Source organism: Chenopodium quinoa, unplaced genomic scaffold (genome assembly GCF_001683475.1).
Source record: "Chenopodium quinoa cultivar QQ74 unplaced genomic scaffold, ASM168347v1, whole genome shotgun sequence".
Lineage (NCBI taxonomy): Eukaryota > Viridiplantae > Streptophyta > Magnoliopsida > Caryophyllales > Amaranthaceae > Chenopodium > Chenopodium quinoa.
The window spans coordinates 719,070-791,158 of NW_018743514.1; the positions used below are offsets into that span (position 1 = coordinate 719,070).

At 37.9% G+C, this 72,089-nt stretch overlaps 2 protein-coding genes, 2 long non-coding RNA genes and 1 pseudogene across 4 annotated transcripts in view; 4 read left to right on the plus strand and 1 right to left on the minus strand.

Annotated features, from left to right (window-relative positions):
* Positions 1-9,100: 9,100 nt before the first annotated feature.
* LOC110739898 lies at positions 9,101-11,636 on the minus strand (annotated as a pseudogene).
* A 21,488-nt stretch (positions 11,637-33,124) lies between these two features.
* On the plus strand, positions 33,125-34,693 carry LOC110739899 (F-box/LRR-repeat protein At3g26922-like). The gene has a single exon (XM_021920379.1). The coding sequence runs from the start codon at positions 33,125-33,127 to the stop codon at positions 34,691-34,693; it is 1,569 nt and encodes a 522-aa protein (XP_021776071.1).
* Positions 34,694-41,300: 6,607 nt separating this feature from the next.
* LOC110739858 lies at positions 41,301-42,555 on the plus strand. The gene is made up of 3 exons (XR_002514934.1): positions 41,301-41,721; positions 41,799-41,861; positions 41,943-42,555. It is a non-coding gene; the product is annotated as an uncharacterized LOC110739858 (long non-coding RNA).
* Positions 42,556-48,149: 5,594 nt separating this feature from the next.
* LOC110739859 lies at positions 48,150-50,512 on the plus strand. The gene is made up of 3 exons (XR_002514935.1): positions 48,150-48,631; positions 48,721-49,154; positions 49,239-50,512. It is a non-coding gene; the product is annotated as an uncharacterized LOC110739859 (long non-coding RNA).
* Positions 50,513-72,012: 21,500 nt separating this feature from the next.
* The window catches only part of LOC110739900 (DNA damage-inducible protein 1-like), a 1,994-nt gene continuing 1,917 nt past the window's right edge, over positions 72,013-72,089 (plus strand). The window contains exon 1 of the mRNA XM_021920380.1: positions 72,013-72,089. This exon is cut by the window's right edge and continues 538 nt beyond it. Within this exon, the coding sequence (XP_021776072.1) occupies positions 72,013-72,089 (77 nt within the window).

Consider the following 72,089-nt stretch of genomic DNA (forward strand, 5'->3'; position numbering starts at 1 on the left):
TAAAAAAATGTCCATGTAGAAACGGATTTTAATCCGTTTCTAAATTAGAGACAGAATTAAAAAAATCCGTCTCTAAATTAGAGACGGAATTAAATATCTGCTCTAAATTATAAACGGAATTGAAAATCCGTCTCTAATTTAGTGACAGATTTTTTCAGTAGCTAAATTTAGTGACGGATTTTTTTTCCGTTGCTAAATTTAGAAACGGATTTTTTTTCCGTTGCTGATATAAGCGACGGATTTTTAATTCCGTTGCTGATATGAACAACGGATTTTTAATTTCGTTGCTGATATGAGTGACGGATTTTTAATTTCATTGCTGATATATTATTTTAGAAACAAATTATGTAAAATATGACTTTGGAGACAAATTATGTACACTAGAGACGGATTTTAAAATCCGTTGCTGAACTAGAAATCCGTCTCTAATATTTCTTTCACTTATAATCAATTATGTGCGTAGAAGTAAACAAATAGTATTTGGTATATATTTGGTAAGAGTTTCACCATGTGACTTTAAGGTCACAGGTTCGACTCTTACTAATTGCGATTCTTGAGATTGGGTATTGAAGGAGCCTTACATGCAAAGCCGAGGCGAGTTGACCTGAGTGAGGTTTCGGAGCGGTAAATGGATCAGGTTGAGCTGAATAGCATCTCTACTTTTAGAGATAAAATATTTTTTTCCAGCTAAATTTAGAGACGGATTTTTATTTTTTCCGTTGTTGATACGAGCGACGGAATTTTTTTTTTTCCGTTGCTGATATGAGCTACGAAATTTTTTTCCTATTGCTAAATTTAGCGACAGATTATTTTTTCCGTCTCTAAATCTATTTAGCGACAAGGTTTATACCAACGGAGTGATTCTGTCGATAGATCCGTAGCTAGGTATGTCCAGCGACGATTTTTTGAATTTAGAGACGGATTTCACCTTTCGCAAAAAGGCCAAATTTTTTTAGTGTGTGCTAACCTTGTTGTTGGTTGCCTGTTGCTTGCTGATTGTTGTTGATTCCTTGACCCTCTTACTGGTTGCTTGTTGGTTATTCTACTTGTGGTGCATTATGGGAAGGACTTTGATTTAGATCAAATTCAAGGATGTTTTGTATATGCTATGTTTCATATCCATCTTCATATGGATCCATATGCAGAGTTGAGATCATATTCAAAACTGTTGTTCATGCACTAGTAGAAAAACACAATTGCGTACCTAGGAATGCGCACTGGATCTTAAAAAACCGGTGCGAAAAAAACAAGGCGGGATTTAATGTAAGAGAAATCGCACCAATTCAAACCAAACCGGTGTGAACTTAAGTAAATGGCACCAGTTCAAACCCGTGCGAATTCTAAAAAAAAAAACCCGCCCTCTTCTTTCTTTCTCTTTCCTGTTACTTTTCTCATTCTCTCCTTTCTCTTTCCTCGAAATTTAGCAGCCCCTATATCTTCCTCTTATGAAATTCTTCAGCCCCCCTTCCACCACTGCTGCCACCAACTGCACCAGGATCTTCTCCACCACGGCTGCCTGCCACCGTGAAGGCCTCACCACAGCTGCCCCTGTGGTTCCATTCTCCTCCACCACGCGTGCACGCAACCCCTTCCACCACTATTGCCCATTGCACCGAAATTACCTTCCAACACAGCCACACCCTCCAACGGCCACCATGAAGACCTCCACCGTAGCCGCCCCCTCATTTGTAGTTCCATCTTCCAAGCACATTGTGGTATTTCCTATTGGCTCGGCTCCAACCACATTCTCCATTTCTGTCGCCTAGCATGCCACTTTTCACCTCCTCAAGTTATGGTTAGTTCATTTTCAACTACTTCCCTCTTCCATTATCAACATTTGGGCATTTGAGCAAAATAGAGTTAGGGTTTTAATCAATTTGTGTCTTTATTTTCTATCAATTATTTTAATTAATTTGTTTTATTTCAATTAAGTTTTCCCACTATTAATTCTTACTTTAATAATCAATGTTATGTGCTTAGAAAGTTTTTTGTTTTAATTAATCTTCATTTTATTCAATAGACTAATTATTAATATCCTTGTTAGTTTATTGAATTGGTTATTTAAAATATAATGTAGTGGAATAATTTTGATATTTTTGATGAATCAAGTAATTTACAATAAAAATAATTGAATATGTAATATATGCGTGAACTAATTGATAAGTTTGAGAGTTTTGGTAGTCTAATTAGCAATATGTTTCTACATTGTTTGAATTTTTATGCTTTTATTTTCTGTTTCTCTTGATGAACGATGTGTTATAGTTTCGCAATGTATCTAGGTACTAATTAATTACTAACTTTTGTTTTTTATTTTTTTACTTTTTTTATTTAAAAAAAAAAAAAAAAAAGACTACATATCTAGCTCAAGTGGAAAGTTAATTAGAAAGTGTACATCCATTGTACATGATATGTTGGTATGAATTATATATATATATATATATCTTTTTCCTTATCCATTTAATAAAAGTTATTTCATGCTATTACAACTTGTGTATTGTTTAATGACAAATAAATGCAACTATAGAATGTTTGCATCATCATACGCCTATATACTCGTTCAAGGCTTTCTCATTAGGAGAACGTCTTGAATAGTCCCCGGTTGGGACTGTTCTTGAACGTTTACTCTCACTTAGGTGGTGAATGTATATCTTTTTTTTCGATTTTAAGGAACATCTTGGCTTACCGTTTCCTCACCATGTTCTCTGGGTACATATGTGGGTAAGTAATTAGCTACAATGTGTACTTGGAGAACTGGGGGAAATGCTGCTAGATTTTCCTTAAAATTAAAAGGTCGACATACATTCACTAGTAAGCTTAGACGTTCAAGGATGGGTTAGGTTGGAGTGATAAGGACCCTTTGGAAGCATGCATTTTTTCACTATATGAATGGTATATGCATGGTGTGTACTTGAATTTGATTGACATAATATATGTAGCAATTATACATTATTCATAATATGTTGCTATGTTTAGAGACGATTTACTAAATGGAGAAGGATCGTGGTTGGATGTATGGTAGATGTGATACATTGGAATTCTTTCATGGGGCTCAAGATTTTTGCGAGAGGGCTTCATCTTATCAACGTAGAATGGGTGTTGATTGCCTTTATTGTCCTTGTGTTGATTGTAATAATGTGAAGTCAATAATTTTGAAATCATTAGAGATCATGTAATTTGTCGTGGGTTTAGGCTTACATACCATGTGTGGATTTGGTATGGTGAAGAAGGAGTGTATAGTGGGGATGTTGATGGGAATGATGTGCATGACGGAAACGATGAGATTCGTGTGGACGAGGAATGTGGGAATGATGAAGATATTATTGATAACGGTGAGGATGGAGATGAGGATGAGGCTGAGGATGGGAAGAGGTCGACGATGAAAAAGTGGATGAGATGATGCATGGTGTTGAAGGTGATGTGTTTGAGTCATTATCGGAGGCTTCCAAAAAGCCTTTGTATCTTGGGTGCAAAAAATACTCCAAACTCTCAACCTTGCTAACACTTTTTAACATTAAGTCGAAGTGTGGTTAGACGGACACTAGTTTTACTTTTTTGTTGACCGCGTTAAGTGAGATGTTGCCTGATGGGAATGAAATTCCTAAGTCTTACTATTATTCAAAGAAGCTCATGTATCCATTTGTTTTGGAGTATAAGAAGATACATGCATGTCCTAATGATTGTATTCTTTATCGAAATGAATATGAACAATTGGAGGAGTGTCCACGATGCAAGAAGTCGCGCTACAAGTGCATGAGTTGCAATGCTGGTAAGAAGGGACCTCCTGCTAAAGGTATTGTGGTATCTTCCCATTATTCCAAGGTTCAAGCGTCTATTCTCAACACCAAAAGACGTTAAAAACTTAAGGTGGCGTGCAGAGGGAAGAAAGAAAAACTGATTGTTGAAGCATCCAGCTGACTCCTCGCAATGGAAGAACATTGATATGAAGTTTAGGAAATTTGGTGATGAAGTCAGAAATTTAAGGCTTGGGTTGTGCACGGACAGGATGGATCTATTTGGCACTCTTAGTACACAAAACTGCACATGGCCGATACTTTTGATGATCTACAACTTGCCTCCTTGGTTGTGCATGAAACGTAAGTATGTAATGCTTTCACTACTAATAACGGGGCCAAGGCATCCTGGAAACGACATAGATGTTTATCTTGCACTACTTGTTGACGATTTGAAAAAGATGTGGGACGAAGGGGTTTCTGTTTTTTATGCTCATAAGAATGAGATTTTCACATTACGTGCAGCCCTTATGTGGACCATTAATGATTTTCTTGCATATGGAAACTTGTCTGGGTATAAGAAAAAAGGTAAAAATCATGCCCCATTTGTATTGATTACACACTAAGCATACACCTTGATAATTGTCACAAAGAGGTGTATGTGCGGACCCGAAGGTTGCTCAGGTGTGATCACCCATGCCGTAGGTAGAAAAAAGGCTTTCGATGGGACAGTGGACGAGGGGACTACACCTAGGCCAATGACTGGTGAGGGTATACGAACGGTATTTGGAAAAATAGAAAAAGACGTTGACTCAACTTCTCTCTTTAAAAAAGAATCAATCTTTTGGAAGCTTTCATACTGGAAAGAACATGACGTTAGGCATTGTCTTGATGTGATTCATATAGAGAAGAATGTGTGTGATGCTCTTTGTGGGAACACTGATGAATATTCAAGGCAAAAAAAGGTTGGAAAGGGTGCACGATTAGATTTGGAAAAGATGGGGGTTCGTCTAGAATTGTGGGTTCAAGAAACGGTTAGAATGGGAAAGGAATAGGAAAAGGAAAAGGAAAATGAAATTGTTTCGAAAAAAAGGAAAGGGGAAGAGCAAGGGAAAGGAAAAGGCCACTGATGCGTCGTAGAAGAAAGATGAGGGAAAAAGCAAGGATGAAAAGGCTTATTTACCTCCGGCTTGCTATACATTGTCAAGGGTAGAAAATGGATGTTTTGTGCTTGTCTGTACGGCATTAAGGTTCCATCAGGGTACGCATCTAACATGAAAAGATTTGTATCCTTAAATGGAGAATAGAAGTTGACCGGTATGAAATCCCATAATTGTCACATTATGATACAAGTATTCCTACGTGGTATTTTACCAAGCACATGAGGGAAGCTATTACAAGCCTTTGTTCGTTTTTCAATACAATATGCAGCAAAGTGCTTGATTCTTGTACACTTGATGCTTTGTAGGCGGATGTGGTTGTGACTTTGTGCAAATTTGAGATGTATTTCCCACCCTTATTTTTTGACATAATGGTGCATCTGATTCTTCATTTGGTTCGTGAGATTAAGTTGTGCGGTCCAGTGTTTCATGAGGTGGTGCTATCCTTTTGAAAGACACATGGGTACATTGCAAAATAAAGTAAGGAATCCAGCTCACCCGGAAGGAAGTATGAATCAAGGGACTATGGGTGAGGAGATTGGTAATTTTGTGGCCGACTATATAGTCGTTGCTAAACCTATTGGTCTTCCTACTTCTTGACATGAAGGGAGACTTGATATTCATGGCACAATCGGGTCAAAACAAATTTCACCTGACCAAGATAAGTTCTTACAAGCACACTTATATGTGTTGCACCATGTTGCAGATGTTCACCCATATTTAGACGAGCACATGGCTAGTTTGCATGATAAATTTCCATCGAAAGGTGAAAGGGCACTGATGCAGTTGTATAATAAGAGGTTTGTGAGTTGGTTTCGTGATCGAGTGATGGGTCGATTGGATAAGAGTGTCTCTGATACAGTAAGGTGGCTTGCTTATGGTTCTAGGGATGATGTTTGCTCATTTGAGGGATATGACATAAATAGGTACACTTTTTGGACTGAGCGTCAGGATTTGAAATCTTCCTTGACCCAGAACAGTTGTGTAACGCTTGTGGCATCATCAAGAGAGTTTGCAAGTGCTAAGGATAAATCACCTGTTGATGCAGAGTTGTCATACTACGATCGAATTCCAGAAATATGGGAGCTTGATTACTATAAATTCACGGTTGCTCTTTTCAAGTGTAAATGTGTATGATAATATTAGAAGTAACGTCAAATATGATGACTTTACTCTTGCAAATCTTGGCCACTTGCATGATAGTGCAGAGCCATTCATCCTTGCATATCAAGCTAAGCAAGTGTTCTACGTAACTGACCCTGTCGATTAAAAATGGTCTATTGTGCTAGCTGGCAAATGAAGAATCATAGGCATTGGAGATGTTGAGGATGAGGAAGAATATGATGCGTTTGATGATTCACCACCTTTCACTATTCCTAGACTTTTTGTACCAAATGACATAGACAACGAAGCAAATCATATGCGATTAGACCACAACGAAGGAATATTAGACTGAGGTACTATTATTTGTGATTTTGAGATTGTAAGCGTTGAAAGTATTATAATATCACAAGTTAGGTGATTTAAAGAATCATTGGTAAAAGTGAATGAAAGTGTTAACTTACTAGCCCATTTTTCACATTTTCTTTTAAGTGAATCAAGTAACTCTCAAAACATGTTAAATATGATAGGATATAAGATTTTATGTGTTGATAGTATCATAAAATCACAAGTTAGGTGATTTAGAGAGTCAATTTGGTGAAAATGGATTAAAAATGACCTATATGTTAAGTTGCTTGCCCATTTTTCACATTTTCTTTTAAATGAATCAAGTAACACTCAAAGTAGATTAAACATGATAGGAGATAAGATTCTAAGTGTTGAAAGTATTATAAAATCACAAGTTAGGTGATTTAGAGAGTCATTTTGGTGAAAATGGATTAAAATGACCTATGTGTTAACTTACTTGCTCATTTTCTATGTTGACTTGTATTATAATTCATAAATTTATATTTGAATTTAACTTTACCTAACAAATTTATTTCTATTACAACTAATAATGTGTTATGTTTGTAATGGCAGGTGTTTATATCTCATGGAGGACGATGATTACCTTAATTGTGCAGAAGATATGGAGGATGATGATGGTGATATAGATGAGGATGAGGACGAGGACGAGTTTTATATATGATGTCAACAAGGAGAATGATTTGGGTGAGCAAGAAGATTAGGCTTATGATGATTTTGAGGGCAGGCTTGATGAATTTGAAACTTTAGCTGAACTTGCGCCTCCTATTGAAAATGTAGTTTCTGAGATTTTTGGTGAGAATCCTACTCCTGAAACTTAAAGCCAAGGATAGGGCCAAATGAACAACACAGGTGGTGGGGAGGGGGGGGGGTAAAGGCACCGGCTAAGAAAAAGAGTAGGGGTCCAATGACAAGTTTTAAGAAACGCGCCGGTCCCATGGTCGTTGAATATGACAAGGTAGCCCAACTTGGGGGCAAATGGCGTTGGAAACATATTGTTCAAGTTGGCATATGTGTGCACAAAATCCCTATTACACTTAGTTGGAGGCAAGTATCTCCAGGCTTGATTAAAACATTTTGGATGATACAAGGGCAAGTGTTTTTTTGGCACATTTACACAATTATAAATACATTCACCTTATTATTATTTGAAAGGAGAAAGTAATAATCGCTTTTATTTGTGCTTGCAGAGCCTGTTTAATATTCTTAATGATGCCGCCAAGCGAAGAATGTTTGAATCTTCAGTAGCGGAAGGATTCAGAGGCTTCAAGACCACCTTAGTTCGTAGATGGATCACTAAGAAAGTTGTGAGAAAACCAAAGAAGAAGAAAGATTGTAAGCAGTGAAAGGATAATGGAAGTGGAAATGACGAAATTATCAAGGAAGACAAACTCCCGTGGCAAATATGGCCAAGCGTCTCGAAGGTGGATTGGGATGATTTCGCTCTTAAAAGATGTACTAAGGAAGCAATTGTAAGTATGGGTAAATCTGATGACAATTGTTTAATATATTCAGTTTATTTGGAGTAATGATAATAACATTTCTAATTATGTAGGAACTGCAGGAGCAAAATTCAAAAAATGCATTGCAGAAGTTGTACAACCATTGTATGGGGTCTAAGACATTTGATGAATGGAGGGAAATGTGGATCAAGGAGGGATTATACCCCACTTCTCTTGTAGGGTCATCCAAAGAATCGTCCAACTCTACGATCACTACGTTGGCGAGTTGTGCCGACAATTTCATTTGTTCTCTGCATGCGTTTGACAAGGAAACTGGAAAATGGGTCATAAAGGCTCCGGAAACCAAAAAAGTAGTGGATAATCTTGTAAGCTAACTATGAACTTGTGAACTTTATGAAGCTTTTGCATAAATATCACTATAGAAAAACATTAACTATATTCATGTTACCTTTTTGTTTTTGCTACAGCTTGAGTACATTGAACAAATGGTTGAAGACAAGCTCGTCCCAACTGTAGGGAGACTCTTTCACCTTGGCTTTGGGAAAGTCCTACCATCTAGGACGGGCAGTAGGTTTGGGAGGGACATTGTTAGAATGGGAAAAGGTGATGGGTCCAGAGTACACCAAATCAGGAAGTCTCGAGCAAGTATTAACTCACCGCATGGCATGGATGCCAAGGTGGCATCAATTAAGGAACAGATACGCAACGAGATGCAAGATGAATTCAATCCTTGGGTGAAGCAATTGAACTTGCTGAGCTTGCCGTTCCCCTCGACTACACCAGTTGACTCATGTAGTCACCCTCAGGGACATGGAGAAGATGAGATTCATGAGGTAGTTTCAAATCTATTAGTTTTGGTATATTGACTTACCTAAGATCTTAGGTGGAATTATTGATTTACTATTGCAGGTTGGTACTCCTACACGCGCGGACTTGAGGGCTTGATATTCCAACACCTTATGAATTTCCCGATTTATAGGTGATTTGTTTGGTTTTACCATAGTGAACTTTGTTACATTATCTATTGTGTAGGAAAAGGGTATAGTTCTAAAGTAATCCAAATGTGTGTAGGAAGAGACCCGTTGTGCACTTCTACACCCGAGGCTATCAAATAGTGGAGACACTACTACATTTTTGATCTATTGCAACCCTCAATTCCGTTGCATTAGGCGTCGAAATCCGTGGCATTAGGCCTAATGCAACGGCCATGTACCGTGGCATCTGTTGGCGTTGCAGTAGGTCTAATGCAAAGGCTTATGACACCTAATGCCACGGCACCACTGATCCGTGGCAATAGACCAAGGCCACAATCAACACGAGAAAAGTTCAAAACGCACAGATGATGGTTGTTTAAAAGATGGCAACAAAGAAGTTTTACAGAGATTAACCTCTTTCGCACCTGCTATGCACTGCATGTCACCATTGACAAAAATACCTAACCGGTCACAAAGAGCTTCAACTTCTTCCATAGAGTGTGCTGTGAAATTGTGTGAGCCATAAATTGTCAATGGCAATGCAAGAGACTAAGAGCTATGTGCCAATGCATAGGCATATATAGAAAAAGGACAGGTAAGGAAATATTACTAGTAAGAACAATGGCTCGATCTTGCTTTGCACGCTTTACAACATTCCACAGATTGTTTCTGGAAGCCGGATCTAGTCCTGTGCTAGGTTCATCCATGAATACAACCTTTGAAAAAAGAATCATTATATATCACTATGATATTGATCATACTTGCATGACTACATCAAAATGAATCTGAAAAAGAAAAAGAAATAAAAAAAATACTTAAATGGACAAAAGGTTTATATGATGCTAAAAACAAACCTTGGGATCTCCAATCAGGGAAATAGCAACACTTAGTCTCCTCTTCATACCGCCACTGTACTTCCCAGTTTGTTTGTCAGCAAAACCACCATAATATAAATTGAAATTTTAAGAGATTCCTCCACTGCCTAATTCATGTAAGAAGTAAATACCAAAATTAGTTATTAATCCAACCCACCATTATACACCCTTAACTTTATCAACTACGAAGTATATATCATGTAGGAATTAGAAGAGGGGCTATTAAATATATATGTCTAGTAATAATATTGATATGAAGAAATTATTCAACATACAATTCACTAAGAGAGATATACAAGTACCTCTTTTAAGGCAGTATCTCTAAGGGCCTTTAGTCTACCATAAAACATTAGATGCTCCCGTCTTGTTAGAGTTTCCCAGAGAAGGCTGCACTTATCAAGAGAAAAAGAAATTGTAAACTATGGCTTCAAAAGATTCTCAAGTAGAGGAAGTAGGACAGTGATTGAATATAGTATACCTCATCCATGTTTGTTCTTATGTCCAAACCATTTATGAATGTTGTGCCAGAGGTTGGCTTTGTAAGACCAATCATCTATATGAGCAAAAGGAGAAAAAAAACACTAAGTTTAATAGTAAGTTTTAAATTTCATTTTATATCAACTTCTGCACCCTTGTTACCAGGATGATGAAATGGTGAAAAAAGCTCGGATACGACTTATTCTAGTATTCATAGCCTTGTAGAGATCTACTGAACTTCACATATGATAAGTGAACAACATTGGACTAACCATGCTAATGAATGAAGTTTTTCCTGCACCATTCGGGACAAGCATCCTAAAGCAACCTGATTGAGGCAAAGCAAGATACATTCCTTTGACAACAATTTTTGGAGGGTTTCCATCTCTTGCTGATACACCTTCCTGATGTTGTCACAGAGAAAGGGATGACTTTCAGCTGACTCGAGTATCGATTGTTTCACTGTTTTTCTCTATTAAAGAGGAAGGGGGTAAATGGGGAGTAAGTAGTTTGCAAGAGAAATTTTTCCTATAATTGAGCTATGAAAATTGAAGCTGATTGACTTTGACCATTTATTTACACCTTCAGTTAAAAGTAAAAAGTTTTAGGCAACAAGAAAAGGAACCGATTAAGTTTAGTTCTTTTAGCAATGGCAATGAGATACTGCATTCTTACACATGAGAAAAAGTCTTACCTCTTGGACTACATCAATTTTCTCTGCATCTAAGGAATCTTGAGATTCATTAATCCGGAAATTAGGTTGCCTTGCAGATGATGAAAGTTTCTTCCACCAACTTCCAGACGATGACATTTGGTCGAAAAAATATGCTAAAATTACAGTGACCACCCACTCAACTAACATGATGATGATGACCTCCCTCATTCCGTTATCAGGGTTATTCAAGTCTTGCCACTCCATGCCACTATCACCCGCCATACTTCCATCAAATGCATATTGGTGTAGCTCATATAACCCGCAAAATAATGAAAATCCAGGATACAACTCAAGAATAACCACCCAGATTTCTGAAATAGGAAGATATATTCAAAATAAGACATACAAAAAGATCTTTCAATCTTGTTAGTTGCATATTTTATATTGATAAAACGTATTAGACATTAAATCTGACAAATTTCTATCAAAAGCATACTTTGATAATGAAACTTACTTGGAAACGGTTTTACAAGCAAGCTCTTGAATAGGAAGTTCCCCGATAGACCAGTCAAAAACACAAGTAAATACCCCACAACTACATAAAATAGTCTTAATGAGTATCATGAAAAAGAAATTTATAATTTAATGCAGCAATCTATAGTATTGACCAGTAACAACATAAAATTGACCAGTAATCACCTAGAAAACAATATTACAATGTATTGTACAAAAATGTTACTTCAAAGTTCATTGGATGGTGGACGCAAATAAGAAGATAGGAACAAATCAATATTTACAAAGATCACAAGAAAGAGTGTTCAACAAATAGTTCATCTCATGCATAAAATTCCAGGTAACTCAATATCTTTAGTCTCTGTAATTTGATCCAATGAAAAAAATATCATGGCACTATCAGAAAGGAAGCTAAGTACCCAACTAAAACCTGTCAATGTAGACAAGAGAGAGAATTGCAATTCTACACAGCATAATTGACAAGAACTTAATATAATCAAGTTGATGCATTACATTGATAAAGTCGAGAACCCCAAAATTGATTAATCCAAAATTAATTATAGAGTTTGTCATATTTCTTGACTTAAAATTGAAAATTAATTAATCCAAAATTAATTAGAGTCTTTCATATTTCTCGCTTTTTCGACTTAAAATCAAACCCAAGCTCCATTATTTCACTTCCTAATTACATAATCTTATCTTTTCCTAATTAAAGTTAGAAGGATGCAAATGGAATTTGGTATGTATTGAATACCAGTCTAAGAGTTTTAAAACCAATGAAAACTTTGTATACAACTATTTGTTCAATCGAGGGATGTTTTGATCTAGATTGGTTAACATGCTGAGTTGAATACACATGCAATTATGAAAAAACAAATTTCGGCCACCAATTATCAAAAATAAATAGTCAGAAACTTGGATCACTAAAGTCTTACCCCATGAACCAAATCAGCCACTCCAAATCAATATATCTTCTTATCCATTAATATGAAATTCCCCCAAATCAACAACTAGAATTAATAGAGTAGCTGAGTGGGGTACGGTGATTCTAAGAAACAATTGACCCAAGATTGACGTTAATTTCACAAAATCATTAACTAAATTTGTATTTAAACTTGGACATTGCATTTAATTCATAACTCATGTGACAACAAATTAAATTATTGATACCTATATATTGTACTTGTATTTGTTATCTTTTCGTCATATTAGGTGAGATCAAACCTATCTAGAAGCAACCTTGAGTATCGTTTCATTTCCTATTGTCTGTCATCTCTAGTCTCTACCTGTGTGCCAATTTGGTTAGAGAAAAACTCAATTTATATGTATGACATAAATCACCCAATTAAAAATAAAAAAAGACCTATTACTTTTTAACTCGATTAATGGAGTATGTAACTACACACCATTTGGTGGTTATTGGAAGTATCAAGAACAGGAGCAGGTGCAGTAGGGGTGAGGAGCCAATATCAGACTAAAAACAGAGGAATGAATCCCCAAATACAATATTCAGTACTTGGAATATGAAAATTTTGGCAATTTAATGCTCAAAGAGTATCACTCATATAAAAATATTCACAATAATAGTATTAGTATAGCTTAAATTAAAGCAAGACAGTGACTGACAAAATTGACTTATTCCCTACATAATTCCAAACCAATTTGAATAACTTGGTATTTAAACACAAAATCATGCCTAAAAACCAAATAATATCCAACCTCGAACACCTAGATTATCTCTATGCAACCAAATAGTTTAATCAGCCCGAGAACCGACCCGAAACCAGACAAATTACTTGCAAACTTTATCCGTGTATAGCGAACTACAAAGGGCAATCATAAAGACGGGATTTGGTCCGAATATTTTATTAATGGAAACTGAAAATTAAGCCTGAATCAAAATCAAGCTAACCAACAATAGCAAACTACAAAAATGAAGAAAGAATAATTTAGCATAATGTCATCAGACTAATTAATATAATTAATTATTTAAAGTAGCAAAAATCTTAAGAAATAATGAAAAATCTCAATTTTGCTAAACAAAACCCATTAGCCGTTTAATTCCAAGAGTTACCAAAGCATAAACTTCATCATCCATGGCATCAAATACAAATTCCCAAACACAAAAGCAAAAACTTCAAATTTAATTCTCAAAAACGAAAATTCGTTGTTTACCTTGAAGAAAATTTCGAGCAATCAGCTCAAGGAAGGGACATGCAACAATGAAATTGAGACCGTTTGTGCCGCTATCAGCCACCACCGCTTGACTTCCGCTATCAGCCACCACCTCTGATCCTGACTGCCACCTTCGTCTACTACTTCCTCATAATTATTTGCTTATTTTCCTCTTCAAATTTTTGAATGATTTTTTTCGTGATTTTCACTTCAGAATCGGCCTCAGAATTTTTGTTTACCTTGCTTATTTATGTGAGATGATGATGGGGAAATTAGAGAATTGGGGGAAATTGAGAAAATGGAGAATTGGGGAAAATTGAGGAAATGGAGAAATTGGGTGAGAATGGGTACTGTGAGAATGAGTGGAGAAAATGGGTGAGAAAAGTAAACACGTGTTTGTTCAAAATTTTGGTGAAAAATTAGAGGGAACAATGCGCTCTTCAACTTAGCTAAAATTTTCATGATACAACGCTACCGTTGCATTAGCTTTCATTTTTGTTAAAATAGCTAGGCTATTGCAATAGTTCTTTAGATCCGTGGCAATAGCTCTACCTCTAAGAGCATTAGTTTTAACTCCGTGGCAATAGCCTACTCTATTGCAACGGCAATAAAAATACCGTTACAATAGGCTATCTATTGCCACGGCATTTGGATAGGGCATTGCAATAGCTCATTTTTTGACGTTGTATTTGATCGAAAATGTAGTAGTGAGAATTGCATTTGGTGGCGTATGCTAGTGCACAACCGCCCAGTGATATGGTCCATTTCCAATTTCTAAGGTCACAACATTACTCGATCGGGATCAATTCTATGATTGCGGGGTTCTAGGACATCTGACTACTGGTGCTCATAAAGGAGGATGAGATTACCACACTTTAGAAAGCAAAAGGTAGCTTTGTGCAATGGCCATGTGCTTAGGTACGGTTGATCAAACAGGTAAGCCCCGACCTGTGAATCTTTGCTGCGAATCCTCTCCCTCCTGGCCTGGCCACCATCATCCTTGGCAGTTGCTGCCTGGCTAGCTACTACATGAACTACAAAGGCCTAGGCAGCTTCTGCCTGGCTGCAATGGCCTGTGTAGCTGCTGATTAGGCTGTTGCGGACTTGGTAGTTGCTGCCTCGTCTGTTGCAGCCTGTGCAGCCGCTGCCTGGGCTGCTACAGCCTTGGAAGTTGCTACATGGGCTGTTAAGGTCTCTACAGCTGCTGTTTTGGGCTGGTACGGCGTTGTCTCAAATTAAGCACCCTTTTTTCCTTGACCAAACGCTTTGGAAAGTGAAACCATGGACACTTCTTGTTAATCACATGACTCAAACTCAATTCAACATGTATAGATGGGGAAAGACCATAGCGTATGATGGGAATGATATGTATGGGGAAAGAATGAAAGAGGAAAGTATGTGAATGTGAAGAGTATCTAAGAAGGAAAGTGTAATGTATGGAAAGGTATGTAATGCGTGGGATGTTATGTAAAGGGAAATGATGTATTTGTGGAAGGATATGGAAATTTCCAAGAGTAGGACGAACCTCTACTCTTATGACAGAAAGGGTGACTCATGCATGGACCTAAGACGTGGTCATGGTTTGAAAAAGGATATGTACAAAGTGTGTGCAAAAACTTGTGAGTGGAAGTGCTATTTACAAGACTCGTGTCATGACCGTGTCACTAGATATGTTGTTAAACTCAAACAAGACCAGGGAAAGACCATATATTGACATCAAAGTGGTGAATCATGGCAATAAGACTCGAGGCGAAGGCTCGAAAAAAAAGATTGAACCATTGTATGGCGAGGGGACTATCGTATGATGATGGGTCCATCGCTTAACAACAAGCCTGTCGTGATGCGATAATCACCATCGTCCTGCGCCATAGATCAAAAGTGGCGCTCCAATATTGAAACGTCACAGTGATCTGTTTTCAACCATTCTTTCAAAGGTTTAAGCCTAAAGTCTTCTAGGTCTAGTACAGTTAATGCGGGAGAGTCCTTGAAACCTACAGGTTATATGGCTATATGACTCGTTTAGTGGCATTTATGGCTCCAATCTACTTTTTGGATATATTCCTTATTTTATAACCTAACTCAAGTGAATAAAAGTGATCCTTGTGTCTTAATTTTACAATTGATGGTAGAAGATGAAGCATGGGAACAAGGATGAGAAATAAAAGCTTTTACTTGATAAAAAATGCAATACTCAAATTCAATCAGCCATATATTCTTCGTTACAAGGAATTTTCAGGTGATTCAATTAGAGATGAAAGTAGAGTCCAAGAGCTTTTCAATGACTGGTCACATGCCCAATTTGAGCGAGAAATGAAGAATTTATGAGCGTTTGAAATCGAGTTGTCCAGGTAGGATAGCTGGAGCGACCGCTCCATCCGGAATTGGGATATTTGGCAGAAGCTTTGCAGTAATCGCTCCCATCTATGGAGCGACCGCTCTGTTCGTGACTAGAAACCACTCTGTTTGTGAGAAGCGACCGCTCCAACCTTTTAGAGCGACCGCTCTAAGACCCCTGTTTTGAAGCGGCTTTGTTTTTTCTTTTTCGTTTTTCTTAGCTTGCTTTAATCTTGGCCTTTCATTTGTAATCCAAGGGGTATAATTCAAGAACTCTAGGGTTGTTTTGTAAAGCCTATAAATAGGGCTAACTTACTTTTGGTGAAAACTTTTTCTTAATTTTGAATCTCATGAGATTTTCTCTCTCTACCCAAAATCTTTGTGATTATTTTCTATATTTGTGATTGCTAATTTATATTCTTTGTAGTTATACCTTAATCCTAGCTTTACTTTGTGTTAGCTTTGACTAAGAACCCCTATTTTATAGGTCTTGGTGATTGTTGAGATAGGTTTATCTTGTTTTGTTGATTTGAAATTGTTGTTATATTAGTTGATTTTCCCCTCTTTTCTTGGTTGTTTCATATCAACAATTATACTTCATGGGTTCACATTAATTAACCAAATTAACTAAGAAAAGTCCTTTGGGTTAGTATGTATAGACACATGTACAAGAAACAAGTCAAAGTAAAGGGTTAATTTAATTACAAACAAGCTATGCACATGTAAGATATGGGTTCGGAAAGGGATATGTTGATATTTTAAAACCAGGAAAAACGGGAAAATAGAAGACTGGCGCAAAAGCACCAGAGGCCATCGTTGGAAGACAGTAGCCAACGACAAGGTTGTCGTCAAGCGTTGGACACTATCGCCATGCGATAGTTCTGGCGTTTTGCGGTAGTCTCAGTTTTCGACGTTTTTTTCGATTTTTCGCAACGTCTTTTCGTTTTTAATTGTGAAAAATATTTCCAGCCTTTCCTATGTTTAGACGCATTACGCATGGTCTTCCCAATGTGTACCTTTTTATGCTTATGCCAAAATGTTAATTAAAATTACGCACATGAATATGAAGAATCTTTCAAGTATCGCCACTCATTCTAATTAATTGCTAAACGAATTTAGGAATTAATTTAGAAATCCTTCCTAGCAGAGTCGCCAAAAACTGTAGGAAATTTTCACTCACCCTACATGTGGGTCATTTTTTAAGCGTGGCGGCGCTGTAAGGAAAAGAATCTAGAGAAAAAGAATCGCCAACAAGTTGATTATTTTGATATTCATAGTGGTCCGTAACCATGACTGAATGTTTGGGGATGATGGTACGAATTTTACCTAAGAGAAGCCAAACCTGCCCTAAATAGGCCTCTACTTGATTATTTTGATATTCATACATACATTAAATCAACCCTAAACCTGTTTAATCTACATTAGTTGATCATTAATGCACAATCAAATCTATTATTGGTGATCACTTGAATTAAAGTCAAATTAGCCTAAATCAAATTATTAATTATCTTATTAGGCGTGATTTCAATTACAAATACCCTTTAAACCTACAAGAAAGGGCGTCATCAAGCAATAACAATAAATCATGAATAATCAAGCAATATATGATCAATACAATAATCATCATCATAAGGGCATCAACAAACCTTCGTTAGTAGTAAGATCCTAGGCATGATACTAAATAGATTAATAATAATCCTAGCATGTTACTAATAAAAAAAATCAATACGTTAAATCAATATGTTAAACATGATACTAGAAATTGAAATAACATCCTAAACATAATACCAGGAATCCAAAATTGAAAGAATAACCAAGTAATTAAATTACTTACTTTGATGCCTCAACCTTCTTGCTATTAAAACAATACACACATTAGTAAACTTCAAGAAGGTTAAATCAATAAAGTAAATAAATCAAATATGAATTGAAATATAGATTTGGGACCAAACCCTCAGAACTATCAACATTTCACGTCGAGGTCGAAGGCAACGTAGAGTATGGTTTGGAGTATTCGAATCACGCAAAAGAAGTATTGTGTTTGTCTTAGGGTGTATTGAGGATGTGTTTAGGCTAAGAACACGGATGATTGATAAGTATTGATGATTGGAGCTAAGGATTCTTAATGGTTCTAGGTGATTTTAAAATGGGGAAAACGACCTCTATTTATAAGGAAAAAAAAGAGTCTCGATGATCAGAAATAATCAGGAGTTCTAAATAAAATAGAACAACTTTTGACGTGCCGCGCTGGGTGCTGACGCGCCGCATTGGGTGTTGACGCGCCGCGTTGGGTGTTGACGTGTCGCATTGGGACCGTCGCATTGTGTTGGTCCTGGCGTTGTGCGCTGATTTTAAAGGATACGCCGCATTGGGTGTTGACGCGCCGCGTTGGGTGTTGACGTGTCGCATTGGGACCGTCGCATTGTTTTGGTCCTGGCGTTGTGCGCTAATTTTAAAGGATAGTAAAGTCGTACGGAGTTTGATTTCTAATGGAATTGTATTTGCAGAAGATACCCGAATGTATTTGCATCCGAATAGAACAAGGATTATTTTACGAGAAGATTTATTCAATCTCGAACTTCTTTGATCCTTATCTTTTCGGAAGAGATAAATTAGAACCTTCTAGAGGATTCTAGAAGTTCCTAACTGATTTAGGAAAATATTTGGACCCTCATATAATCATTGAGTCATAGGTAAGGTGGACCTAGGCTCGGTTTAGTATTTTGGCCATAACTTATTCGTTTTAAGTCGGATTTGGACTTATAATATATCGTTGGAAAGCTCTTTTCAAGCCCCATCTAACTAAGAAATAATTGGACTGAGATTATGGACCAAAATAATCAGATTTGGACGTTTTTATGATTTGGACACGAAATAAATGTTTTTAATTAAGGACACTAAATGAATTATTTTGGATTTAAGGACACGAAATGAATTATTTTGGATTAAAGCACTTTGGGTAAGGTTAGAAAAATGTTCAAGGTGTAAGGAAATTTCACGAGACTCTTCAACTCCTTCCCAAACTTGTTAATCAAAAGATGAAAGGTACTCATCACTAGGTTTGGTTTTTGGGGAGATACAATCAGTTGTCTACACAAACAGTGGAGGTTTTCGGGTTGGGGTGGGGGTAGTTTATTTTTTGGTTTTTGTTTTTTTTTTATATAATTTTTTGAATTTTTTTAGACCAATAGAGTGTTAACACATGGGAAATGACCTGCCATTACAGGTTTGGTGACCGGTAAGACATGATAAAAGTCAACACCTCCCAAAGTTGAAATTATTCAGGAATAATCGATAGTTGGGATTAATTAAAGTTAATGGCTCAAAATTGGGATTAATAAAACTAATTTTTCCAATTATCAATTTTGCATAACAATGTAATAAAGAACTTCCAATTTTAGAATATAATAATAACATTAAATACTTAACATCAAAACCGTGTACATAGCCTAATGTCAGATCTATATATAATTTATTACAATTCAATGACAAGGTATACATTCCCACCACGTGTCGCTATTGTTTATGTGGCGTCATCTTGTATTATAATCAATCACCAATGTTTCCTCACATTAAAAAATTGTAATTTGTTAGCAGCAATATTTGGACCCATGATCTAAAAATGCAAAAAAAATAATAATTAAAAAAGGTATGTAGGGGTGTTCGCGTTGCGGTTTGTAATTTTTTCAAACCGCGGTTCTAACCAAATAGCACCGCAGAATGCGGTTTGGTGCGGCGCGGTTTGCTGTTTAACCATATTTTTTTTAAATTATAATTATCTTTTATTTTATTTTGAGATTATTAATTTACAATTCAAATATTAAAGGAAAAATTATAAATAATAATCCGAACTTTGTTGTATTTTCTTTTAATAATCCCATTTGGATTATTCTGAAATAATCAGAACTTTGGAGGTTATTTACTTTCTTCAATCCCAAACCGGTTAACAAAAGTCAATGACCTATTATATCTGGTCACTTGACACGTGTCAAGTCCTGATTGGTCCAAAAATTAAAAAAATGGAAAAATCACAAAACCACCACTCAGCCTCCCCTTTCCCCACCGGCCCACCTTAACCTCCACGCACTGCTAACCCGCCGCCACTCTCTAGCCGGCCTTCCGTGCCTTCCCAACCCCCTAACGTCATCGTTTTCCTCTCTCCCCCAAAATACCCTCCTATTCCCCCACAAAATCACCAATTAAACCCCTCCTCAATGCCAAAAACCCCAAATCGTTCCTCCCAACACCCCGAAACCCTAGCGGCTAGGGTTTTCGATGGCGAGGGAGGAGTTTTTGGGGGTTTTTGGGAGTGGGGGAGGTGGCTTTAAGGTATTTTCGAGTGTTTTGAGGGTTTTCGGGAGTTGGGGAGGTGGTTTAAAGGGAGTTTCAAGTGGTGGTGGTGGCTGGAGAACGGTTAACGGTTGTGGTAGCTGGCGGAAAAGGAGATACGCCGGCGGGAGATTCATTGACGGAAAAGGAGGGAGGAAGGTGGGTCGCATCACCAGCGCTGGAGGAGGGGGGAATCCAGCACAAGGGGAGGGGGGAAACCGGCACAAGGGGAAGGGGAGTAGCATAGGCCGCCGACGACAAGGTTTGGGTGGCTGTGATTTGAGGTTTGGCGGGTTTATTTTTTTTTTTAATTTTGTTTGTTTTTTTTAAATTTTTTTTAAAACAAATTACCTTGTGACACGTGTCACTTTATAAAAAATTTAAATAATAATTAACCTATTTAACCGGTCACCGATAATTGGAATTAAAGAAAGTAAACAGCCCTCAAAATTCGGATTATTCCATAATAATCAAAAATTGGGTTTATTAAAAGAAAATACAGAAAATTTAATGTTGGGATTATTTTTTACAATTTTTCCAATATTAAATTCCTTTTTTTTGTCCTTTAAATAACTAATAGTCAAACATTAGCTAATATTTTTTTAGTTCTTTATATTTTCCTAATAAAAAAAAGTATAAAAATCAAATACCACATTAAAGTGTGGTTTGCGGTGCGGTTTGATCTATTTTTTGGAAATCGCACCAGACCGCAAACCGCAGTTTGGTAATTTTAAAAAATCGCACCGCAATTTTCAAACCGTAAACCGCACCAAACCGCAAAACTGCAATCTGAACAACCCTAAAAGTAAGTATAAGTGGGAGGAGGGAGATATGAAAAATATTAAAATATGATAAGAGGAAATCACCAGTGGTGAGGAATATAGTAAAATATTATTAAAAGTTTCCAAAAGAAAAAGAAACGAAGCAAGTAATAATATATGGTAGCAAAAAGAAAGTGGAGCAAGTAATAAAATATAGAGGGAGTACTGAAAAGATTTATTTGTGTTTATATTCTAAAAGTTAAATTGTAAACTAATATGTGCATATTTTAACCACAATATTACAAATTAATCTCACTTATTTCATTTACTCATTCATAAATCAATTATATAGATTATAATAATATTTAAAATATGTAACCTAAAAATGCATAGCAATATTAAAGGTTTATTCTAGCTATTTCATTTACTAATGCATAGCAATTTTAAACGTTTACCTTATCAAATAATTTTTTATGAAAAATGATGAATAAAATCCTTTTAACAAATAAATTAATCTTATGTGGATTTTAGGTTACAATATAATGAATAATGAATTTTGATGTTCAATAATATATGCAAAAATAAACAAATGATAATGACTCGTAGCATTGACCAAGGAAAAAACTAGTTACTTAATTAAAACCTTAAAGGTATAGATATTAATAGAGCTGGTGACTTACTAATATAAGGTTGAGCTTGAAAGATTAGAAATGAGTCCCAAAATTCTATATGGAAGGGATCATATATAAAATTGAAATACTAGGGTTTATGAAATATAAAATGGCTTTAAATATAGATCGAGTTACAGACTTACAGGCTTGGAGCTTATACGATTGTACTACATTAGTTTATGAAATTTTTAATAACGACTTATCGAAGATCACTCAAACAAAGAATAGTTTTACTTTCATTTTGTTTCTTTCAATCTTACCAAAATGAAAACTTATTTTATGTTTTTTTTTTATTTTATTTTGACATGAGCTTAAACAAGAAACCTACAAAACGTTACTAAAACATGTAAGTGGGCCCTGTATAACCTGTCGCGGACTCGCGGTCCACCTTGTGAACAATAGCCCATTCATAACCATCAAATATTTGATGAAAAATTGTTCGAAAGGTCTTTTTAAGTGGTCCACTTTGTTGTAAAGGTCCTTTTATAAAATAAAAAAAATAAAAAAAAAAGTGGCGACAAAGGTCCTTTTATCCATTTTGGGTTGTGAAGAGGGTCCTTTGACCGGATTCCGACCATTGACTTTTATTTGGCAAAAAAGAATCACGTGCCTTGCACGTGACCTCTTAAAAATGATTTTTTCCCCTACCTTCTCCCTCCAAGTCAACCCTAATTTCTTCTTTATTCTTCCTCTTTGCAAACCCTAATACTAAAAAGCATCATCAAAATTGAAAATTAGAGCCACTAAAATTGATGTTTGTTGATGTGTTTTGAGTTTAAGGTTCCACAGAGAGTAAGGATGGAGAAGAAATTAAGGTTGAGTTGGATGGAAAAGGGGAAAAGTGGATTTTTTTTGAAAAAATAAAATCGTTTATGGTCGGAAAACAAAGTCAATGACCGGAATCTGGTCAAAGGACCCTATTCACAACCTAAGTGGTTGCCACCTAATTTTAAAATACCTTTACTAGAAAGTGGACCACTTAAAAGGACCTTTCTGACAAATTTTCCAATATTTGACGTATCTTATATCTATAGTCCAACGGAGAGTAATATCAGTAACATGGTGGTCCCGTACTAGCTGCACCGTACCATTTCCGTCAAATTTGTGTAAACAGTAATAGCCTTAGTCGATCGCTGACTTGCCCATTTGAAACCCCTTGGATAAGGTCGCTTCTCCGCATGTAGAGCCGAAAGTGCAAGGCTAGAAGATGCACCTCCCAACAAGCCTTGTGTCCCATATTCCTTACACTTTGGGCACCAACTTATCCCCGCTCTACGTGTGCTTTTGCTCCATGACACATTAACTAGGAGAACTGTTTGTGGTGGTGAGACACCCCCATTATTGTCGCCTCCCACATTTCGTAAAATTACACGCCTACAGCCAGCGAAAAAAAGACAAATCCTCAGGCAGATGCAAAGATCTCAAGTTATCCGTAATCGATTTTGAGAAAAGACCTTGTTGGCGAAGGCCCTCTTTAATGACAACCGGTGTTAATGATCAAAGATCCTATTATTTCTTGATATTTACAACCCCCAAAGGGTTGCTATAAAAAAGGTAGTTATATGGCCATTGTATCCATCTTAGGTTTATAAAAAAAACCGAATTTAGTATAGAACCCAATATTTAAAGGATTAGTCTGCGTTAGCTTGTGAATGGATTTGCTAAATCCCACCTCTCCATGCATCCTGAGTTGAATTACAGAACTTGAATTAAGGATGTAAGTCCTCTTCTTGTGATCTGCAAAGGTCGTAGAAAAGGTAAACTTCCATCCCCATTATTCCCTGATTACTCCGAGTAGTAATTCCATTCCTTAAAAGCTTCCACAAAAACAACTTCCACTTTAGCATGATGTTAAGTCGCCATAAATATCTGTAAATATGTTGGCCATCATTTAAAATAGGCGACATATTTAAATCTTTCATAAAAGCATACCTAGTTTGATGGTTAAAAGGCACGACTTATGAAATCTCCAGTACATATAATCGTCCACATCTTGATCCGGCAGTTCCATAATTGCTATAACCGAGGCATCTTTCAACACAAAAGATTTGTTAAGGCGAGAAAAATCCCAATCATTCCTAAAGAGGAAATGAAGTGACTTGCTTTCCAAAACTTATAATTTATCTTAATTACTATGATACAAGGAGAATGATCTACAACGCATTTTTAGGAATATTTATAGCATCCTGATCATAAATCAATAGGAGCACTGCAACGTAGTTGCGCATATATGGAAGACTTTAATGCTTTGTGTAAGACCTAAATATAGCAAGCGTCCATTGTATAATAGATTTTTTAGTGATTTTTAAATAAAGGAAGAAAAATCCACCCTAGAATATCATACGTATTGTGTTTATTGTATAGAGCATCATTTTGTACAAAAAAAGTATTCTTATCAATGGAGAATCACTGTGACCAAATGGAATTTTCGGTAGGATTAGAATCCTTCATACAGAAAATGAAGAGTCTAGCAAGATGAGATACTAGCTCATTAAATTTTTTTCTGACCAACCTATGAGACAAAAAACTTATGTACTATTCATTCAGGAGAGTTCAATGATGAGAAATACAAATTGCTAGTTGATGGACCATAGATAAGGAAGAAGACTAACTATTAAGCAAGGATAGGCTAGTGTATAATAAGAAAAAGATGAAGAAATAAATTTCTTATGCAGGTGAGAAGATTTTTATATCTTTGCCTTACAAGATGAAGCTCACATAATCTTGAAAGGCATGATCAAGGGAAAGAAAATGAAAGGAACGAACCACTGCACAAACAAATATCATATCTAACCAAATCTTAGAAAATCTATAACCTAATTAAGATTAACGAGTTTGTTTCCTAATGATTTTGATGATGACTTAGCCTAACTTATTTACATACTAATAAGTGTTTGATTATTTAAGTGTGTGTTTAGATAAGTCTGAAGTAGGATCTTAGCACAATAACAAACTGAAGGAAGTTTGCAGAAATATCATGAGGAACAAGAAGACATGAAGCGCAATAATCCAAGTACATATATTTAAGAGATGAGATCCCTCACACAAACTAGAGCTTTAGAGAAGAAGCAATGAGAAAGAGAAGTTCCTTTTAAGGAATAGAAGCTTTGGAGTAGAAGTTTCACAAGAGAAGCTAGCATGCATGAAGCCTAAAATATTTTGTATTTTAGGATTTATAAAAGTATAAGAATTGAAATTATGCTCTACGTAGTTGTGTGGAATAGGTCATAAAAGATATTTTTATGCTCAGCTTGATTTTACGAAAACAGTTATTTGTAAAGTTTTATCTTTTTATGAAAACAAAAGGATTTTATTTAACTTTAAAACTATTGATTTTTAAAAATAAATAATCTCTTATATATTTCTTCCTATTCTTGTGGCTTACGCCTTTGGAATAGGTCTAACCCATATTCTTACGCATCACTTTTTTTTGAGGTAAACCGTGTCCTTATTTTTAGGACATTTTCTTGCGTAATGGATGTGTAAGAGTAGTGGCGTTAAGTTGCAACAATAATGGTGTTTTTCTAAAGCTAAGTGAGAGTATAAATAGCAATGTCATTCAATTGAAAATACTCACCCTTACTCTAGCATATTTTTTCTAAAGCTAAGTGAGAGTATAAATAGCAGTGTCATTCAATTGAAAATACTCACCCTTACTCTAGCATATTTTCTATCTTTTAAGTCTTATCGAGTCATCAAAAGTCTTATTCCACACAAGTTATTACAAAGAGTGTTCTTGTTTTCTTTTGCTAGAATTAACTTGGGGAATTGGAGAGTTAGTTTGAGTGAACTGTGTATTTAGATTCTCTCAACTAATCAATATTCCAACAATACAAATGGAAGAACAAAGGACCGAAGAAGCTAATGAATACTTCCTATGTCTCAAAATAAATGCCTCAAGTTGACATACTTGTTTGCTAACACAAAACTTTATACAATACAGAGTACCGTATTTAATTATCAGTATATGTAAATTAAAAAAAATTGATATTTGAAAAATATACAGACTCATTCGCCAATGCAGAATTTTGAATAATATAGAGTAACTTTGAACAAGTACCCACATATATTTAACTTATGTATAAAGCAATAATGAAGGTTAAAGCGGTGTATGTATTGACATATTGTTTTATATGCTATTTTATCCCTCGTCCCACGGTCATTTTTATGCATATTTGAGCCTTCGGAGCTATTTATAGTACTAATGTGTGGTTTTGAGTGTTTTATAGAGTTGTCATTTGTTTTGTAGGAATTTTCCGGATTTTTCGGTGATTTCTATGGTTTTTCGACCACTATGAGATATCGAAGCTTATGTTCACATTCATGATCGTCTTACGTAGCCCATGACCGGTTATTTCGGTGACTAAGGGCTTGGTTCCTGGAATTGGTCCAAGCAATGGACCAAGGAATAGGAATTAGGCCACAAGTGTTTGAAGCCCAAAGGAAAAGAAGAAAGAAGACTCGACCAAAGAAAAAGACCGGGCTCGATCGTGCGGATGCCCAGAAAGGCGGTTTGAGGAAAAAGGCGGGCCCGATCGGGCAGCACTTCGCTCGATCGGGCGCGTGTTTTCCTAGGGAGTTTAGGACTTGTTGTTTTAGTTTTTTTTGGGTTGTATTTAAAATATTTTTGGAAGCTTTATTAGCTACGTTTATATATTATAATTTTCATTCTAAAACTATTAGAGAGAGACTATTGTTGAACTCAAGTTTTCTCCTTTATTGCAATATTTCATATTTCCTTCATTCGGTATTATTTCTCGTCTCTTTTATCGCTTTATTGATTACTTTGATTTTAATTTCTTTGTTATTTTGTGCTTTGATTTCAATCATGGTTTTTTTATATGATTTGATTAGTTTAGATTTTAATATGTGTGAGTAGTTAATTTCTAGGGTTCTTGGGGGATCCATAATTAATATGAAGGGATAAATTGTGTTGGTTGATTATTGATATTGCATAATAATTTCTTATTGGATTGTTTTAATTCTTTACAATTGGATTATGAATCGAGCAGATGTGATTTGATTTGATTGTAAAAGTACAGCAATAATGAATTGATGAATCGAGCAGATGTTAATTTGATATTAAAGGTTATTTTCAATAGGAACTTTGATCTAGTAAATTGCGAGAGCCTATTAGGTCTATGTTGATTAATAAATTGCAAGAGCTTGTTAATCATAATGTTATGTTTACAATATTAATCGTTGATTGTTATGTTTTATCCCGGAGTATTAATTATTGGTGAACTTGTGAACCTAAGCCTTTTATTATTGATTGTTCCCTTATTTAATTATTGTCATAGTATAATTCCCACAATCTTACTTGTTCCTTAATAATTTAGATTATAATAATTAATTAGGAATAGAAGAACGATGTTTCCCTGTGGAATCGACCCTACTTCCCTTTCTATTATTAGTTAGCGGTATTAGGAATTACTTTTGATTAGGTGATACGACTTTAGCTTGTCAAAATTTGGCGCCATTGCCGGGGAAACAGTTTTATTTTTATTTCTGATTATTTTTGTAGTCTAGATTATTTTTCCTTCGTCTCAGAGAACGCAAGTTCTTTGAGACAGTTTCTCATATTTGTTTGTTTAGTTCTGTGTTTATGCCCAGGAGTTTTAGATCAGGTTGCATTCCATTCGATCCTGAAATCGAACGTTCTTTTCATAGATAGAAGAACCTTTTTAGACAAGTACGAGCTACTTCCGAGGGCAATATATCTTCGGAACCCCCATCTGATTCTAACGACACAGAAGTTTCTTCAGAACCAGAATCAGAGATGGCGAATCCACCACCACCACCTTGCAAGATCAACGATTATTCGCAGCCATCCCTGACAGATTTCCCACATCTTGCTCCTACACCAAATCTCGAAGGAGTACAATTCGAAATTAAACCCTAGTTTATCACTATCTTGCTCGTACACCAAATCTCAAAGGAGTACAATTCGAAATTAAACCCTAGTTTATCACTATGATCGAAAGGAATCAATTCAGCGGAGCTAAGGGTGAAGATCCAAATCTTCATATATTGGACTTTTGCCAATATTGCAATACCATCAGACAAGCTGGGGTCATGCAGGACCAAATTAAGGAGATTCTTTTTCCCTTTTCTTTATGTGGTAAAGCTAAATTGTGGTATAATGGATTAAATAGGACTGCCCTTGGTATGACTGGAATTCTCTTACTATGAATTTCTTTAATAAATATTACCCTACAGACAGGACAACTTTGTTAAGGAGTTTGATCCAAAATTTTGCCCAAGAAGCTGATGAATCTTGTATGAAGCTTGGGAAAGCTTTAAGGATTTGCAGAGAGAATGCCCCCATCATGGGCTCGCACAGTGGCATATAATCCAAGCCTTCTACAATGGACTTAGAAATTCATCCAGATCAATCCTAGACTCAGCAGCTAATGGAAGATTTATGAATCTTCAAGAAGATGTAGCAGGAATAGTTATCGAAGAGATGGAAATTCATAATTCCTAACATGGGAATCCTAGAGGCTTTGCAAACAAAGGGAAACATAATGTCGATTCCGTATCATTTGTGCAAGCTCAATTAACCTCTATTTTTCAGAAATTAGATAATATTAGTACTGTTATTCCTGCTTCTATAGCTAATGTTCTGCTGCTAACAATAATACTACTGATGCTTTTTGTGAAAATTGTGGAATTGTAGGTCATTGGGAAAAAGATTGTACGAGTTCCATGGAACAAGTTAATGCCTTCCAAGCCTATAAGCAAAATAACCCATACTCCAACACTTATAATCCTGGACTCCGGAACCATCCAAATCTTTCCTACCGGAGTACTAATGTGCTAAACCTTCACCTCCACAACAACAACAACAAGAAGAAGCCCCACAACAACCACAACAAAAATATTACCAATCTCTTAACCAGAGGACCCAACCACAAACTCCACCTCCATCTACTGACCCTGCCCTATCAGAAATTAAAACAATGTTAGCTAATATGCAGAAACAGATGCAGAGTAGGGATGCACAAATTGATTCGATCCTAGCACATAATAAAATCATAGATAATCAAATTGCGCAACTTTCCTCTACTCTGCAAACTCGCCAGCATGGAGCTCTTCCATCGCAGCCTGTACAACCTACAGATCATGCTAATTCAATTACCCTAAGAAGTGGTTCACACTATGATGGGCCTTCTATGCCCAAAGATGATGAACCTATTATAAAAAAATTGTTAATCCTGATTCTGTTACATCAAATGGTGTTATTACTAGCCCTGTAGGGCCCTAGGATAAAACTAACTGGTCATATGCACAATGAGGAGGACGAAGGCGTTTGTTCTTTTAGGTGGTCTTCAAACGATTTTAGATGCATTTGTTCCCTTCTTGCTACCCATGTTGTTGCCTTGACTTTTCATTGTTTATTTAGCAACATTACAAGCCTATTTTGCCCCATTGGTTACTAGTCTCAAGCTTGGCTTGTGGGAGCTATTAGTTAGTGAGGTGAGGGAGTTGTAGTGTGCACATAATTATTCTAATATGGGTGAATAAGAGGAGTAATTTTTTCTTTTGATATTGTGATTGGAAAAAAATGAGAAATTGTTGTTCAAAGTTGAAAAATTCCAATGTGAGATAAAAAGAAAAAAAAAAGAGCAAAAGAAAAAAATTGTTTCAATGTTCAAGTTTTCTAATGAAGGTTGCTCAAAAGAAAAGAAAAGAAAAAAGTTTCAAGAAAGAAAAGAAAAGAAAAGAAAAATTTTCAAAGTTTGTTTGTTCACTCAAGTTCTATAATGTTATATTTTGTATATATGAGTGAAGTTGTAAGTGTTGGAAAATTTGTAATATATTGGGTTAGTTGTTTGGTGACTTTTTGCAGCATTAAGTTGAGTTATTGTGGAGATGATCGGTCATTATTTATTTTTAATCTTGTTTTTATTAGGATTTAGCTCCCTTAAGCATCGCTTTGCTCTCACATTTTCCCAAAATTTTCCTACCCTTTACCTAAGCCTTACATTACAGGCTTTGAAAACCTTCCGACCTTTGTGCATAGAGTTGTTAGGTATATGTTGATTAATAAATTTTGAGAACCTGTTAATCATGTTATGTTTGCAATATTAATTGTTGATTGTTATGTTTTATCTCGGAGTATTAATTATTGGTGAACCTGTGACCCTAGGCCTTTTATTATTGATTTTTCCCTTATTTAATTATTGTCATAGTATAATTGCCACAATCTTACTTGTTCCCTAATAATCTAGATTATAATAATTAATTAGGAATAGAAGAACGTTGTTTTCATGTGGAATCGACCCTATTTCCCTTTCTATTATTAGATAGCGGTTTTAGAAATTACTTTTGATTAGGTGATACGACTTTAGTCTGTCATGTATATAGTGCAAAAATCAAAATGAGACATTTATTTTGAAAGGGAGGGAGCATTGATGATTAAAAAATAAAAAGTTATCCCCTCCATTTTCCTAAGTTCTATTCAATTTCAGTTCTTCTAATTCTTAGAAACTTTTGTTTTATTCCTTTTTATGACAACTTATTATTAAAAATTTTAACATCAACAACAACACTTTGTGGATCCTAATTTTATTTTATAAATCTCTTACTCTGTATCTATCTCATGTATCCCTCTCCTTAACACAAACGTACCACCAACATATCTACATGGTCTCTATTTCCACTTTTCTTTGCATTGTTTTGCGTAGGTATAAAATAACTAACTAAAACTTAGCAAATTGAAGGGAGTATATGTCAAGTTTTGCTTTGATCAAAGTGAAGCACTAAGTTTGAATCATTGGGAGTACTTTCTCTGATTTTTGTAAAGCGCATTATTGGGACTTGGTATATGTATTGATGCAGAACTTTGAACAATATTATCTTTAATTATCAATAAATATAAATTTTAACAATTGAATATTAATAAATAAAAATTATTGAAACAATTTCAATAAGTATCCACAAATATTGATCAAAGTAGGTCAAGTGAATAGTGCAAACGTGCACTAATTAATAATAAAAAAAATAACCAGAAGAAATATAATCTTAAGCATAAAGTTTTTAGTGCCTCCGTTTAAATGGTCTTATTAATTTATTTAAGTAAGACTGATAATAGTTGTATTATTGACTATAGACAACTCAACTTTACGGGGAAAAATTTGTTTTTTAAGGCCATATCTCTTCACCTTAATAAAGTAAAAATAATTACACTTTAGCCAAAATATTTCAATTTAGTAACAATAAGTTTTGTTCAGTAAAAATAATTTCAATTCAATAAAAACTAGTAACTTTATTGAACATATATAATAGAGAATTATTAAAAATATATTTCAATCTAAAAATAATTTTTAAAAAAATAATTCAAGTTCAACAAAAATAATTTTAGTTCAAAAAATAGTATTAGTTCAGCAAAAATAAAGTGATGTAAATTAAACAACCCTTAAACTTCTTTTTAATTATATAATGGGGAAAGCTATCCTGAACTTGATAATTAAAAGTTGAAGGGGAAACTCATGTGATTTACGGTTTTTTTTTTATCTATACTATTTTGTATAATTATTCTCGCTTTACCTTTATAAAAAATAATAAATATATTTTTCAATAAAATTCTACTGGAAATAATAATTTTTATTACCTCTGTTCTTAGTAACGATATAGTCAAATGTGACATACATTTCAATATACTACTTTGACTATAATAATAATAATAATAATAATAATAATAATAATAATAATAATAATAATATTATTATTATTATTATTATTTTATTATTATTATTATTATTATTATTATTATTATTATACAAATTATAAAACAGTTGATATCATGAAACTTTATACTAATAAGAGTATTAACTATTTAACAACATATTTCATTATCTAATTAGTTTTCAATACATTAGTACAAGAGTATAATTAAAGTTAGTACAATTATAATAATAGTGAAAAAAGTCAAATTGTGTCAATTATTATGAAATAAATGAAATTTATCATACACCCTCCTTTCCATAATAATTGACACACTTTGAACACTGTATATTGTATCTTTTGAGTAATGTATGAAATGATTAATATCATGTAAAATGTTTTGAAGTATATACTGTAAAGTTCTAAAATATTAACTTTTAATAATTTTTATTAATGTTCAATCATAATAAACTAGTTATTGGCCCGGGCGATGCCCTGGGTCTTTATAAATTTATTACTTTAATCGAACTTCATATATTTTGGCTTGTTTGTCATTGAGAACTTAAAAGGTGGGGTGTTTTTTATTTATTTTTTTATTTATTTATTTATTTTTAAGATGGTAGCTTAAGTAGTTTGTTGTTTGTATGAGTTGGTTTGACTATAAGAATAATTTTTTGCATTAATAAATGTAGGGTAAATGATAATTCAATCCGTTGTGGAAATTTTTTTTGATAAATCAAATTTGTATAAATTTGATATCAATATATATATTACTCCATAATGCACAAAAAAATATTACTCTATAATAACAATTGTAATGTATATATAAATCAAATCTTTTACTATGTAATTACTATTTTATGAATTAATGCACAAAAAAATGGAGTAATGTTTAGTTTCTTACAAATTTTATTATTGTGCAATTATTAAGGAGTTATATTTCAAGGGAAATTTCAATAGGTTGGTATGCATATATATATGAATAGTTTTCCAATTAAACTAAATATTAATACATGGAGGTTAATGCATGGAGTTTTTCAATCATTAATGGACTGGTATGATGTGGCGTCACATCATATGCCAAATGGCAAAATTGTTGACACATGGAAAAATAGCATGTCTTGCCATGAGTTTTAATAATATATATTGATATTGATATTGATGGTCAAATTCATGCATTGGGATATGTGATTCAATATCGACTATATAAATTATTATAAAACAAGGAGTATTATTAAGACACTGTTTACTTCACCTTAATTTTGCTAACTTGATTTGATTTGAACATATTTTTTTTTTTCTGATATGCACCTTTTTTTTTTCTAATTTGATTGATTGTGTAATTTGACCAAACGACTTTATATATACCCTAATCTTATAATGAAAATATGTATTAAGCAAGGTTCTGTTAAATTTGTAATAATGTGTATTTCATTAATATATATTTTATAATTTTTTCATTACGAAAATGAAGATATTTAACAATTACAAATCATACATAAAACGATAAATTATATTATAATTTTTTTTCCCGATCTAATCTAATTTAAACTTATTTTTTCTGATCTGATTTGAAATAAGTACTTTGTAGTGAGGTCCTAAAATAAGGTTACTTAACAAGGCCTAAAGCAATCAACTAAATAGGAAAGAAATCAAGTCACCACCCTAATAATGTTGATCCTATTCGATTTTTACCTTCAAAATCTCATTTGATATCAAATCTCACAGGATAACAATGACACTTCAGCATGAATTTGACACTATAAGATTTACAGAATTCTCAAAACAAATTCAACACACTAAACCCTTGTAATAATCTAGCCGCTAATCACATTTTCAAAACTTCTCTCAAACTCTCAAAACTACAAAAATGTCTGATAATCCGGTAGAGGGAGGCATCAAGATGCAGAGAATGCTCAATTCCGACAGGAATGGCGAAGAGCGAGAAGACAGATTGAGCTCTCTTCCAACCGCCCTCCTTGTCGATATCTTGTCTCTTCTTCCTATCCACTCGGCCGTTGTCACCGGCATTTTATCCCACCGATGGTGCAATCTTTGGACTCAAGTCACTTCTGTTCGTATCGACAAGGACTATTTCGACGTCACAAATTATCGCTTCTTGCCTAACAGTGAAGGTATAGTAGCACAACTCACTTCCCCTGTTATTGATGTGTTTGACATATATATCCCTTTTCCGTTGGAGAAATTCGGTGCAGGGGATGATATTGTGTTTCGACAAAATCTCCTGCTCCCCGTTCAGAATATGTGTCAAAGGGTCTTCTGTGGTTGGATTCGAAGCATTTTCGAAAGACGTGTGAAGGTGATTAAGGTACGCTTTGAGGAGACTGATGAGTGGTTTGGTGTTTTTTTGCATCTTCATGTTCCTGAATGTAAATCATTGGAAGAGATTTATATCGAAAAGTGGTGTGATGGTCAATTGTTTCTTCATGAATTGGATGAAGTAGAACTTTGTCTTCCTAATTTGAAAAAGATTGATGTCTCTATGCAATCTTTTCGATTAGATTTTTTGTCTCGCTTAATCAGATTTAGCCCATTGTTGGAATATCTGAAGTTAGAGGGAAGGCCGCTGGAGTATATGGTAGATGATATTCTCTTGCAGATAATATCTCCGAATTTGAAGAGGCTATCCATACAGAGAGATAGTTGCTTTATGCCTATTCAGGTTGTGATAGATGCACCAAAACTCGAGTTCATTTGTTTGCAGGACTATAATCATTTGTCAAAATATAGTTTTGTGAAGAAGACGCCAACAACTTTGGGTGGTGCAATTATTTACCGAGGACTTTCCCCCGATCAATATCTACAGGAAACGAACGAATTGGAATTCCTTAAGTCCATGTCTAATACTTTGAGAAGCCTTACTATATCTGGTACCATAGTAGGCATTCTCGCTAATTTGATTCATAGTAGTCAGCCTAGTCTTCCCGTATTTCAACAGCTTACTCATTTTAATGTGGCTATCATGTATCGGAATCACTGGAAAGGCTTTGTACATCTTCTTCAATACTTGCCTAATGTACGGATACTGCGTGTATATCAAAGAGAAGATCAAGATGTAGACATCAACGACATGTTAGGCATTGGACTGGATTTTGTTCCTGCTTCAATATCGACAAAGATCACAAGGATTGTGTTGAAGAATATCGAGGGAAAAGCAATTGAGATAGATGTCATAAGATACCTGCTGAAAGTTTCAAATGTTTTGAAGGCCATTGAGATTATAATTGCACCTAACAATATTCAGTCTAAAGAAGTTCAAACTTGCAGGGAACTGGAACTCTGCGGCGAGTTCTATAATCTTCCTAGGAGTTCTTCAGATTGTCAGATTAAGTTTACTGGCAACTATGTTAATGTGTCAACCAAGGGACTGACAATTGGAGCACTTGATTGTGGTATTCTGCGCTGCACTCGAGATTAACCGTGCTTACCTTCCGAAAATGCTAGATAATTGAGTGTACTAAGATCGATCATGAGATCTTATATATGTATTACAACTTTAATTTCTTTGTTATATCTTACTAGTTCTCATCTTCTTTACAGATTCTCTACCGTTATGTTTACTACATTAGTATAAGAGATAATAATGTCCTGAAATCAGCTAGAATTGTTTAATGTATGAGATAGAACGTTCCCCAAGTTGACGCGATTTCATATGGTTGATTTTTCTCTTTGCATTCCTTATATGATGATTTAAGTTTTTTTTACTGGGATTACTAGTAAAGATGGCCTTTCAAGGTATTCCTCATTTAATTGTGTAAATGAAATGAAATTCATTATTGGTTATCTTAATACTTGAATCAGCTACATTAATACCTATGGAGTGAATAAGAAATACTTTGTTAGCTATAGGAAGTAATAAAGTATTAATGAACCAAAGGGAAAGCATTACTGCATTGTATGAACATAAATGTCATTGTGAAACATCTGTGGAAGCTCAGAGAAAACTGATATGCAGTTACACAGTATGTCGTAAAACTGTCTTTAAAACAGAAAGGCTGCAACTTAGAGGATGATCAGATCATCAGCAAATTTAGATGTGTTACATACTTAAATGAAAGCTATGTAATTCAGCTCTTCAAGAATCAGAAAATCATTGGTTTTTCTCTTTAGTATTCGTCTATAATATATCTGGAAGAAACAGCTTGAGCTGCTGAAAACCTGAAATGTTTTCAACCCCACTAGAATTTTCGATATGATAATTAGAGTGGCGGAGAGAATGACCAAGACTAATAAGTGGAAACAAAAGCATGTGACATGCCGGTGTTTTGTCAAATGAACAAATATTATCGTGTACATATAGTACGCATGAAGGATTTAAAATCTGTTTTGCCGCGCTCACAAGTATAGCTTCTGATCTCAGTTTTGATGCAGAAATTATTAGTGTATTTTGGTTACTATAAAGACGGCTGCTATAAAAGATTGTTCTGTATATGACTTTTTACTCAGTTCTGCATTCTTAACTATCAGATTTGCTGCATTTTCTAGAATGCTAATGGGCACAGATCATATGGTATATGAACTCAATTCATTATTCATCCCAGTAAGTTTGACAATTTTAGTGCTAGAATGGGGGTTTGTCATTCAATTACACTCGTAAATGAAAACATTAAGGGTCTAACTATCTAAGAATGTACAGAATATGGATCAATACAGAAAAGAGCTATATTCTGCAATCTAAATGATTTATCTTTGGAGTAACTTGAGCCTAGAGTTGAATGATTTCCTTACTCCTGTACAACATAGGCCTTCAAATTCACTATCAGTAAAATATTTTCATATGGAGTATGTATAACATATCCGGTTATCCTCCTTTATATTAGATTGGTATTATACTTCCATTTTCCATCTGTCTCACATTAGCTATTGCATCTCTATTTTGTTTAAACCTAATTGTTATTTTCATGCATCTTTCTCATTCCAACAAAAAAGAGGTAAGATCCCACACTCATTCTATATATTTCCTTAATACAAAAGCCAATAAAATATAATCTAATATAAATATTTTGCCGTCAATGATCTAAGTACGAATATTGAGTTATTATAAATTTTAAATGGATGTGTAAAATGTATGTATCTTTCCGCAGATAATTTGATTTTCATCTCGTCATAACTAAGATGGAAACAAAATCTATTGAATTATATACCCACGGAATATCCGCCTTAAATTACTTACCAGTGCATATCACCAGTCTTATTCGCCTGAAGATTTTCTTTCAGGCGGATAAGACATCTCTTTGATTATTAGTATGTGAAATATTATTATAATTGTCTCTTTGTGATTCTAATTTGATTAGAAGATCATGTGATTATTTTTTTTTATTTTTTTTTTTAGGAAAATGTGATTATTTAATTTAATACAGAGTAACCTAAAGTATTTTGAATTGCTTTTTATGTAGTAGCAGCTTGATATCACAGCACCAGGAGTGAGTGTGATCTACGCATGTATTGGGGCTTTACTTCTAATAGGAGAACCCATTCGTAGAGTTACATGGTTTGTTTTGGTACGTACATTGACGGCAAGCTCCTATATTTCTGGTGTCACTGGCCTCTCAAGGCGCTCCATACCCTACTTGGGAGTCCTGCTGCCATTAGATCTGCTATAATGACTACTAGTTTTATCTTTGCTACAAACCTCTTTTAATAGTTTCAATCATTTTCAATTAGTATATTAATTAATGCATATATTTTGTCACTCAGTTATAGCTAAAACTAGAGACAATTCGGCTAGCCTGATGGAGGATTCAGATTTCAAACATGCGACCATACAGCTCTGGTGTTGGACATGTCAAACCAAACCGCACCATGGTTCCTAGATCAGTCTATGACTTAACCACAAATAATTATTTGGCCTTCTTACGTGCTCTTGCCTACAATGAAACTACGGTCTGAACCTTTTTCCATGGTTCACACAAATGTCCTGATTTATTATATTATAGGACTACCGTTAAGAAGAAAAAGGTACCCTTCCATTACAGTCTACTGATCACATCATCTTGCACATCTGCCATCAGAAATGTGAAGAATTTTAGTTCACTGGGAATTATACATAGCTTGTGTTCTCAGTTATTCCCCTTATTCGTAATAGCATAGAGTGTTTCATCTTTATTAGTTGTATGAGTATTGTATCGCTGTTTTTATTAATGGTTGATTAAGCACTATTTGCAAAGCAATTTTGGGCTAATTGTAGGAATATTTAGTCGCATTTGACACTTAGTGCCGAGTATACATAAGACTTATAAATGCATGATTGCCTCTTTCAAATTGATTGTTTGATTTTACATAGTAGTGTTATTCCGATTAGCCATAGTGCCATACCAATTACTTCAAGCAGCAAAAACTACCAGTATATTATTGTTAATTTGTTAATGAAAACATGTGTATTTTAGTATACTACCTCCGTTTTTTTTTTAAGTTGACACGTATTTCTTTTTTAAAAGGGTTTTTTTTTTTAGTTGACATAATGTTAAATGACAAATTAACCCTTACTTTACTTTACTTTCCTCCTCACAATATACCCAATCTCTCTCCTCCATTACCCATCCTCTCTCTCTCCTCTGTCATGGCATAACCAATCCACCATGGATAACATCTCAATTTCTCTCTCCTCTCTCACTCTCCAACTATTAATGACTCGCATAATCACCATGAAGACCATTGTAATCAGCGTCATATGAGGAGCAATCAGGGTTGTCCGCCGGTCTAATTAATTTCACCTTCACGTTGCTGAAATTGAACTTCGTATGAGCACCTTGATTGTCTAAGAATTCGATTTACGACACCACCACCACCATGACTCGGTGGCTTTTGGTCTGTTGTCGTGGAGATGGAGCGCCACCGCGAGGACAAGGAGTGGGAATAGATGTATTTCCAGAAGCTTCACTTACGAGAGCGCCAAACACAAGGAGATCCGGAGCAGAGAGAAAGTGAGCATCAACACAGCCGAAGCTGTGTAGCCGGAGTTGATAACGGTGGTGGCGGTGGCGGTAGGTTAGACGAAAGCTTGAGTTGGTACGGTGGTAGGCCTTGTTCATTGGTTCAGTATATGGTTAGGTAAAATAAGGTTAGATAAGGGTATATGAGTATTATGCTTTTATCTATTACGCGTCAAAATAAAACGCTTCAACTAATAAGAAATGTAAGAAGTATTATTGACTATAAATTATATGCGGCCTGCTATACCGTGCGGCACGAGTTACTCGGTAAGGGGTGATTCGAGTTACTCCTGCCCGAGTAGCCCCTCAAGTGACCCCGACCTAAGAACCCCTCGAGCAATCCATGATCGAACTCTTGAGTAACCCGAATAAACCCTGACTGAGTAACCCCTCAAGTAATCTTTAACAAAATCCTCAACTAACCCCTCATCAAACTCCTTAAATAACCCTAATCAAATTACTCAAATAACCCCTTACCGAACTCCTTAAATAACTCTTAAATAACTCCTAATCCAGTAACTCAAGTAAACCATGACCGAGTAACCCCTATCCGATCATCTCAAGTAACCCCGAGTAACTCAAGTAATCCCTCACTGAAAAACTCGGGTAATCCATAACAAAATAACTCAATTCTTCTGAATAAACTTGCCAAAGATATTGCAAGAACAACATTTAATCAAAAGATTCAAAATCACATAAAAAAAAACTAAACTGAATCAATATCTACGATTCTACAAATACAGAACAAAACGGTCAAATTAGAAATTGAAATCAGAAATAAAAGATTATAGTATATTCATATCATCAACTATAGTTACATCAACATTTTTTCTACTTAAATATCAGATCCAATCACCAAAACAAATATAAATAAATAAATAACAAACCCGGCTTCCAAACGGTTCACATCTCTCAAATTCAATGAATAGCACAAGAGAATCCGCCGGAAAACCGCCAATACCCCAGGAAAACGATGGAGGAAAAGCGATTTCCCGGCAAGAAGTGGATTAGGAAGTGAGGTAGAAGACGGGATTAAGGACGAAATAGAGGAAAGTGAAGGCGGTGCAGGAGAGAGAGAATAAGAAGATGCCGTAAAGAAGGCGGAAACCCATTGGAGGAGGAGGTTGAGAAATCTGAAGGGGGAATTATGGAGGTTTTTTGGGTTTGGTTGGATCTGAAAAAAGAAAAAAACGGAGAATGAGGGAAAGGAATGACGAGTGGGAGAAGGAACTTGTGTCAGAATTAGAATGAGACACGAAAGGAGGATGTGTTTGAGTGTTTTCGCACTTTCCCAAATTGGATGGGAAACTTTAATTAAAGATTTTTTAGAGGGCAGTTTTTTTTTTTTTTTTGTTTTTTTTTTTTTGGGTGGTGGGGGTGGAGGGAAGCGAGCTAACATATTCATTAATCAAGGGACAAAGTGTTCGAAAGTATATAAGGGGCAACTATTTCTGTATTTCAGGACAATGATTAACGTAAATCTGTTCTATACCAAACGGCATTATATTAACAAGGTGATGGGCTTAATAATTACCATCCTTTTTTACATGAGACCAAACAAAAGACTTAAAATACCCATCTTCAAGCACACTATCAAAATCAGACATAAAAACCACCCCCTTCGAGAGCCTATTGATAAGGACTTGGCAATCAGACTCCGGAATTACATCATCATACCCAAAATTTCATTGAAAGAATGTAATCAGTTAACCATTTCATTGATATGCTTTGAAATATATACACTGTACAAGCAGTAACATAAGGCTACAGACTAGGCAATTACTTAGCTACAAAACAGGAAGAGATATATACACTTGACAAACTAAATATATACGAAACTGGAATATATTCAAAATATATTCTAACATACCCCCGTAGTCGAAGCGGGAGGTTCATGAACGCTTAGGTTGTCCCGGACGTCATCAAATAATACACGCGGAAGACCTTAAGTAAAAATATCAGCAATTTGATATCGGGAAGGAACATGTAGTACTCGGATCTCGCCTTTAGCGACTTTCTCACGAACGAAGTGAATGTCCATCTCAATGTGTTTGGTGCATTAATGTTGCACGGAATTACCTGCTAAGTAAATAGCACTCACATTGTCACAGTAACAAGATCCAACAAGAATCAAAGACAACATCAGTAACCCCACGGTACTCTGCCTCTGCATTGGAACGGGATAAGGTTGGTTGTCTTTTCAACGACCATGAAACTAAGTTGCCTCCAAGGAAAACACAATAACCAGGAGTGGATCGTCTGGTATCTGGGCCCCCGACCCCAATTTGCATCTGTATATGAAATGAGCTTACCCAAAGATGATTTATACAAGTGAAGACCGTGAGACAAGGTGCCATGTAAGTAGCGTAAGATATGCTTAAGAGCATTCATATGCTCGTTCCACGGATCATGCATGTGTAGACAGACCTGTTACAATGTATATGAAATATTAGGTCGTGTAAAAGTGAGATCGATATTGCAGTGCACCTGCAAGACTACGATACTTAGTGGGATCTTCATTAGGAGAGTCCTTAGAAGCACTAAGTTTTGGTTTGGTATCAACAGGTAGGCTGGCAATCCTTAACCCGACCTGAACCCGACCCGAAGTTACTGAGAGAAACCCAAACCCGAACAACTCGAATTCGACTCGATTTAACCCAAATTTCATATTTCGTAATAATATTAATTTTTACACTATTTTTTTATAGTTTCTAATCATAACCCGAAATTTGACCCGAACCCGACCTGTTGACCCGAATTGCCACCCCTATCAACAGGAGTAGCACATGCACTACACTTAGCTATGCCAGCCCGATCAATGATCTCCGTAGCATACTGCTTCTGAAATTAAAATAAACCATAAGCATTATTACGAGTCACAGTAATGCCCAAAATATAACTCAAGGGCCATAAATCCTTCATACCAAGTTTGAAACCCAAATTAAAAGAGCCATAAAATGCTTCCATAAGCTATCAGATGATGATGTGAGAATGATATCATCAACATATAACATAATATAAGCCATGTTTGAGCCCTGCTGGTAAATAAATAGAGAGTTATCAGATTTACTTTGAACAAAACCAATAGTAGCAACAGAGTCTGCAAAACGCCGATACCGACACTACTAAAATTCGGCCAATTTACGACCGTTTATTCACGATAGTCAACAAAACGGACGCAATATTTTATTTATTGAGACTGTTAATTTACCGGTCGTGGACTTTAGGAATTGTGACCGTTTAATAACATTCTGCGGCTGTGCTAGCAGCCGTAAATAAAATTTAATTTAAAAAAGAATAATGTTTACAATCGTCTTACCGATCGCAGATACATACGCAGATTTGGTCGAGAGTTTTTGAAAATTGAATAAAAATTAAAGGAAGCTGCGTTTCATTTTGTTAGAGAAAGGAAAGGGGGGAAAACGAAGAAGACAAAAGAAGGCGAATAGCGGTCACACATCCAAGATCTCCTCCCACCGACGCGGCTTCCTCCGGCCGGCGACGCTTCTCGTCGGTAAGACCTTTGAATTCTTTTTTTTTTAATTTATTGAATTAGTGTGAAAACCCTAACTTTTGGGCCCCCCTTCGCAGGACCACCGTCGCCGGTATTCCATGTTGCCCGTTACTCCTCCTTTTTTCGTCGCCACCACGCAGGTAAGTTGTTGAATTCCTTTTTTTTTTGTTTAATTTGGGTGAAAATGCCTAATTCTGGGTCGCAAATCACCACTTTCGCAGACCACGACGCCGGCCATCCGTACTGCCCGAGCCTGCTCCTTTTTCCGTCGCCGCCACCCAGGTATGTCTTCTTTTAATTTCTTTAAGTTCTCTACAAACCCTAACTTCCATTTGAATACTTGTATAATTTTGTGTTTTGGGTTATGTTCATTGCTGTGTTATAAAAATATGGATTTAGATCCTTAGATATTATGTTTTGATTTTTGAAAATCAGGAATTCTTTGAGCTAAAACTGTTGTCTGTTTCATTTTGTTATCACTTGTAGTCGATGGTTATTCAAACTGTAAATGCATAGATTATTGATGCCTGGTGCATGCACAAAGTGAATACATGATTTCAAAATCATTAATTCAACTACTTGCATTGAAGAGTTAATCCTTGCATATCTTCACGTGGCTTGGCTTTTTTGTGTGTGTGTGTGATGGTAGGAATGTGAAAAGTTCCCTTGGATATATGTTACATAATTTTTTTTTAATTATAAGCTTTATGATTTTCATTTATTAACATTGTGTAATTGTTTAAGTGAAATTCTTAATTGTTACTTAAGAATGATTAATAGATTTGTTTTAGCTTTTCGAAACTAATTACATGATAATAACCCTTGATTAAAATGGTTAAATGTGTTGATGATTAAAATAGAATTGATTTATGTTCTTAATTATGTCATATTTTTAGATGTGTAAATGATTTTATTTGCATCATCATATGGCTAGATACCCGTTCAAGTCATATTCTTTAGAACTATGACTTGAATAGTCCCCGGTACATTTAATCTTGCTAAGGTAGTGAATGTATGCTATGCTTTTGATTATACGTAATATCCTTCGATGTTGTTTCCTATGTTGTTCTCCGGGTACATATGTAAGTTTAAAAGAGCTCACATCGTGTACTTGGAGAACTCATGGGAAATGCTGCCGGATTTTATGTAGAATCAAACATAAGCCATACATTCACTAGTGGGGTTAGATGTTGAAGGATGGGTTAGGTTGAAGTGATAAGGACCTTCGGATACCATTTAGATTCTAATTGCACATTATACAATGATTGTAATGTATATAAGATGATTGTGAATGATTAATGTGATTTATTTGTCATAATGTTGTAGAACTTGTCGCCATGAAAAGGAAAGAGCGTTGGTGGATGTATGATAGATATGATGGTCATAACCTTAGGGCAGAGTTTGTGGAAGGGGTTGAACAATTCATTTAGTTTTGTAAAGCAAATCCTGAGAGCCGGGGCATAGATGAAGTTAGATGCCCGTGTCCGTTATGTAAGAATAGACCTCTTCATGATGCAAACACAGTAAAACTTCATTTGTACAAGAAGAGGTTTATACCTAAGTATATATTATGAGTGGGTGTCTCATGGTGAAGGGTTCCCTACATCAAGTGTAGAGCAACCAAATCCTTACCATGAAATGGTTCTTGATCCTCTTGGGAGTAATCATGAACCATCAGATGACGATGGTCATAGTGGTTCAGATGAAGAGCCAAATGCTCAAGAAAAAGCATTTCAAGAGCTTTTAAAGGTTGCTGAGCAACCACTGTACGAAGGGAGCTCCATGTCTGTGCTAGATATGGAATCTCGAATTGTATCTTTGAAGTCGGAATACAATTTGCCACATAGGTGTGTTGATGGGTTTGCTTCATTATTGAACGAAGCAATTCCCGGAAATAATAAGATGGGGAAAACATTCTATAATACGAAGAAGATTCTTATTAACAGACTTGAGCTTCCGCACGAGAAGATTCACACATGCCCAAAGGGTTGTATGTTATTTTGGAGAGGTGATGCTGAGTTGGATAAGTGTAGACTGTGAAAAAGGGACAGATAAAAGAGGACTTCAAAGGGGTCATTAGTTCTAATAAAAAAAACTCATTTATTTCCCCATCACTCCAATGCTACAAAGGTTGTTTGCAACAAAGAACGTTGCTGAGGAAATGACATGGCATGTCAAAAATCCTAGAGTCCAAGGCACAATGGCACATCCTAGTAATAGTGAAGCTTAGAAGCACTTGGATAGGTCCTTCCCCAATTTCGCATCTGGACCTAGAAATGTGAGACTCGGTATGTGTACCGATGGGTTTGCTCCGCAGTACCGATGGGTTTGCTCCGCATGGCAAGTTCGGGGGTCAATACTCATGTTGGCTAGTCATTTAGACCCCTTATAACTTGCCTCCATCGATGTGCATGAAAAAACCATTCATGTTCATCTCTTTACTCGTTTCTAGTCCTTAAAATCCAAAGGGGAACTTGGATGTGTATATGCAACGAACCGTTAATTACAGAATTGAAGCAACTGTGGGATGTTGGTGCAACAACTTACGACATTTCTAGGAGACAAAACTTCAATATGCGTGCAGCAATCTTGTGGACTATAAGTAATTTTTTAGCTTATAGTATGCTTTCTAGATGGTCAACAGTTGGTAAAAAAGCTTGTCCATATTGTTTGGACAAATCAAAAGCTTTTTGGCTTGAAAATGGTGGTAAAATGTCATGGTTTGATTATCACCGACAATTTCTTCCTCCCGAACATCCTTTTGTAATAACGAAACTGCATTTTGTAAGAACAAGGTTGAAAAGGGGTCACCACCTCACATAATGTCTGGTGACGAGCTGTAGCAACAAGTTCAATACTTGGCAAAGGCAACAGATGGCCCTAAAGCACTCGCAAGTCTAAAAAAAGAGAAACTAGGGTGGTTCAAACAAAGCATTATTTGGGAGCTTCGATACTTGAAGACTCTTCTCCTCCGCCACAACCTCGATGTCATGCATATTGAAAAGAATTTCTTTGACCAACTAATTCACAAAGTGATGGATGTGAAGAAACATACTTCAGACACAGTTGCATCTAGAAATGACATTGCCAAATATTGCAAACGACCACAATTTCATGTGACTGAGTATGCGAGAGGGAAAGAAACTTTACCAAAAGCCCCATTCACACTAGATAAGGCTAAAAAGAAAGTGTTATATGAGTGGGTAAGAAGCTTGAAGTTTCCTGATGGTTATGCTTCTAATTTGAGTAGATGTGTAGATTTACAAACATGCAAGCTTCATGGTATGAAGAGCCACGACTGTCATGTGTTCATGGAGAGATTGTTACCGGTTGCTTTGAAGGAATTGCTCCTAGTCCATGTTTGGAAAGTTATTACTAAGATTAGTCTATTCTTCCGGGACCTTTGTTATTCCACCATTAAATTGAGTGATATGGAAAGATTGGAACATAACACTGCAGAAATTCTTTGTAAACTCGAGAAGATATTTCCACCATCATTCTTTAACTCTATGGAACACTTACTAGTTCACCTGCCATATGAAGCTAGGTTATGTGGTCCTTTCCAATATCGTTGGATGTACCCTTTTGAAAGGTTCTATTTCCTACAATGTCATAATTTATAACATTGTTTATGTATCTATAGTTGTTTACATATTATGTACTTATGCAATAATTTAAATTATAGGTTCCTTAATCATTTGAAACGTAAAGTCATCAATAAGGCTCGTGTTGAAGATTCAATATGCAATGCATATTTAACGGAAGAGGTAGGATACTTTTTCTCTAACTACTTCGAGCAAGGAGTGGATACAAAAACACGTGACTTAGGCCGTAATGTTCATGATGATGTTGAAAGCACTTAGGATGATAGTGTTCCAGAACTCTTTAGGGTTGATCATGGACATGCATCTACTGGAGGAGTGCACCACTTTTTGGATGAGAATGAACTACAACGTGCTCATTTATATGTTTTGGGAAATAGCGACATTCTCGAAGAATAAGAGAGGTATTTAATTTGTCTTTATGACACTCACTAAGATTTTGTAAAATTTTGCAACGTATCCAATTTAGACCACCATCATTATATTCTTATTCTGGTTATAGGTAAGGGGGTTTGAGGACCACATTGTTCAAATGCAACCTACCATCCGTAAAGAAGATGTCTGGATTAAACATGAAGCTGAATTTCTCGAGTGGTTTAGGTTGAAAGTGAGTGTTTTACGCATTTGATATCCACATGTTATCTAACTTAGTAACAAAAATTTCACTACCTATATCAATTTGACATATGCCATATGAGCAGGTGATTCAAGAAAAGCCAAATGATAAAATATTGTTTGCTTTGGCAAAGGGCCCATCTAAACGAGTGCGTACTTGTAACCAATTCTATGTGAACAAATACAAATTCCAAATTTATGGCCATGGAAAACAGAAGTCAACCATGAATTTCGGAGTATGCGTATCCAATGAATATGGTGGAGATATTTTTTTAGTTATTTAGAGGATATCATCAAGTTGGAGTTCACTGGTGCCCTAAGAACTTATAAGACTGTTCTCTTCAAGTGTAGTTGGATGGATCCTGTTTCAGGGTTTTTTGATGTCCTTAGGGAGAGTTACAATTCCAAGACTGATCTCTGGACGCCTGTACCTGCAAAACAACGGAGACTCCGATGGGTGGGATATCCGCCTCCGACGATCAAGTTAGAACGTATATGAGAAGTAAAGTGCAGAAAGTAAAGGGTCTCTCTCGAATTCCAAGAGTGGATCTGCAATGTATAATTGCTCGGTTTTGGGGTGTCAAGTGTCTGACTTTCTCTGATATAGAGTTAATGTGTATTGAATATTTCAGAATAGATGTTCTTAGGAGGGAAATATCTCCCTTTTATAGGGTGTTGAAAAACACGCCCAACACTAGGTTTTAGTAAACCTAGGGCTGATTGGGCTTTGCTTGGAACTTTGGGCCGTAGGAGGCTACTTGCTCAGTTGGCAATTCTGCCTGCCACGTGTCGTGACTTGATTGGACCACCTTGGACCTCTCACGAGGTGACACGTGGCGGGAAAAAATCCCCTAATCATTTGCCCCTCACAGGGGTGACGTGGCATGCCACGTGGCGCCTGCGACAGGTGTCACGCCATGATCGGAGAACAACTTTTTTTTTTTTTTTTTTTTTTTTTTTGGGTGACCTTGAAATTCTCCCCTTATAAATAGGGGGTGTCCAAATCATTTGGACATTCTAGAAAGTTTTAAGACAGGATTTTGGACGACTGCTCTAACTCTCTAGACTGTTGGTGCTTGTTTCTACAGACTGCCTGTTTTCTTTACCGCCTGCTTCTTCAGCTGTTAAAGTTTTCAGGGGTTCCAAGACTTCTCTACTTCCAAGGTAACCGCTTGTTTCCCTTTTCTCTTTGTTTTTTTCTATTTTAAAAAATGGTAGCCCAAAAGCACCCGGCACGGCCTAGGTTAGTGATCAGCCGATCACCGAGGACGGCTGAATCTAGAACTAGGAGTGCCGCCTGCCCCATGCTGGACCATCCTTTGCAAACTGCCCAGAGTCCGACTGTCTATGTGTCTTTGTAGGACACCATGGCCAGAACAAAGAGAACTGTTAGGATTACAAATTCGGACGGCTCCTCATTTTACGCGCCCATAAGCGAGATCTCGGACGTGCCGCCTGGCGTCCCTAGTACCCCAAGTGATTCCATTTTGGCGGAATCAGGGGAGGAGATTCAGAATGCTCCTCTCATCAGTGAACCTCTCGTCAATGAACCTCTCCTCATTGACCTGTCCGGGCAGGCGACTTCCTTGTACGAGAGCTCGGATGACGACTCTAAGCCGAGCACTTCCAGTCGGCACTCTGACGACTCAGAGGAGAAGCACTCTCGGCTTCATACAGCGAGAGAGAGTCATGAGGTTGAGAAAGGGGAGAAATGGGCAGAGCCGACTGCCACCCAAAGGGAAATGTACACTCCCTATTTCTACCATGTTCCCAAAGGCAAGCGTAAGGCCATGTCTGAAAAAAATAGGGAGCTTTAGGGCTAACCATGTGATGGGACATGGTTACATTTTGACTGTGTCGGATGCCGAGGATACGGTAGTCTGGCTAGAGTCGTCCAACTATATGGACGAGTGTTTTGGATGCTATATATGAGGCGGCCATCAAAGCTGGCTTTAGATTTCCTCTACATCCGGCTGTAGAAAGGATTTTGGATGGGTACCAGCTGGGTCTCTGGCAATTGGCTCCAAACTCATGGTTCAACATCTTGGGCTATGTTGCCGGTTGCGAGATGTATTGGGTAGAGCCAAGCTTTGAAGCTTTTGTTCACATGAATTACCTCAGCCGGACCCCCAAAACAAGCGGTACCGGCTGGTATCAGATTTCTAGCCATAAAGGCTATATGATGACAATGGGGAAGGAGAACAAGTGGAAGGATTGGAGGAACACCTTCTACATAGTCTCTAACCCTGACAAGGTCTAGAACAGAAATTACAATAGGTGGAACAGGGATCCACCTTACCTAACAGGCGGATCGGACCTGCCGCCTGTTCCTCAGTCAAGCAAAGGAAGAGATCCTGGATAGAGGGCTCTTCAAAGTGTACATATAAGAGAACCCTGAGACTGGGGTGAGGGAGTTCGTCCCTCAAAATTACATCCCAAAGTATAAATGGTTATACGATGGGAAGTACCTGACCGTCTGCGGCCTTAGCGAGGAGATGCCGAGAGGTAGAGGATCGCCTATTTAGCGTGTCTTACTAGACTTGCTTAATTTTTGTGTCTAACCATCTGATTAATCTTTTGCAGATAAAGCCATGGAAAAGATCTCAGCCTCCAAAAAGATAGCCGCCCAACTCCGCGCAGCCGTTCTTGGCAAGCGGTCTACTGAGGAGTTGCCTGCCAAATAGGCGCCTAGGGTGAGCTTCTTTACTTGAGCACCATTTCCCTTCTTTTTAAATCGGAAATTATTTTTGTCGCCTGTTTTTTATTCATGGTCTTGTTACAGAGCGACACTGTAAGACCCTCCTCCTCAACTCAACTGGACCCCAAACGTCAAAAACAGACGGCTGAGAAGCGCTGACTCCTGGCAGTGCCAGGAGACAAACGGCTGGGAGGCAAGGCAGGACTCCCCAAAGTGGGGCGAGGGCTCTAGCCACCCCTGGGAGCAGCCAGCCCCCAAGGGAAAAGGAGGCGGCCACAGGTATAACTTGCTCAAATTTTCAAAGTTTGTTCAAACTACCGACTTCTTCTGATTTCAGGTGGCTGGCTTTCTGTTTTTATGCCACGCACTAATCAGTTTCCTTTGCAGACGCCCCTCAAGAGCCAGAACTGGTCCAGATGGCCAAGGCCATGCTGAAGGCTATCCTTGCTTTGGATAGGGACTCTATTAAGGGAGTCGGCACCCTTAACCTTGAAGCCATCCTGACCCTCCTCGCCGAGGTAAACTTAGTAAAAAGTTCTCTATTTTCATGTTAAACGTTTGTTTGGTCGCCTGCAACTGATGACTGTTTTGGCTGGCTGTAGTCTATGCTGCGAGTATATGGTCTCCGCAAGCCCATCACCGAGAAGAACAAAAAGGTAAAAGCTGCGAAGGCCATGACCGCCTCTGATTCTGATAAAGCTATGTTCCAAATAGCTCAAAACGAGATTCTGACAATGACATACTGTATTACCAGGCAAACACCACTTTGCAGGTGAAGAATGATTTAGAGGCGGCCAGGAAGAAGATCTTGGAGCTGGAGAAGTCCGTAAAGGACCTCAAGGCTGAGCTCGGTCCTCTAAAGGAGGCGGACAAAGAGGCCGAGGGACTCCGCAACCGGGTGAACATGCTCAAGGGCCGCCTGCTGAATCAAGAGGCTGACCTCACCCAGAAACTTAACCAAAAAGCTGATGAAGAGAAGATGGCCATAGTTCAGGACATGATGGAGGACACAAATGCCATCATGAAGATGACTTGGGCGGCCCTTTTCCCTAATACCAGCTACGAAAAGTGGGGGAGCTAGTTTTCCATCTGTATTGATCAATTCAACAAGAAGATCATGGGGAAGACAAACGGTGATGAGGAGGCGAAGGGTGATGAGGAGGCGTCCGACTCCACTTCCAGGGAGTCGGACCAGGAGGAGGAGGAGAAGCAGGAGGCGGACGATGATGAGGAGCCGCTGCAGGAGGAGGCGAATGCCGATACAGATCAGGCGCCGGTTGATGATCCAAATCAAGCGGCTGCCAACACTGAAGGTCCTCCTCCAGCTGCTTAATTTCAATTTTTATGTCAACTTTCTTCGGCCTGCGTGCCGTTGGTTTTGTATCTTTACCCAACTAGGGGGTCGAGGTTTATATACAATTTTTAACTCTAACAATTCCAGTCGGTCATCTAGCCGAATGTTTATATTAATCATTTGGCTTTTTATGCCGTTTTTCTTCAAATTTTGAAGTGTTTGAATTTTTTTGCTATTCATGAATTTTGCTAAGTGTATGTAGCTTGCTTTTTGTTTTCATGAATGCATTATAGACTTACTGTTCTTGTCCCTAGGCGACTGGGCGCCTGGTTTTCAAGGGTGAGTTGATTGACTTTGAATTTTTGATACTCTATTAATATTACTAATTCTAGGTCAATCAATCACTATGGTGATTGCCCCAAACAAGGCGGTCAGTCGGCCATTGCACAGGTGAACACCTAGCATTTCTCGGCTCTCGGCCTCAATAATATTCTTAACGAACTTTGGCTTTGTACTTAGCGCATTCCTATCTGATTACAAGTAGTCCCGTCTATTTAGTGCTTGTATAGAACATGCGCTAATCTGGACGTTTTTAATCAAGGTAGCCTCATAGTGAGCAAAAATGGGAATAGTGGCCGAAGGCCGTTTGTTTGCCAAAAAATAGGCGGTTTCATTCGCACCTTTTAGATTCCAAGTGTAGGTTGATCAATCTTACTCGTACTTGAGTAATAGTCGGCTATGACCGGCTGTTATGTTTGCAACTAAGAGGAATAGTGGCCGAATACCGTCTGTTTGCTAAAAAACAAACGGCTTGGTTCACACCGTTTAGGTTCCGTCTTAAATTTGCGAGTGACCATGAGTTGACCCTTTAGATTAATCAATTTGCCTTTGATTTAAGTGAGTAGAAGAAACAAGCTGCTTTGGTCGCATGGTTCCTCATATAAACTGCAATGTACTAAGTTTGGTACTTAGTTTATTTTGTTTGATTTTAGTTGGTCGTCTGCTTTGATGGATGCATAGAAGCAGGCGTCAGAGGGGATGTCCAACCAAAGTAGCTACACTTGTTGGGTTACATGCGGTTACCCAAACTTCATCACTTTGGTTTGAGTAGTAGAGGAATCAAGAGGCTTAAGCCACCTGATCCCCTTTATTCGCCAAGTTTTACTTAGCTATTAACTCAAAGGGTGCCGATTGCATTTATCCCAAGTAATGACAGGAGGTTTCTGACTCAGATTTAAATTGTCTACCGCTTGTTTGGGGAGCGGTACGTTTATCTTTTCTTTGGTCAAACGGTTATGAGTTTGTCAAGTGGACACTCGGTTGGGCCGCTTGTTTTAGGTTTATAGAGCAATGTGCCACCCAAATGGGAGATGTTCTCTGCGACGAATTCACCCAGATGGATGTCGCCGGACGCCTGCTCAAGTTTTGGGATAGACGTATTGGTTTAATTTTAAAAAGATCATTCGGCCATGGCCCTTAGGTTGATCATCCGGCCTGTAGCCTCATTAGCTTGTTCAGAAAAGAACAAGTTGCTAAGTAAAGAATTGTGGCCGACTGTGTTTTGCACAGGCGGCTTGCCCCACTGAGGAAACTTGTACAATAATTAAAATAAATTGTAAACTTTTATTGATATGTTTACAAATAATTTACAAATCTCAGAAGTAGTACTTTTTTAAGTTTTCTACATTCCAAGTTCTGGATAGCTGCATGCCGTCTGGTGTTTCCAGGTGATAGGTGCAGCCTCTAACTTCTTCATAGATTTGGTAAGGGTCGTCCCAGTTAGGAGTCAGCTTTCCCTGTTCGTTGGCCCAACCGACTACTTCCATCTTTCGTAGCACAAAGTCCCCTACTTTTAAGAGCCGCTTGTGCACTCTTTTGTTGTAAGCTCTCGTCATTCTCAGACGATAGATCTCATGGAACAAGGCTGCATTGCCCCTGCGTTTTGGAAGGGAATCCAATGCTAGCCGCATGGCTTCCCAGTTGGCTTCTTCGTCATAAAGCATGACTCGAAGAGTCGGCTCATAAAGCTCAATAGGAAGAATAGCCTCTGCCCCATAAACCATGAGAAATGGTGTTTCACCAGTCACCCCTTTTTTAGTCGTCCTGATGGCCTACAGTACATGCGGTAGCTCGTAAGCCCAAAGACCACCGGCTCTTTTAATTTTCTTTTTGATGCCATCAGAGATTAACTTGTTGAATGCTTCAACCTGGCCGTTTGCTTGGGGGCTGCCGACTGATGCAAAACAATGAGAGATCCCTTGGTCTCCCAACCAGTTCTTGAGAGCAGGCGTCTCAAATTGAGGTCCAAAGTCAAAAACCATAGACATGGGTACCCCATACTGAGTGATGACATTTCTCCAAATGAAGGAGATGACATCTTTGGTTTTGTTGCTTTTGACTGCCTCTGCTTCTACCCACTTGGTGAAGTAGTCGACTGCTACCAAAATATATCTCCTTCCGCTTGTAGCAAGCGTATAGGGACCCATAATGTCCATGCCCCATTTGGCGAATGGTACTGGGCTATGGATAGCCGTCAGGTCAGTGGCCGGACGATGGATGAGCTTGCCAAACCTTTGGCACTTGTCACAATTTTTAACCATCTCCATAGTGTCTGCTTCTAGGGTAGGCCAGAAGTAGCCTTGCCGCCTAGCTCTCTTTGCTAGTGTCCTGCCGCCTATATGGGAGGCACCGAACCCTGATTGCAAATATTCGAGGACCTCTCGGCCCTTCTTTGGGGTAACACACTTTAAAAGAGGCTGTAGATAACCTTTCTTGAAAAGTTCCCCTTTGTGAATCTCAAAGTTAGACGCACGCTTTTTCATTACAATCATCTCTGGGTAAGTATCAGGCAAGGTGCCGTCTGTTAAGTATGCCCGGATGCCATCCATCCAGGTTGAGCTTCGATCAAGGACTCCAATAGGTTTCTCCTCAATGCTCCTTTTTTCCATCACTTCCCAGAAAACAGATCTTGGTGTGTCACAGGAGCCAGATGATGCCAATTTGGAGAGGGCATCCGCCTGGTTATTCTTGGACCTGGGCACTTGACTTAGGTGAAATTTTTCAAGTGTCCCGAGCTCTTCTTTGACCGCCTGTAGATAATTGAACATAGCCGGATGGGTAGCTCCATAGTCACCATGATATTGGCTAACGATCAGTTGTGAGTCAGAACAGGTGTCCACTTTCTTTGCCCCAGTCGCCTTGCACATACGGATACCGGCTAGTAGGGCTTTATATTCTACCTCATTGTTTGAGGCTTGGAACTTGAAACGCAGTGCATACTCGTACTTTTCTCCCTCAGGAGACTGACATATGACGCCTGCGCCACAACCATTCATGGTGGAGCTCCCGTCCACATATACCTTCCAGACTTGGTCTGGATTTTTTGGATCAACTGGCCTAGTCATTTCAACAATGAAGTCGGCAAGTGCCTTCCCCTTCACTGCTTTCCTTGGCTCAAAAGTAATTTCTAGGCTTTGCATTTCAATTGCCCACTTAATCATCGGCCGGATGATTCAATTCCATGGTTGTTAGTGGCCGCTTGATCGGCTGGTCAGTGTAGACCACGACCATGACCAGATGTGCCAAGAAGTAAGGCTTCAACTTCTTAACTGCCATGTAGAGGGCCAAGCCAAAATTTTCAACCATGGGGTACCGTAACTCAGCATTCTTCAGGACATGGCTGATGAAATAGACAGTGAGCTGGCAGCTGGCAACCGTCTCTTTTAGCAAGGAGAACGACACTAAGAGCATGATCAGAGACGGCCAAGTACATGTACAATACTTCCTTTGACAGAGGGCTGACGAGCCTTGGTAAAGAGTGCAAGTGTTCCTTCAACTTCTGGAAGGCTGCCTCTGCATTCGTCCCCCATTCAAACATAGTCTTGTTCTTGATTGCTTAGAAGAAATAGAGGCACTTGTTGTCTGATCGAATGAGGAATCTCCCCAATGCCACCAGACAACCTGTTAGTTTTTAAACTTCCTTTACAGTGCGGAGCGACTGCATGTCTATGACCGCCTGAATTTTTTTCGGATTGGCCTCTATCCCCCTTTGGTCAATCAGAAATCTTAGGAACTTCCCAGACTCAACACCAAAAACACATTTCTTGGGATTCAGCATGTGATAGGCGTGTCGCGTACCTAACAAAAATAACCTAACTAGACTACTACTATGTAGACGGGCAAGTAAGGATCGAATCCCAAGAGACTAAGGTTCACCTAAATTATCTAGACTCAAATAATCACTAAGAAAGAATCAAATCAATGGTGGAATAAACTAGGAACTAATGTATGAAAAACTAGAATTAATCAAAAGAATATAATGAATCAATAAAATAAAACATCTTTGATCAAGTATCACCACAATTACGATCGATGCAATTATCCATCTACCCCTAGCATACAATTCCAAATAACATGGGGAAAAGTAAACCCTAATCAATACCAAGGACCTCTCTCGAGTATCAATGGCTTCTCTAACCACAATCAAGCCTATTCTCATGGAATCATGAAAATTAGAGACATTAAACACTTTACTTCACTTCCCAATTATCAATTCAACTACTCTCGTGATGAATTTCAAACCCTAAATTGATCTACTCAAATCAGTTAAAACCCAACTCTCGTTGTGATTAGAACTATGGAATAATAACAATACTAATTATCTCTAATCTAGTATTGGCATAATCACAATCAATTTAGCATAAATAATTGCAATAGTTATTAGAGAATTTAAAGAATCAATTCATGCATCAATCATAATTGGGCTACCCTAGATCTTGGAATATAAAAACTACTCACACATATTGAAATAAGCAATAACAAAAATAATCAAAGAAAACATAACTGAAAACAATAATAATTGAAAGAGAAGGGAATAGAGATGAATACCAATGATGCTTCAATTGAAATAACTCAAATTGTTAATCAACAATACTTAAATCTAATGAAGGAATTAATTTGCTTAAAAGTAATAAACTAGGGTTCTAGAGAGAGAAATAAAACTTAAGGAAAATAATCTGTTTTCTAATTATACTTACAAAGGGTATTTATACCCTTAATGAAATAAAATCTCAAAAATAATGAAAACGGACTCCGCGAAACCATGCCCGGTCCAACCGGGCGAGCATTGCCCGATCGGGCGGGTGGTATACGGAGTTACCTTGCTGCCTTGAGCTTTTTTTCCCTTTGCGCCCGGTCCCACCGGGCAAGGGGTGCTCGATCGGGCGCGAGGGCCTTCTTTAGAATTTGCTTGCTGCCGCATCTCTTCAAAAATCATATTATTCCTATTTGCCCGGTCCAACCGGGCAAGGCATGCCCAACCGGGCACATGGGATCTAATGCACATAATAAGTATTTTGCTCATCCTTCTTTGCCCTGTCTGACCGGGCAAGCTAGGGTCAACAGGGCATGGGGAAAATCTTCATCTTCATGCACTAACCTCTTCTATAAACATCCAAAACATGTTCGATTCATCCAAGAAACTTCATATTCCTATAAAACTCGTAAAAACACATCGAACACACTAGAGAAGAGATTGTTAGCGAGAAATGGCTCTAAAGAGCCTAAAACCATGCAAGATTACGATGTAAAACTGAAAAAATTCATGGTATAAACCATGTACATCAACATGACCTGGTGCCGCCTGAGTGTGGGCGAATGTTTCTCGGATATCTATAAGATGGTCCGTCTGGTGTTTGGATTTAACAATCATATCATCAATATTTGCCTCCACATTCCTTCCTATTTGATTAACGAAGACTATATCAATCATTCTTTGGAAGGTGGCAGGCGCATTCTTCAAACCAAACGGCATCACAGTATAGCAGAACAGCCCCTGATTAGGGACCAATGCCGTCTTTTCTTGATCTTTCTTCCATAGGGGTATCTGGTGAAAGCCTGAATAGGCGTCCCTGAAGCTCATCAAGGCATGGCCGGCTGTAGAGTCGACCACACTTTTGATTTTTGGGAGAAGATAACTATCCTTCGGACATGCCTTGTTCAAGTCTGTGTAGTCTACACACATGCGCCAGGTTCCATTTGGATTTTTCACAAGCACAACATTGGCAACCCAATCAGGGAAGTAGCATTGCCGAATGAAACCAGCATGTAACAAGTTTTTCACTTCGCCAGCTGCCGCATGGCTTCTTTCTTCACCATGGTTCCTCTTCTTTTGCCTTACCGGCTTCTTTTTAGGATCCATATCAAGTTTGTGGACGACTAGCTCCGGGCTGATGCCTGGCATCTCATCCACTTCAAAGGCAAAGATGTCTTTTAAATCTTTCAGCAAGTGGTTCAAGTCTGCACCAAGTTCAGCAAAAGCAGTCGTCCCGACCTTCACAGTCCGGTCGGGACGAGAGTCATCTAGGGCGATGTCCACATGTTCACCAGCCGGTTGGGGACGGAGTTCATCCGGCCTTTGACCGGTCAGTGATTGCTATTGCCTGTCTTTTTTCTCGACCATCATTTGATTGACCTTTCTTTTCTTGCCGACTGCTGTTGCAGCAGGCACAACTTCCTTGACTTGGTCAAGGTCAGCAGTTTCTCCACGGGGGCCAGCCGCGACCACAGTGGGCCTTACATAAGAGAGGTAACATTCCCTGGCCATTTTCTAGTCTCCCCGTAAGGAGTCGATTGTTCCATCATCCTTCTCAAACTTGAGAAGCATTAGAGAAGGGATGATAACAACTTTGGATTCATTCAAGGTAGGACACCCTTAAATCATGTTGTAGGCCGGCAGTCGTTTAACAACTAAGAACCGGACCACCATGTGGCATCCCTCCCTCTTCTCGCCCAGACGAATGGGTAGGTCTATTCGACCTACCGGATGTACCACACCACCCCTGAATCCTATTAAAGGATGAAAGACCTGGTGCATACTCTCGGGCTTGTACCTGAGTTTGGCCAGGCACTTGTGACTGATGAGATTAGATAAACTCCCAGTGTCAAAGAGTATCTGGCCAACTCTTTGGTTGGCCACTTTGCATTCGATGACAATGGGATCATCATGCGGCTCTTGATCTTGCCCTTGTCCTCCTTAGTAATAATGACTTCGGGGAAGGAGTCCTTGGACGCCTGTCCCTCGTCGACTGAGTTAACATCGAGGCGCCTGACATAGTCTTTATTTTCTCGGATGGTAGGGCCACCTCCAGCGAAATTGCCTGCTATTGTATAGATCGGAGTTTCATCCGTATCCGAGCTATTAGCAGAGTGAGGCTTCTTCTTGGATGAATGTCCAGGATTAGTCTGCAAGGTAACCTTGGACCTAAAGATGTAAGACTTGAGAACTCCTTTATCAGCCAGACGGTACAACAGTCGCTTCAGGCTATAGCATTCGTTGGTATTGTAGCCAATATCCTCATGGTAGTGGCAGTATTTATTTTTGTTCCGATTCTTGGCGGAACCCTTCATAGGAGCCGGCTTGTCAATAGAGACCTGGTCCTTTATCTCCATGAGGATGGAGTAGTAGCCCTTATTGAATTCGTACTTTGGGGAGTACGTCTTCACTTCTCTTTTTTTCTTGTAGGATGGCTGTATAGAGGATTCAGCTACCCAGTCTTGTTTTCTTTTCTTTTCCTCTTTCTTAGCCAGCCTTGATGGCCGACTTTCTTTTTTTCGGACCTCTTTGAGTCCGACTGCTTACTGATGTTGCAGAGCTCAGTCGCTTGTATATAGGCGTCCGCCTCCATCAGTGCCTCTTGGAGGGTAGCCACCCTCTTTCTAACGAGGTCGAACTTAAAGGCCGACCCGTCCTTCAGACCTTTGAAAAAGTCTGTGTAAGCTATCTTATCAGACAACCCTTGAATCTGAATTTTCATCAGATTGAAGCGTCTGATATATGAGCGCAGCCCCTCCTTCTCTCCCTAATGTATGGCACCCAAGTCAAGACTTGTCTTCTTTGCAGGGATATACATTGAGAAGTTTGACGCGAACAAGTATGCCAGCGTCTTAAAGTTATTGATGTATTCGGCTTGCAGGTTGCCGAACCATTGCAAGGCGACGCCTTTCAACGTGGCCGGGAAGCATCTACACCAAGTAGCATCATCCAACCCTTGTAGATACAAAAGGTTGGAATATGCCATCGAGTGGTCTTCTAGGTTGGAGGTACCATCGTAAGTGCCTACCAACACATTCTTTACCTTGGCCGGCTGTGCGGCCTCAGTTATTTCCTTGGAGAAAGCTGAAGACTGTTCCCCAAATTTAAGCAGTCGGAGCTGCCAATCCAAAGGCTGGATGTTGGGTGCCGCCTGTCCCCCGAAGAGGGTAGACTGCATGTAATGTGGTCCATACGGCATGTATGGTTGTTGAGGCACATACGAAGCCGCCTGGAACATCTGAGGACTAGAATGGGCGGACAGGCTGCCTGTATGGTATTCTTGGTTTGACTGAGAATACCTCAGCGAGGCATTCTGAAAACTGTCATTGAATTTTGACGTGGAGGCCGACTCTGACAGTTGCATATTCTTCTTTTGCTGGATTATCATCCGAGCATCGGAATATGTTTTCTTGGAACCATCCGGCTGTATATGCCGGATGACCTTCCTTTGCCCTGGCTCAGGGAAACGCAGTCCAGCCAGGTTTATAAAAGGCTTCTGTCCCTCCCTTGGTTTAGGGTAAGGGTTGGCCTCTCGGTCTTGGACCGGCTTTTTCCTCCTAGAATAAGAGGGTTTCTTGGCCGACTGTTCTTTGGTAGGGACAACCGCCCGTTTTAACTAGGTCTAATACGTACCTTACCCTAGTCTAAGAGAGAATAAGGCTCAATGGTGGGATGTGTTCAAGACAAAGGTGAGGGCTATTTGTGATGCACCAGTTGACGAAGACTTTTTACAGGAGACCATCGCTGACATACTAACTCTATGTGCTCCAGATGATATTCCAGACTATGAAGGTGATGAAGACGAATCTGGAGATTCAGATGTTGATGATGAAGTGCTACCCAATGCCCCTCCAGATGAGTCCAGTTTCGAATCTACTGATAGTGAGGATGACGGATTTTGAGATGACGATACTGATGATGATGATCTCAGTGCTGAGGGGGAGGGGGATTCACCTTGATTTAGGATATTGGTTGTAAATTTGTTTTAACTATTTAATTATGTAATCTACTAATAGTTGTTAGAATGATTAAATGTTAGTTTATAAAGAAAACAAAGAAATTGGGTAAGTTAGAAGCTCATTTGAGCCATTTTCACCCACTTATGCTCCTATAACCTTGTATTTGCAAGAAAATGAATACTTTTAAGCAATTTCAACCTATAAACATGTTAAATGTGCTAAATATGAGTTATTAGAATGATTAGATGTTAGTTTACAAAGGAAACAAAGACTTTGGTAAGTTAGAAGCTCATTTGAGCCATTTTCACCTACTTATGCTCCTATAACCTTGCATTTGCATGAAAATGAATACTTGTAAGCTTTTTCAACCTATAAAAATGTTAAATATGCCAAATATGAGTTGTTAGAATGAATAGTGTTAGTTTATAAAGAAAACAAAGACTTTGGGTATGGTAGAAGCTCATTTGAGCCATTTTCACCTACTTTTGCTCATACAACCTTTTATTTGCATGAAAATGAATACTTTTAAGCCTTTTCAACCTATAAACATGTTAAATGTGATAAATATGAGTTGTTAGAATGATTAGATCTTAGTTTATATAGAAAACAAATAATTTGGGTAAGTTAATGCCATTTTCACCTACTTGTCATATAATGCAGGATGCCTACCAAAAGAAGCTTGCCGAGTCGACCACTCAAGGGTCACAATCGGACCCTAAGCAGCTATACTAGAAGGTAGTTGGTGGTAGGAAACAGATCTGGTGAAGGGCTTAGGTATTAGTGCTAGTTTGTATTACACCACCTCTTTTGAGAAAGGCTCGCAATCATATACTCCTTCCATTGCTTCACAGTTAGAGGAACATGTGAAAGTTGAGGTTGCCGTCCGGGTACAGGAGGCACAAGCGCAAATGGAGGCCTATTTTTCTACGCAAGTGCAGGAAGCATTGAAGAAAGTGCAGGAAGAGGCAGCACTTGAGAGCAAGCGTATGATAGAGACGATGTTACAAAACTTGTTCTTTACCTGTTCAGGTGGTCCTCTATTTCACCTTCGTAGGGAAGATGACCCGGACATGAGTGGTGGTGGTGGTGGTGCTAACCAAACTCCAACGTCGTAGTTTTTTTTATATATATGCCCATATGCCTCTTATCTTAGTATTGTTCATATAGCTCGATCGATCTTAACTCAGTATTGTTAATGATCTTAAATTAGTAGTTAGAACATTAGTATTATTATTAGTAACTAGAACATCAGTATTGTAAGTATCATTTGAACTTTGCTTAATCATTTTGTAAATTATGCAATTTAGTTTTAATTTCTATTATTTTTTAATTTGATTATTGTTAATATAGGTTGTAGGTTCAGATTAGGGAGCAAAGGTCCTAATTGTAAACGTTGGAAAAATAATTATTTGCGACGGTAGTAATGAACGGTCGCAATGTTTCATATTTGCGACCGTCATGTACATGTTTCATATTAATGCAATTTTACACCAATTGCGATCGTCTATAGAATATTTAACGGTCGTAATTTATAATAATTACCACCGTCAGAGTATGTCGTAATTGTTAACAATTGCGACCAGCAAGCACAGTCGTTGTTTTAAATAATTGCGACAGCTGGAGACGGTCGTAATTCAGTGTAACTGTTACAGCCTGTCGTAATTTTAAGTTGTTGCGATCACCATACCGGTCGCAAATTTTTTAATTACGACCAACAAAAACCCTGTCGTTGATTAACAACCTTTCACCGCCATTATTGGTTGGGTCGAGTATTTAATCTCGAGAATGCTTAAAATTCATAATTAATCAAACACAGTTTACAAATCAGTCCACGTTTTCAAACATGTACTTAGTCAAGCGTTGTCCAAATATCATTTCAGCCTAAACCATTTTAATCCATTTCATTATAGAACCCTAAACCTAAAATGAGCCCGTAATAGCTGCAACGGCACCCAATTGCCACGTGCTTTTAAAGAAAATAAGATAAAATAGAATGTAAAAGAATTTTCCAAAAACACAATTGTCGCGCCACGACATTTTCTGCCGCACCATGACAATTTCTTTGACCTAATTTAATCTTTTTACTCATTTTGACCTTCAAAAATGATAAATTGACTGCTGAGCTACGATAAAAATAGTGCGCCACGGCAGAAATGTCGTCACACGACATACTATACTTTGCCACGTCGCTTTATTTTTCTGTGGTGCCTTATTTCTAGGGTTCCGGACCTCACCCCTCACATTTCCTTTATAAATACGAGGTTGATTTCACAGTTTCGGGCACCAACACACATTCTCATCTCTCTCTCTCACATTCTAAGCCTTAAACCTATTCTCCTAATTACACCATTCCTTCCCTAAGCACTCCAAGGAGTCCATACAATACCTGAAGTTCCGTGCTTAAACCAAGGCATAAAAGGTAGAAGCAACTGAGGGTTTGGACCAAATCAACTCTACTTTAATTTAATTTAATTGTAATTTGATTTATTATTCTTTGAAGTTACTAACGTTTTATTCACGATGTAGCAATTTAAAGAAGCACGAAACGTGAGTAATTAATTTAATTACTTACTTTGTTTATATTGCTAGTATCATGCTAGGGTTTATTATTATATTTTTGATGATTTGACTAACGATATTATGGTTAAATTGCTTCCAATATTAATGTTGATTATATTGTTTTATTGTTGATCACCATATTACATGTTAAAGGGAAGATGTAACTGAAAATCATGCCTAATAAGATAATTTGGACGACTGGTTTAGGTTCCTTTTTAATCTTGCTGTTTAATCAAAGTGGTCACTAATATTTAGAATTATGTGTTGCATTAATATTCAACGAATTTAGCCTAATTTAGTTTTGAGCAGATTGAATCTTTGTTTCTATGCTTTTGAGATTGCGGGAAATACTTTTCGTAATAAGAATCAAGTAGAGGCCAATACAGGCGAATGAGACTCCATGACTCACTTCGTACCATCATCCCCGATCATCCTTTCGTGGTTCCGAACCTTATGGAGTTAGTAATCTCATGGACTATGAATGGGGTGTAACCTTCACGGGTCAATCGTTGTTGCCTATCGTTATCCCTTATTCATGGTTGCCTTATAATAATCCGTGAACTGTTTACAAGTTCCTTAAAAACTTATTAGCGGCTCCCTACTTTCCTTGTCCCTAATCGTATAATGTTAATTCCTACTTCCTATGATTTCCAAGCATATTCACACATGCTTAAGTAGGCGCACTTCGAATGGCGCCTACAATTTGGAGACTCCATTGCGGAGGGTTCTTGATTATTTATTGATTTGAGTGATCCGTATTTAATTGAGATGAGTGGATGAGACTTGAAAGATTCTTGAATCGTATTCCTGTGATTAATTTGGCATTTTTGCATATGCATTGACGTGTAGGAAAAATCGAATAACCTAATCGCGATCGAAACATCAAAGGCACTGTTATGTTTTTATTAGTACCGCACAATAGTAGAATTGTTGTGGCATGGCGCAAAGCACCATGGGTATGGCACAAAGCGCCGTGGCACGACAATCTTTACCATGGCACGGTATTGCTAAAAACGCTCTAGTAGTTCTGACTTTTTTTCGTTGTTAGCTTCCTTCGTTTTTTCTAAAAACCGTATGTGTTCTACATACGTTTTAGCACCGGGGAAATTAAACTCTATTGACTTGAAAACGTTAATTACAATAAGGGTTCATCTGCGTTTTTAAATCCACCCAAACAATGGAGTCAAGTTCGATTTCATCACGAACTTGCAGAGCTGCCCGTTGGCATACACCCTTAAGAGAGGTTGCCTTGCTAATGCGTCCAAACTCTTAACCATGCTAGTACCCTTTTGACACCCAAGTAAACTTGACCGTAGTGGAACATAGGACTTGACCTTAGGTTGCGAATTTCATTGCATCATTATGACTACGTGCCCTACGTGTGCGTCTTTGATTGTTTCAATCCTAACCTTAATTATCGTTCTTTGCCTATGATGTTAGTAATTAGCGCAAACACTATAATTGACGAAAACTTGAAAATTACACAAAATAGAACCTGGAACTGATTACCATGCCACGGTAATCAGTGACTGTACCACTCTATGGTACAGTTTGTCGTGCCATGGTAGTTGTACCGTGGCGCGGTACCCAGGGGAATAACAGTCAGTTATATTTTTGTATTCCGTGCTATCTTGATCCTCGCGTTAGTCGTTTTTATACCGTTTACACGTCTAGCCATGTGATCATATCACGAGTCGTATAACGTCACTTTATCACTCACATGTCAAGTATAGTCCACACACTTTAGTTTCGACTCGAGTCGTGCACCATGTCATTTATGATTGTATACAAGGTTCATGCATGCATCCTCTTTTCTGTCACAAAAAAATGTGTGGAGTTTTTCTCACTTGTTTTCAAAATTCTGTCTTTCACCCTTTCTTCGTATTTTGAGCAGTCAGTCAAACCATTAAGTGAATTTGTTTTATTTCACAATACTTGGTTAAGGAGCAAGGGTAGATTAGTACGGTTCGGTTCGCTACCACAAAAACCTCCTAGACCTAAGAGGCGTCCAAAGAGACCTCCGTCGTCTCCACAAAGTCCATCTCCCTCACCCCAAGTTCACTGTCATTTCACTCCAATGGCTAGGAAGGAAGATATTGAGAAAATCAACAAGTTCGTCCATTGCTGTACTCACTTCTATGTTAGAGGGCCTTACTACTTAGGTCACCACCATGGAACAATGTTACTCTTACATCAGTTGAGAAGCTGAAAGATAAGGTGAGCAAAATCACTAATAAGTTCACCTATGTGGAACAACCTTCCACAACTCTGGTTGTGAAGGACATGCTTCCTAAAAATTTCTCCATTTCTGACATACCAAAGTTCAAGCCTACCGACAACCCATTGTTCCAATTGAAGGCTTTTTCAGCAACCATGGATCTGAAAGAAATAGTGGTGGCCCTCTTCCCTACAGTGTTTCCTCTCTCTTTAGAGCATGCTTACCAACAGTAGTTATATTCTCTAGATTCCAAGTACACTACAACTTGGGAAGATGTCACTGAGAGTTTCATGAACTGCTATAAGTGTAATATTCAAACCAGAACTTCTGAACGTGAGCTCTCAATCCTTAAGCAAAAACAAAATGAAGGGTTCACTGCCTATCTAAGTAGGTGGAGAGAAACAGCTGCGCAAATGGTTGAGCCACCAAAGGAAAAGGATATGGTTTGTCTCTTTATCCAAAATTTGACTCACAAGTGTATTCAAGATCTCAAATTCATGCCATTGAACACTTTCGAAGCTGTATACGATATTGGCATTAATATTGAGGACGAGCTAATAAAGACTGCTGATAGTAGTAACAATAATAACACTTGGAAGAACAAGAAGAACGCCCTTCCTTCTTCTTCGTCTTCTAAGCCCGAAAATACTATCAACAATGTAAGCCAGTACAATCTCAATGAAGTGTTAGCTCTTGATGCTCTCTTGCAAAAAAAAACGAGAACTTACACTCCATTGAGAATGACTTATGATGCCGCCTTTGATCGCCTTTATGATCAAGGCTTAATTACAACCTATTAGACCATTCCTTGAGCCAAAACCTTAAGAAAGGAGTGCCAAATGGAACCCTAATGCTTACTACAAGTTCTACCAAGGAAGGGGTCACTCTACAAAGCAGTGTTAAAATCTAAAAGATGCTATTCAAGATTCGGTTAATGCAAACAAACTTCCAGTCCCTCTAGGCGGAAAGAAGTAAATAAACAGCGATGAAGACGAGGTGCAACACGAGCCTTCGTGTGAGATTTCATGATTTCTATCTTTCTTTCTTTCCCGTTTTTCCTCATTCATGTCTAGCATAGGTTTTTCAATTCTGAGTTTCTATATGTTTTATGAGTTGTGTTCACCTTTTCCAATAATAAAATGAGTATTATTTCCTTACATCTTAATCATATCACTCTTCGTTCTTAAAAAAAAAATCAATTGCCGAACCAAACACCAGGTGTACCAATTGTTTAGGGTAAAAAATACCCCTTCACGTGGACCAATCCTATAGTGACATGTGGCCTAATGCAAGGGAAACACGTGTCCCAATAGGAAGGCGACACATGGAAAAGCATAAGAGATCCCGAATGAGAGAAAGTCTCCTTACATTAGGAGGCCCAATTCCCGAAATATGTGCATGAAAGCGGCGCCTTCTATGTGCATAATCAGCGCCCTCCATTCTAGGTTATCAAACCCTAGATGGCACACATTCCAACCCTTATAAATACCCCAATCATTTATGATGGGAAGGGTGGATTCAGACATCTCATTCATTGCATAGTAAATTGCTCTAACTTCTCTCTACTTTCTATCTCTAAATATTCTCGTTCTCCGATCACTAAGTTGATCATCGGAGGCGAATATTCCGTCAAATAGAATATTTGTTGTTTTGCAGGTGTCTGCGGCTGTCCGACTATATTCACGACTTGTATCCCGAGGGATTCTAAAAAACCCTGGAACATTTGGCGCCTTTTATGTTGATACACGTCTGTAATGGCTAAAGACGGTCATACACTCAGTCCTGGTCAGGATGGACATGTAGAGAATCTTGAGGTTACTATCAACAACAATGATCCTTTGACCGCCTCGTTCCATGAGGCCGAGGACCCTCCTGTAATAGCCGACTCCTGACACGGTGCTTTGGCCAAACTCCGAAAGGAGGTTGAGGGCAGGATACCCTAAACTTCTAGGCAACAGCCCTGGAAAGAAGGAGAGGGCACCAAAAAGAAAACCTATGCCGAGGCGGCTAATACTGAAGATGTGGGAGTTACTCCGTTCAAGAGGCAGCCGAGGTCACCTAGGGTGCCTTGGACGAACAGGTCGAGGTTGCTCGAGTGTAATTGAAGACGGTTGGGTGGTAGACTAGGCAGCCTATGAGGCAGCCAAATGAGCCGTCCCAGCACTTGAAGGATGCTAAAGATTACCTCCAGCATAAACGACAGGACCGAGCCTAGTCCTACTACTCGGACACCGCTTCCACCCCCACAATGCCGGATGAAATGCCAAACCATACCCTCTCCAAGCATACCAGCTCGGACAAGACCAGCAGGAGTCAAGCTCATTGTACTCAAACTCCAATTCCTTTATCTTAACCAGATCAGTTTCAAATGCGCCATAATTATGGTGCAATTCTGCCGCATTCTCCCCATATGTACGGGTAGTACGGACAATATGGCCAGCCATACGACCAGGTAGCTTACCTGGCCGGACCGGCTGCTCAACCTTAGTCTATTGATTGGCAAATGCACTTGTTGACTCTCCGTGACAAGCCGCCTCTATTTGCTCAAAAAATTCTCAACTCTCCCTATCCAGCTAAAGTGAAAAGTGTACTTGTGAGTATCTATGATGGTAAGGGCAACCCTAAACAGCATATCTCCTCGTATAGAAATCTGATGTCCTTGCAAAATGTGGATGATGCCACTTGGTGCAAATGCTTCCCGGCCACCTTCAAGGGTGTGGCTCAAGATTGGTTCAACAGTCTGCCGGCTGGATGCATAAATTGTTTCACAACTTTCAGCTTATCGTTCGTTGGAAACTTCTCTTACAATATACCACCCTGGAAGAATATTCTTAACTTGGCGACCATCGTCCTAGGGAAGAAAGAGGGATTGCGTTCGTATGTTTAAAGGTTTAACATGGAGAAAGCATAACTTCAGAACCTACTGGATAAAATGGCCTACTCAGAGTTTCATCGAAGATTAAGGTATAATGGTTTCAAGTTTGACTTGATCAGAAAAAAGATTCGGACATACGCATTGAAAGGAATTGTGTCCTTCGAACAAGTGTATTATTCCGTTAGAGGGTTCAGAACTAATTAGGAAAGCTAATTATTCAGTGAGGTCAAGTGATTGGATTGCTTAGCCGGAGGCTGCTTCCGATAAGTAATATTAATGTATAATTAATATTATTGCTTGCTCTTGACTGAACCCTTCGGGTCACACCTAATTGTGTAAGCGAACCAAGGCGACGAATTAATCCGAAGAATTAAATGAGTCAATAGAGATTTTACGAACTAAGACGTCGGATTCCGAGCTTAGAGCGTCGTAGCCGAGCGTCGAACGTCGACTCAATTTATGAAATCGACGAGATGAGAAATTAGTCAAACAACAAGTCATAACACAAAGCCCTAGCCTTCAAATGGCCTAGCTATGCGAGGGCTAGGGCAATGTGGCTAGTAAGGGCAGCTAGCACGCAAGGCAATGGTCGCATGCTCAGCAGCAGCATCCGCTTGCTAGCTGGACAGTCGCGCCATGCCGAGCTAGGTAGCAGCACTAGCTCGCTAGCAAAGAATAGAAAGGTCAGCAGCTAGCAAGCTCGCTGGACTTCGCTAGCTGCTACTAGCGCCAGCACGCACAGCAACCCGCAAGCATGCGAAGCTTGCTGGGCATGCGCGTACTGGCTAGGCCTCACTGGCTGGGCCATCCGAGCACAAGGGTTGCCAGCGTGGCGCGCCTTGTTGTTCAAGGATAGGCAGTCAGTTGGCCAGTTCCTATTGGGGCTGGTTTGAGTGAGGAGGTTGGCTTGGGGAGCAAGGGAAGGGTGGTCCTTTCCTTGTGGTCCTCACCTACTCCCTTGCTCTCCTTGTGACACTTGTTGCTTACTAATTGAATTATTATTTTAATTTAATTTGGAATTAAATTAATACATTCATTTTCACATATCACCAACTCTCCCACATGGAAAGTTGATGCAAACTCTTGGGAGCATTTCCCTATAAATACCCACCTTGGGTATTGGGAATACTTACTTGAGTAGAACTCAAAAGGAATCTCCCAAAGAGTGAGAAAACCTAAAGTTCGTAAAACTCTAGTAATTTTTAGTCTAGCCCTGTCTAAGTTGTGGGGTATGGGCAGTTCGATGATCGAGGGTGTGAGACGTTGGAGGTCTTGTATTTGCGGGACTTGAAGTTTTCCAAGTCCGAGCTCGAGTTACGAGCAAAGCATGCATTAAGGGTGAGCTTCTTTCTCTCTCTTATCTTTATGTGTTTGTGTTTTCTTTATTTTCATTCTATTTGTTATGTTGTAATTATTATGCATGCGATCTAATTTATCGGGTTTTGTTTCCACACGGTGTCGGACACTGTAAAACTCAACCGCGGTATAAGAGCCTCTTGAATTTAATTTTTACAACTAAAAAATTAATTAAAGTGATTTAAATGGATTTAAATTTCTAGATCAGCAACCTAATTAGATTAGGACCTCGTTTTAATTGGATTAAAATTGTATTATTGCTAATTTATAACTATGAACTCAGATTTCGACTAAAAAATAGTGAATTTTTGGTGGAATCGATGTTCTAAATCAACCTTTACCCACAATATTAAATGGCTTCTAGAGGCCAAAATTTGCCCAGAAAGTGGTTTTTTTCGAGGGGGTTTTTCGTTTAAATCGAAAGTTATTTAAATCTTTAAAACTTGATTAATTATGGCATGCAATTGTTGGATTATGTGTTTGATTATACCATTAATCTTCTACAGTTTTACTCCTTATTAAGCACATTTATGAAGTAAATTGGTTGCTTAATTTGGTGAACTCTTAATTTCACATAAACTTGAAATTTCACTTTCTTGCAAATAAATTGCTTGTAGTGTGAAAGTTTATAGAGAATATGATTTTTGAAGCACTTAAATGTTAAAGATTCAATCTTTAATGGTTTAAATGGTTGAATTTTAACTTGCTAAAATCCATAATGAACAAATTTTGGTTCTAATCATTTTGGAAGTTGATTAAAATCTTAAATGTTTATACTTGTGCTTGAAATATTATGACTCTTCATATTGGAAGGTTGTAATGTTCATATGTGCATAAGTAATTGTTGGATAAATTTTTTCATTGGATGATTATTTATTTATTCAACTATTTTTGTTAAATCTCATTGTTAATTTATTTTTGTTAAATTAATTGTGAGAATAGCCCTCAATTTTTGTTGCATCAAGTTGAGACAAAAATAATTACAAGAATGGTTCTTGAATTAATTTTGGTTTTTGCACTAAACTTGAATTTAATTAAGTTAGACATTTTTTAATTTCAAAATTGCTCAATTTTAGTTCTAAAATCAATTTAGAATTAATTTTACGTCACACAAATTTGGAATATAATATCGAAGCATACCAAGCACCAAATTGAAGCCCAAGAGTACGAGCATCTAGGCTCGGCTAGCAGAGCTGCTATTGCTGCCGAGCCAAGGGAGCGCATGTGTGCGAGCATATGGTGCGACGGGAGTGCGATGATCCGCGTCGCTTGGAGTGCGACTGCCTAAAAGCTCCTATAGCAAGCACACGCATGCCCACTGATATACACGTTTTATAAATAGATTTATCTCGACTTTTAATTACATTCTTGTATGGTTTTAGGCTCTTTAGAGCCATTTTTCGCTAACATTCTCTTCTCTAGTGTGTTCGGTGTATTTTTATAAGTTTTACAGGAACTTGAAGTTTCTCGGATGATTGAGACATGTTTTGAGCATTTTGGAGATGTTGGTGGACAAGGATGTAAAACCGAGCTAAACAAGAACCAGTCTTAAAAGAATTTGCAAGCAATGAGCATATTTTGTATTGTGCCCGATCGGGCTAAGCATGCCCGGTCAGACCGGGCACAGTAGGAATTCCTGGTTGAAGTTATTCAGGAAGTAAAGAAGCGATTTAATGGTATTATGCCACGCGCCCGACCGGGCAGGCCTCGCCCGGTTGGACCGGACGCGTGGTGGTTGGTTGTACTACGAAGATCAGGATTGCAAGCCAGCAAGGGTTGTGCCTCGCACTCGATTGGGCGCCATATGCCCGGTTGGATCGGGCGCTGAGGAAGAATGCAAGGAAGAAACAGCTGCTTATTTAATCCCACCTGCTCGATCAGGGTGTTATTGCCCGGTCTGACCGGGCAGTGTATTGCGATTCCGGTTTTTATTATTTTCGAGTTTTTATTTCATTAAGGGTATAAATACCTATTGTAATTATCATTAGTTGACACTTTTATTATCTCCTTAAGTTTTATTTCTCTCTCTAGAACCCTAGTTTCATACTTTTTAGCAATTTAATTCCTAGGTTAGATTTGGGTATTGTTGATTAACAATTTGAGTAATTTCAATTGAAGCATCATTGGTATTCATCTCTATTCCTTTCTCTTTCAATTATTTTTGTTTTCAATTATGTTTTCCTTGATTATTATTGTTATTGCTTCTTTCAATATGTGTGAGTAGTTTTCTTATTCCAAGATCTAGGGTAGCCCAATTATGATTATTTGGCGCCATTGCCGTGGACTAACGGTTTCATTTGATTATTTGTGATTTGTTGTTGCTAAGCTTCATTCGTTGCTTCGACTATTTTCTCTTGTGTTTTTGATATTCTTTCTCTAGTTTTCTTGTTGCATGCCCACACGACGTTCAGGGTTAGACGATCTTGAACCATTTGACTCTGAGATTGAGGCAACTATAAGGAGAAGGAGAACAAGAAATCGACGAAGGAGAGACATGGAAGATGCCATGAAATCCCTCTTGGAGTACGGTATTCCTGATACGACTACCGAACTCCTTTCTAGCATTGTCAGGCCACCCGTGACGGCTTAGCACTTCGAGCTTAAGCCACAATTCATTCAATTTATCTCCAATGATTCATTTGCAGGCTCACTACATGATTGTCCGGTAAGTCATATTGATAGTTTTCTGGAGAAATGTGATACAATGAAAATGAATGGTGTTACAGATGATGCTATCAGACTACGCCTTTTCCCTTTCTCATTAAGGCATAGGGCAAAGGAGTGGTTTAGAGATGAAGGCACTGGCTCGTTCGATACATGGGACAAGCTAGTGAAAGCCTTCTTAGTAAAGTTTCTAGGACAGGAGAAGACTGCTAGGTTGAGAAACGAATTATCCACCTTCAGGCAGTCAGATGATGAGTCCCTATACGATGAGTGGAGAAGATTCAAGCGATTGCAGAGGCAATGCCCCCACCATGGTATTCCTGAATGGATGTTAATCCAAACCTTCTACAATGGTCTAACTCACGAGTTCCATATCTACATTGATGCTGCGTCCGGGGGTTCTCTCTTGACAAAGAATCCAACTGATGCAAAGGAGTTAGTTGAGAAAATGGCGGCCAATGATAACTATCATCCAGGTGGCCGAAATAGTGTGAAAAAAGGAGGTAAATTAGATGTTGATGCTTTAACTCTTTTGACTAGTTCTGTGCAGGCATTAACAAGCAAGTTCAATAGGTTCCAAGCTAGAACATCCACTTGCTCACCTGAGATTTGTCAATTGTGTAATGCATTCTACACCTCTAACCCCAAAAGTCCATATGACCCCCATTCAAACACATACAATGAAGGTTGGAAGAATCGCCCAAATTTTTCCTACAAGAATACCCAGGCTCAACAAAATCCACCTCCACCACCACCTCGAAACAACAACTACAATGCACCACCTGGTTTCCAACCAAGGCCACCTCCAGTCCAACAACCTATTCAACCACCTCCTCAAAAGTCCAACCTTGAAATAAATTTGGAAAACATTATCACCACAACCAACAATTCCATCCAACATCAACACAGTTCCATACAACAGCTACAAGCCTAGAGTAAGCTCATGGAAAATCAGATAAGCCAACTTGCTCACCAAGTTGGTCAATCCTTAAAGATACCGGGGACCTTTTCAGGTCAGACAGAGCAACCATAGAAGGGGCATATGAATGTTGTTACTTTAAGGAGTGGAAAGCAGTTGGAAGATCCTCCTAACAAGGGGCCATCAAAGGCGGTCGTTGAAGAAGAAGGTGAAGGCGAGAAGGTGATCGATGGTGCAAAGGTCGAGGATGAATTAAAGGAAGCAACTCCAAAGCCGCTTGCTCCGTACGTGCCTAAAGTTCCTTTTCCTCAAAGGTTAGCCCAAGCTAAGCTTGAGAAAAAGTACGGTAAATTTCTTGATATCCTGAAAAAGCTTCATATAAATATTCCGTTTTTAGATGCTATATCTGAAATGCCTTCATATGCAAATTTTTAAAGGATATGCTTTCTAACAAGAAAAAGTTGGAAGAGAATGCTACAGTTTCTTTGAATGCAGAGTGCAGTGCTATTTTGCAGAA

Coding starts and splice junctions, on each gene's coding strand:
- LOC110739899 (XM_021920379.1), top strand. CDS start 33,125: ATGTCTGATAATCCGGTAGAGGGAGGCATCAAGATGCAGAGAATGCTC.